General features: G+C 44.4%; 1 pseudogene; it reads right to left on the bottom strand.

The window, feature by feature from the left end:
• Window positions 1-45,633: 45,633 nt before the first annotated feature.
• LOC102905045 (dihydrofolate reductase pseudogene) lies at window positions 45,634-57,943 on the bottom strand (annotated as a pseudogene).
• Window positions 57,944-72,089: the final 14,146 nt, after the last annotated feature.

Raw genomic sequence — 72,089 nt, forward strand, 5'->3', positions numbered from 1 at the left:
AGAGAGACCTGTGGAAGGGCACGCCCGCTTTTTAGCCTGGAACACCGTCGCAGGCTGGTGACATAATAAGGACATAATCCTTACACCCCACTCCCCTGTTTTTGACCCTAGACCTATCAGAGTGGAGATTTGCACTAGGCTTCAGGTCCCGGGCATAGACTTGTGAAATGGGAATCTGCCATTTGAAGCCTGATCTCCAAATGCTCCTGGGGTGTCTTTTACAAAATCTATTCAGATTGTGGCTATCTGATACCATCTGTCCAGATTGCTTGATTTCTCTGAGCACTAAGGCCTGGCCACAATACACCCTTGATAACCAATCAAGGTGGCTTCTGGAGGGAACCTTAGAATTTTCCATCCTCTGTGATCTTGAAAATTTTTGTTGGCTTGGAGACAATTGGACAGAACTGCCGTATGTCCACAGTTTTTGGGTTCTGTGTTCCCACTTTCCCTATAGCAGCCAGTGTCCCACAGCACTGGTCTTGCTGGCTAGGGTCATGGCGCCTCTAGATTCCCGCCTATCTTGGAAGTGGGACCCTGAAAATTCAGCTCTGACCATGCTGCTGGGGACACTGGTCCCTCCCACCCCCCCCCAACTCTCTTTACCCACCCCCCTTCCTGGATGGTGCATGTTTCATTCATTGGTCAACATTCCACACATCCCTCCCTCTATCCACCCCTCCTCCCTCCTTCGCACTCCCGGACAAGGGTTGAAGACCAAATTCCTCCTCCTTACCTGCCTTCCTGTTCTCCCTCCCCTCCACTGCTCCCCACTACCCCCCAGTGCCTCAACCTACATCCTGATCCCCTTCTACACACTGGCCTAACATCTCCGAATCTTCCCCGGTTTCTTCTCATACTCGGTCTCGCCAGACTCCTGCCTTCCCACCCATTTCATTTTTCAGTCAGCACCAGATATTAGGAAGAGATTAAAAAGGTTGAGGAGGATCCCCAAACTCCCCTACAGGAATTGGTGAAAATGGCTTCTAAAGTTTTTACCGACAGCTGAGTCATCCTGACAGAGAAGGCTGAAACAGAAGACTATGCTCCAAGCCCCAGCTTTAGCTGTTGCCCTGAGGCCGCCAGGGCCCCCACAAGGAGGACAAGGGAGGTCAACCATGAGGCTCCATCCTGCTGGAGCTCAGCTCAAGTCGACGCCACTAGAAGCCTTGCTTCAAATGTGGCCAGCAGGCACCCAGGAGGCCATGACCTGTCTCCCGACAGCCTGGATACTAGAGATCTGAATGCCCCCTGTGCAAGCTTGTCCTCTATGCCACATGATGTGATGGAGGCCCAGCCTCACCAACACTGGCAACACACGCAACTCTTTGGCCTTGGAACTCCTAAGCATGATGGAGGACTAACATGGCCTAGACCTGCTGACCCCCATTTCCTTCTCGGAGCCTAGGGTGACCCTGCTGGTGGCAGGTAAGTCCATTGACTTCCTTTTGGACACGGGAGCTACCTATTCTCTTTTGATATCTCACTAGGGTCCTATAGTTCCCTCGCCAATTTCTGTCACGGGGGTGAATGGGGACCCCTTCTTTCCCACTTACAACCCTGACACTTCCCTGCATTCTTGCAGGGAGATTTTTTCTCACACTCTTTCCTGGTCATATCTGCTTGCCCCCTCTACCTCTGCTTGGCGGCAATATTCTCAGCCACTTTGGGGCCACACTCACCTTGGCCCCCACACTCTCTCCCGAGTATTTTATGGGTCCATTCCTCCTGCCAGACATGTCTAAAGCCAATCCACAGGGGCCCTCCAGATACTTCAGTCTCTGCACTAGCTTCGAGGACACCAATCGAGCCAGAACTAGCAGGTTCATGGAGTTTGTGTCAGAAGCTCTCAACATCTCCTGGAAGCTCCACCTCAGCCCCTGGCACCCTGGCATCCATACACCCAAAGAGTCTGGAATGTTCTGGTGAAAGCCCCACCTCTCTGCCCAGACCTGCCCCTTAGAAAGTCCCACCAAACATAGCTCCTTTCCCAGAGATGCTCAAGACCACTTCTATAGGGTATTTAAATTGCCTCCCAGAAAATAGACATGTCATTTTTTTGGTGTCTTGTCCCTGTCTCTTCTCTCAAGGGCCAGAGAATCACCCAGGAATGCTTTACTCATTAAACCTGGGCTTTTTCTAATTCAATCTGATTTGGTCTGATTTGAATTGCTGCATCAGTGGAGAGGCTTATTGGGGTAAAAAAACTTTTTGAACAGCCTTGCTACAATCTTTAAGTGACTCTGGAACTTCATAAGCCAGGCCTCTATTATCTGCATTTCTCTCAATACAGCTTAAGGAGAAGTCATCTTCTAGACAATCCACAGATAGAGATCCCCAATAAATTGGGATGCATTCATGAGAAAAACACACTATAATACAGGCAGTGAAGGATTCCCCATAGCTGCTAGGGGAAAATTGCAATAGCACATGTAATTACAGACAGAAGCAAATGATATTTTGGAGTCTGTAGCCTTGTGGCCTTGCCTAAATGAAGTTTCCCATCAGAGAGTTTTCCTCCTAGTGAGCTGACACCTTGAATATTAATTGCCATCTACTGTTCTTATGTCATGGCTCTTGGCATGCCCTTTCTTGGTTGGTACCTTTCACTTAATTATATAAATAATGTTTCTATCATATTTCTTCATGGCTTATTTTTTTAAGCACCAAATATGTTATCTTCTGAATGTACCAGTTTATTTATCCATCCACTTACAAAAGGGCATCTTGATGGCTTCCTCATTTTTGCATTTTGAATTAAAGTAGTATAAACATCCATGTACAAGTGGTTATACAGATGCATTTTAAATTGCTTTATGTAAGTTCTAGTCAGGGTAATTGATAGAACCTTAAAAGGAGTATGTTAGCCAGGTGTAGTGGCACATGATTTTAATTCCAGCAGTTGGGAGGCAGAGGCAGACAGATCTCCGAGTTTGAGGCCAGCCTGGTCTATAGAGTGAGTTCCAGGACAGCCAGGGCTACACAGAGAAGCCCTGTCTAGGAAAATACACACACACACACACACACAAAAGATTATGTTTAGGCTTGCAAGAAACCTCAAAAATACCTTCTCAGAGAGGCTCCATGAATTTTTCTTTTCAGTGTCAATGAATAGTGTTCCTGTTGTTTCGCATCTTTTTGTTTCTAAACCTTTGTTTTTTCCTTTGTTATATAAGCAAAACAAAATTAAAAGTCCTAATAAGTGTTAATTCTTTATGGACTATAAAACAATCAAACTCTGACTTAAAAATATGAAGACAGAGATGCTTTGTGAATCAACATTTTCAGATTTTATTCTTTCTCTTTAAGTTTCCTATTGTGCCTTTCAAGTCAAACAAAATATCAAAACAACCATATATTATTATTATTATCATTATTATTATTATTACTTATGTGGGACTCTTGTTCTGTTGCTCATGTTGAACTGGAGTTATTCACTCAAATATTCCTCCCGCCTTGAGGATTTGGGACTACAGATGTGCTAGTTGTACATCACATCTGTCTCTCTAGCAACTGTTTTAAAAGTTAGGAATCCCCCTAACAAGTGATAAGATTAACAAGCACCTGCTGTGCACAGCTCTGTCTAAGGGCACACATGCAGACAGCCAGTGGAGTCAAAGCTTTGCTCTTTATGCCAAGCTCTGAGACTTCCCATCCCTAAAAACTGTTGCCATCTGACATGCTCATGCAACTTGCTGCCTTGAACACTTGCCTACTTCCTTCAATTTTCTCTTCCTATTAATAATGAATGAGCAACATTTGCAATTATGCAGACCCAAAACATTGTGACATGGGACTTTCCATCACCCTTCACACCAATACCCTATCAATCCTCTCATTCTCATCTTTATTGTAAGTAAACAGTCAACACATACCTGTTGAATAAATAAAAATTATTTTTCAGTATTGGTTTCCCTTCTTTGGGGCCTTTAAATTTTTGAATGCTTCAAGCTGACTATGTCAATCAATGTTAATGCACTTGGCTAAAATTTGCAAAGTTCTGGGTTCCAACCCCAGCACAAAATAAAAAATTGTGTTCCTATAAAAGAAAAATGCGCAGTATTTATAATTCTCATCATGCATGCTACAATCAGAATAGTAAGATAAGATGTCAACAGAGAAGTATTATCTGGACTTAAAGAAACATTAGTTTCCCAAGGGAAAAACCCATTGATAGGTTCAAGAACTTCTTAGTTCTGTCAGCAACACTCACCATGTCCTTTCCCCTTCTTTCCTTGCACTGATGTTGAACTGGGGTCCCGCCATATTTATTACTATCCATACAAATTTTGAATTTAGCCTCAGTGCGCACTGGATGCTAGATGGCTTATCTAATCAGATGGGCTTGAAATTTTCTCAGTAGAAGGGTTTATGAAAGGCATACTGGCAGCTGGAGAAAAAATTGCCTCCCAAGACTGGCTCACCTCTTCAACCTGAAAAAAAAATGCTTTAAAAATCTTCCTGGTTTTGTATTCCAACATCATCTTTCCCCCACTTCTCTTACATGATTTCTTGAGTACACACAACTTTCTAATGTCGTCAATATGAAGACTCTTTACTCACCACGATAGGGCATTTGATGATATACTATTAGCAAAATTAAAACCAGAGTCCTCAAGAGCTCTTTCAACCAGTTGTTCTCCTTGGTTTAAACACTATGTCTGGAGGCTGAAAGAAACTTCCATTGTAGCTGGGTTGAGGTGCAGTGGTTTCTGCAGTAAATGCAGATTCTGCACTTGGAGAAATTCCACTCAATGTTTGTGGACACTTTGTTTCCCATTTACTGGAAAACAGATGTCCAATATCTTTGCTGAGGAATTGTTCAACTCAAAGATTCTTTATGTCTATAGTTTTTTAGATATGGTGATAGAAGGCAAGTCAAGATAAAATATTATTCCCAAAGTGGCTTTTGTTTGGATTTTTCTGGTCTGTTATCAGTTTTCAGAGGTTCCAAAGATGTTTATTCATTTGAATTTTGTCTTGGATTCCACCTGGGAAATGTCCTTTGCTGTTGATCCTCATGGTCTTGGGTCTCATGGCAGCTGCCAGGCACCTACATCCTGGGACAGGATTAGGTTCCACACCCCTTGTCCAGAGAAACAAAGCTTTGCTGGTCCAGTAGCCTGAGCAGTTACCTCTACCCTTCCACCAGCCGTATCCTTGAGGCTGCAGAGATGAACTTCTCTGCAGGCTGAGTTTCCAGGCTGGCTCTAGCTCTAAGGAGTGAGTAGGGAGAGATAAAAGACTGCATCCTTTAAAAATTACTTATATTATTATTGTTGTGTGTGTGTGTGTGTGTGTGTGTGTGTGTGTGTGTGTGTGTCTGTGTGTGTGTGTGTATGTGTGTGTGTGTGAATGCAGGCACATCTATGCCATGGTACATATATGGTTAGAGAGCATCTTGGGGGTTGATTCTCTTCTTCCCCCTTTTCTTGGGGGATTGAACTCAGGCCATGGGCTTTCACTTGCTCAGCCATCTTACCAGGTCTGCTCTACACCCTTGATTACATTTATTGTCAGTGCTCTGGAATTTAGCCTTGCAGTAAATGTTTAATGATATCTCATTATTAATTTGCATTTTCTGGAAGTCATATGTCACAAGCATGTTTTTGTCTTTGGTAAGTTTTTTTTTTTTTTATCAAGGCTTTTGATCACAGGTAAAAAACTGGGCTTTTAAAATAATCTTTGATGAGCTACAGAGATGGGTCAGTAGTTAAGAACACTTGCTGTTCCTGCAGAGGACTGAAGTTGATTCTCAGGATCTACACTGGGTAACTCACAATCACCTGAATCCCCAGCTTTAGGGGGATCCAGCGCCTCTTTGCACACCAGCCTTCACATGCATTTATCCATAGACAGACAGAAAGACATATTCATAAAAATTCAATCTATTCAAACTATTTTTTTGAGTTCTAAAAATTCTCTGTGTGTGTGGTTCCTACTAGGTGTGTCATTTTGTTGTTGTTGTCTATGACAGGGTTTCTCTCTGTGGTCCAGACAGGACTCCACCTCATCACCATCCTCCACACTCAGGCTCTGAGCACTGAAATTACAAGAACAAGTTCTGATTATTTTGTAAATATTTTTTTTTCAAATCTATATTTTCTTTTGTCATTCTTTTTACTTAGTCTTCTACAAAGCTATTTGTTTGTTTATTTATTTACTTGTTTACCTATTTATTTACTTATCTATTTATTGTGGCACTATGTATTGAACCCAGGGGCTCTTACATGCTAGGTAAGTACTCCTTTATTAAACTATGTCCTAGTCCTTGAAAAAAAAATTTTTAACTTTGAGAAAGGGGCTTGCTAAGTTTGCATTGGTCTTGTACTCATTCTTTAGACCATGAAGACTCTGAAACACCCCTGCATAAGCTTCCTAAGTAGCTGGGATCAAAGGCTTATGTCATGAGGCCTGGTAAAAAATTTTAGCTTTTTGAAAAGCTAATTTAGATATACAATCCATTTTCTAGCTCCCTTCCTGTTTGTCTGCTTTATTCCCCTTTATTGTCCTGGTTTAACTTCTTTCATTTGATACCTGTGTACATGATTTTATGAAACCGAATGGACTCTGTAAACCACAAATGAGAGAAAGCATGTAACATCTGTCTTTTGGGAACTGGCTTGATGCACTTACTATAACTATCTCCAGCTACATTCACTTTCCAACAAGTGACATGCCTCCAGTCTTCTTCATGCTGAAAAGTCTCCATTGTGAATATATACACAGTTTCCTTATCTACTCCCCTGTTGTTGGACATCTAGGTTGGGCTATCACATAGCTATCGTTAACAGCACTGCAGCAGACATAGATGTGCAAGTGTCCCCGATGGATCCACTTGGGGTCTCTGGGGTCAGTACTAGGAGTGGTGATAGCTAGTTCATTCGGAAGATTTACTGGGAAAACAAGAAGAAACCAGTTCCAAAAGCAGTAGATGGAGAGAAATAATTAGCATGGAAGTAGGAATTAATGAACTGGAATATTTTAAAAATAGAATCAGTGAAACAAAGAGTGGATTTTTTGAAAAGCTAAACAGGATTGACAAACCTCAAACAGTCTAGAACCCAAAAGAGCACTCATCACAATCAAGCTGGTTTCATTCTAGACATGCTCAATATATATAAATCAATAAACGTAATTTATCACATAAATGGACTCAAACCCAGAAATCGCCTAGTCACCCCAATAGATACAGAATAGGCCTTTGATGAAAAGCAGCAGCTCTTCATGGCAGAAGTCATGGGAAGTTAGGAACAGAAGGAGCATATCTCAGCACAATAAAGGCTGTATAAGATAAATCTATAACCAGCATTATGATAATGGGAAAAAACCACAAGGCATTATCATTAGGATTGGGAACACATCAAGGGTATCACTCTGTCGAGTCCTATCCAATATAGTGCTTAAAGTCTTAGCTAGAGCAATGAGACCAGAGAGACAAACAAAAGGGAGACAACTAGAAGTGAAAGTATCCCTACTCACAGGTGGTGTGATTCTATACATAAGAGATCCTACAGCCTGGTTCACAGAGCTAGTACCAGGACAGCCAAGGCTACACAAAGAAACCCTGTCTCTAAAACCAAAAAAAGAAAAGAAAAGAACAACAACAAAAGAAAACAAAACAGAGAGAGAGAGAGAGAGAGAGAGAGAGAGAGAGAGAGAGATGCTAAAGACTATATCAAAACCTTCAGCAAAACAGCAGATACAGAATTGACATGTGAACATTGGCAGCCTTCCTGTATACCAATGACAAACAAACATCAAGACATGAAGAAAAGAATCTCATTCACAGTGTGAGAGCGGGGTGGGGGAGAGGGAAGGAGAGTGAGTGAGAGCAAGAGAGAGAATGCGAGAGTGAGCCAGTGTTCTGGAGTACACCTAACCAGGGAGTGAAATACCCAAAGTGAAAGACCTTAACAGTGAAAAGACCAAGGAAAGAAATAGAGGAACACATCAGAAGTTGGTAAGATCCGTCATGCTGGTGGATTGGAAGAATTAATCGTGTGAAAATGGCTAACTTACTAAAAGCAACCTATAGATTCAGTGGGAATGTAGGCTATGATTTTTACTGAAAATGTTTTCTCTGTCTTTAGCATGAAATTCTCTTTTTTTTTGTAAGAGCCTTAAAACATTTTAATTACTGTGTATTCGTGTTTGTGTGAGTGTATGCCACTCTGGAGATGCAGTTACCAGCAGCTGTGAGTAGCCTGGTGTGGGTCCTAGGAGCTGAACTCAGGTCTTCTGCAAGAACAGTGTATGCTCTTAACTGCTGAGGTGTCTCTCTCGGCCCTCTTCTCTTTTTATGTCCATTTTCATGTATTTAATCTTTTCATTGATCTCAAACAGTACATTTTAAAAAGATTTATTTTTTAGTTTTGTTTATGTGTTTGCATGTGTGTCTGTGCGGGGTATGTACACATGAATGTGGGCATGTGGGTGCAGAGAGAGGCCAGAAGAGGGCATCAGAGCTCCTGGAGCTGGAGTTAGAGGGGGCTGTGAGCCAACCAATGTGGTTACTGGAAACTGAATTTAGGTCCTCGAGAGCAGTGTGTGCTGTCATCTCCAAGTCATCTCTTCAGTCCCTAAATGGTGTGTTTGTACCTCCTTATTAATCTTTGTCATTGATTGTCTTTTGACACTTCTACCTCCTTTCCCTTGTCTTAAAGACCTTATATCATGTTTTCTCCTGAAGACCTTCTGTTAGATCTTCTCCATAATTGATTCTATCTCTGAGGATTTTTAAATAAATTTTCTGAGACAGGGTTTCCCTGTGTAGTCTCCTGGGACTCACTCTGTAGTCCAGGCTGGTCTTGGACTCACAGAGATTTGCCTGCCTCTACCTCCTAAGTGCTAGGATTAAAAGTGTGTGCCACCACTGCCCCACGTCTATGAGGCTTTCTGTGGGGCTTTTTATTTGACTTATTGAAATTTTCATTCCCCGGACATTCCACTGAATTTGAAATAAGTTCAATATCATTTCCTTCAAGGGTTAATTCATCCTTCTGGGCTAAATGATCAATGCCTGTCTGCATCTGAACCTTACAGATGTATTTTTTACCCAAGAAATTTCAGATTTCAACCAAAGTTCCATTCTTCCGAAAAAGGACATTGTTGGGGAGATGAGCATACACAGACCTCATCTTGTAGCAGAAGCCCAGTGTAACACCCTTGGTCATGTTCTGAATGTGACTGTAGGTGGTTCGAACAGTGGCTAGTCTCTTTCTGTTACCCCACCACTTGTCAACCCGGAGCTTTTCTTTTTCTTTCCAAGGAGACTCAGCTCTATATTGATGTGATTGGAGTCCCTACAGAGGGCTCCTTTGGGACCTGTTTTAATTAGGATTTTTATTGCTGTGAACAGACGCTATGACGATGGCAACTCTTATAAAGAAAACATTTAATTGAGGTGGCTTGCTTACAGTTTCAGAGGTTCAGTCCGTTATCACCGTAGTGGAGAACATGACAGCATGCAGGCAGATGTGCTGGAGCTGAGAGTTCTATATCTTGCAAGCAACAGGAAATGGTCTGGTGTTGGGGTCCAGTGTTGGAGTCAAGCCCTGACTTATTGAAGTTGCTTGAAGGGGGGAGTGAGGAATTGAAAAATGCTAGATAGGAAATATAGAAGTAGATGAGGAAAAAGATGGAGACACAGGATAGCTTTGAGAGGGCCCTGGGTCAATACCCAGCAGCCTTGAGTTTATTCAAATGGGCTTTTTATACACTAGCAAGGGGAGAGGCAAAAGACTCCCCCTTTTAAGATCAAAACACAATGTACAACCAAGTGTAGACCCTTCAAAACACTTGGTAACTGCACCCCATAGCAAAGCATCTTGTGATTAGGCCTTGAAGTATAAGACACATAGTAACCAGGCTTTTGCATACTATTATGCAGCCTTGGAGAGGAACATAAACTCTAACTCTCTGACCTTGAGTCAAAACACAAGTTGGAATCTTTGTAGGCTCCCACACACTGGGTGGTATCTTGAGCATAGGAAACATCAAAGCCTGCCTCACAGTGACACACTTCTTCCAACAAGGCCATATCTGCTCCAACAAAGTCATACCTCCTAATAGTACCACTCCCTATGAGTTTACGGGGGCCAATTATATCCAGACTACCACAGGTTGGGATTAAGGGGTCAGGGTTGGGGCTGGAATCTCAAGTTATGGTTAGGGTTTAGATTAGAGTTAGGTTTAAGGAGCACCAATGCCTGAAGGCTCATGAGCAATTAATTGTTTTTTGTTTTTATTGTTTGTTTGTTTTGTTTTTTCAAGACAAAGTTTCTCTGTGTCATAGCTCTGGCTATCCTGGAACTTGCTTTGTAGATCAGGCTGGCTTCAAACTCACTGAGAGCTGCCTGCCTCTGCCTCCCAAGTGCTGGGATTAAAGGAGTGTCCCACCACAGCCTGACACAATTGTTGATGGAGGAAGTAGAGACATAACCATTAACAAGTGCCTATGCTCCTGTAAACAAACCCTCACCCAGACCCAAGTGAATCACAATCCTAGTGAAACTCATTGGGTTATTAAACAAAACAAAACAAAACAAAAAAAAAAACAAAAACAAAAAGCAGAAGATGCCAGTCCCATGTCCAAGAGTAGCCGAGCAACACCGAAAGAACTTATTTCTGGGGACTTTTTGTCTCATTTTGCTTTGTTTTGTTTTTTTTCCCTTCAAGACAGGGTTTCTTTGTGTAGCCTTGGCTGTCCTAGAACTAGCTCTAGCTCTGTAGACCAGGCTGGCCTTGAACTCACAGAGATGGGCCTGCTGCCTGCTGCCTGCCTCTGACTCCTGAGTACTGGGATTAAAGGCATGTGCTTGTTTGTTTTGATTTTTGTTTTTTGTGTTTTTTTCCTTTTCTTGGCTTTTTTTGTTTGTTTGTTTCTTCTTTTGTTTTTTGAAAGAAAGAGAGAAAAGAACACAAACTTGGGTGGGTAGGGAGGTTAAGGTAGAGCTGGAGGAGTAGGGGGAGGGGAACCATGATCAAAATACATTGCATGATTTTTTTTTCAATTAAAACAGTCATCGTTATTATTTTTGCTTTAGTTACTGAATTGCCTTAAAATACCAGAATTCATTTTTAGAGCCCCTTTGATTAACATCAAAGTTAAGTCAAAGCCACAGAGATTTAACCTTGGTCCCCACCTCCCACAATCCCCTTCTCACCATCCTTCATCACCACGTACACTTAGCACAATTGATGACTATCATGATCATCAGAACTCCACAGTATGTATCAGGGCTTACTCTCAGAGTTATTAGTTCTATAGATTGAGGACTCTATAATGGCACAGATACACTGTTATGGTAAAATACACAATGGCTTTACCACACTAATGAATCCTGCAAGCCTGCCTACTCCAAGCTAGTCCTAGGCAAACAGTGATGTTTTTATTATCCCATTTTTGCTTTTTCCAAGAATGTCATATTGTTGGAGTCATTGTATGTATTTTATATAGTTAGCAACCTACAGATAAATTTCCTTGTGTCTTTCTATGGCTTGCTAAAATTCATTTCTCTTTAATGATGAATAACTTTCTGTTGTCTAGATGTACCATGATTTATTTATCTATTCAACAACCGAAGAGTGTTTTGACTGTTTCCAACTTTGGGCAGAAATAAAACCTCCATGGGCTTGAATGTGACTATTTACTTGGAAACAGGCTTTCACACCCTTTGGGTACATGTCAGAGTGTGGTTGCTGATAGAATGGGTAGATGTAATTTTGTGAGAAATTCTCACCCTGTCTTCTAACCAGCTGTAGTGTTTTGCATTCCTACCAGCAGCAAGAGTTCTTACCGTTTCTCATCTTTGTGGGCATTTAATGTTGTCATGTTAGAGATTATGGCCATTTTGATTGATGTTACTATATTTCATTGGTACTTTAATTCACATTTCCTTGAAGCATATTTTCCATCTCTTACCATTTCCTTGTTGAGGCATCCTAAGATCTGTGGCCCATTTTTTAAAAAGGGTTGGTTACTTATTTTTATATTGCTGACTTTTAGGAATTTTTTTTGCATATTATGGGTAACAGCCTAGGCTAGCCTCAAACTTGCAATCCTCCTACCTTAGCTTCCAGAGTTCTGGAGTTACAGGCATTTGCTTCTATGTGTCACCAAAAACCATTACTTTCAATGAACTCTAGCTGACCAGTGCTTTTTTTTTTTTTCCTCCTCAAGGATACATTTTTAGTGTCACAATGAAAAAGTTATTATCAAACTCAAGGTCATTAGATTTTTGTCCTTGTTATCTTCTTGGAGTTTGAGAATTTATATGGTGTCTACATCCTTTGTGCCCTTCCATTCCCATCCTCTTCTCCTCCCTGCCTCTTTCTTTCTTCCATGTGGATTTCCAGTTGTTTTGTATCATTTGTTGAAAGAGGTTATCGTGTCTCCATTGCATTGATTTTTGTTTCTTTTGCAAAAATCAATTGATTATATTCACATGGGTCTGTTTCTGGGCTCCACATAAATTGAGACCTGTGGAATTGATGTTAACTATAGATTTTATACACTGTTGGATTTGATTCATGAGTTTTTAAATGATTTCTGTATCTATGTTCATAAGACGTATTTGTAAGCATTTTTATCATAAGATAATTGGTTTTGGCAATAGAGTGTTCATAGAGGAGTTAGGAAGCATCTACTCAGCAGTTATTTTCTCAAATTACTGTAATTTCCTGTGTAATATTCAGAGTAACTCATCTATGAGCCTATTTTGCCTGGGTCTTTCTGTACTGGGAACTTATCCAATATGATAAGTTATGAATTACTAGTAGTCACCTTTGCAAATGGTGATGGGAAGTTTAATATCCACAAACAGAAGAGCAAAGCTGGGCTCTTATCTTACCATATATAGAACTCATTCAGATTAAAGACTTAAGTGCAAGACTGAAACTATGTAACTCTGAGGAGGAAGGACAACAAAAGAAGGGAATGAGCATTTAAATGGTGAAAAGAGTATGCTTGGGCAGCCTGAGAAAGGGATCCTGCAAGAACAGGAAAAACTAATTGTGTGGCTGCATCAGCCAATGCATTTCCTTCAGATAGAGGACCAGGCAATTTTAAATGAGCCAATAAAAAAGGGGCACTGTCTAGCCATAATCAAGGGTCTCTGCTGAAGATCCCGCTGGCCGGGACAAAAGCCCACCTCCACAGTGACACACTTCCTCCAACAAGACCACACCTGTTCTCACAGCTACTGAGAAGTACCTGCACTTGTTCTTAGCTAGCTGTCTGTGCAATGGTCTGGGATCTCGTTCCTGAAGTCTTCTCAGAAGCTAACTTTCTGCAGTCTGTTCTTACTAGAATTAGTCTTTATTCTAAATGTGGTTTTGGTTTTCTTTTATGTGATGCTTTTGCAACGTGGATCTCCAAAATGCTCACCCTTTGTCATGGTGTTCTACAAAACACTGCTTTTGATGAAATAGCTCATTTTACATAACATCGGGCGACACCAGGGACTTTGGCTCATGGCATCCCCTAGTTTTAATGTGTTCCCCACTATCTCGAAGCAGTTGGCTTTAGATGAGGGTTTAATGGCCTTTTGGAGACTTTTAGAAAGTTGTGGATTTAAATCTAGGTGCCCATGTAACAACTTTGGCAAGCCATCTGGAAGATATCCCTGTGGCTGCAGTGGCCAGATAGGTGGCAGTGCTGTGAAGGTTCTCCAAATGGCTGTCACTTGGGTTCTGAGTGGGTGTCCAGTGGATGATGCCATTTCTCCCAGAGTCAAGATTCATGAGTTCAGGAGACAAAGGCTGGAAATTGAGCCCTGCCATTATTTCTAACGACCCACAGAACTGTTGGTTGTTTTTGTGACTTTATGCTCTGCTGATTGAGATGCTAACCATGGTCATGCCATTTTGTCAAGCGCCTCCATTTTAATTGAACAACGACAATTCCCAAAGTAGCTTGGTTCTTAGAGCTAAGGTCACCTGTCTCTCTGCATTCTTGCCTTACCCACTCTATTGTTGTCCCCCCACCCCCACCCCGCTGTCACTAATGACCAGCCATGAGAGAGGCTTCTAGATCATCTGATATGGTCTTTAGCTGACTCACTGGTTACCCCAGTGTTGGACAACAGCAGGCCACAAAAGGACACTTTTTAGTCTCTGTCCCCAGTTTGGTTTGTCCTATATGGTCCCCAGTCTGTAAGCTGATGGCAGGCTCTGGTTCTTGGCTCAGAGACCCTCTGTGGGCTTTTTACCCGAATAAAGACCTGTGGTGTTCTTGAGCTGCTCATCGTCTGCCTTTGGTACTCACTGGTATTACACTGGTGGACTGGACAGGAAGTTGAGTATGAGCTCTCCAATGGTAAGGCCCCTCTGCCCTTTTCTCCTTCCTGTTGACCCTGTGGGCTCATTGCTCCCCTTCCTGCTTGAGCAACTCTTACAGGGGCCATCTCCACTGAGCTCATTACAGCCACCACCAGCTGACTGAATTTGAGAGAAGTTTGAAAGCCCCCCCCCTCCAAACAAAAACAAAAACAACTCTTTTGGACCATCCACAAGGCAGACTTGTCAGAAACCCTGGCACTGGGTGGGGAGTTTTCTGAAGATTGTGCTATTGATGCCCCTCCAAAGGATCTGTGGATGTTGCCTCTCTCTATCTAGGGCAGTGGTCCTCAACCTTCCCAGTGCTTCGACCCTTTAGTACAGTTCCTCAAGTTATGGCGACTATTTCATGACTACTTTATCACTGTAACTTTGCTGCTGTTATGAATTGTGATGTAAATATCTGATATGTAGGATACCTGATACTGTTATGAATTGTGATGTAAATATCTGATATGTAGGATACCTGATACTGTTATGAATTGTGATGTAAATATCTGATATGTAGGATACCTGATACTGTTATAAATTGTGATGTAAATATCTGATATGTAGGATACCTGATACTGTTATGAATTGTGATGTAAATATCTGATACGTTGGATACCTGATATGTGACCCCTGTGAAAGGGTGGTTTGATCCCCAAAGGGCTCGTGACCCACAGGTTGAGAACTGCTGATCTTTTCACCAAACAGAACCCGTCCATTTGAAAATTTCCTTGCTCACTCCACCAGATGGCCACAGGACAACCATCCTCTTCAAAGGGGCATTCAGTTAAGCCCAAACGTCTTTCAGTCTACTCCAACATGGCCTGACTGTACTGCCTTCTCTATAATGGCCACTGTCGATTGGATGGGTGGCGCCTTTTGTATTATTTACAAATAAATGAGACTTCAACTTTTCCTCCAGCGCAAAGGAACATGGTCTGAAGTTCCCTACATCCAAGCCTTTGTCTAGCATGGCCCCTGCCACCTTTTGCCTCTTCTGTTCATGCTACCCCACCTTTCCCCCTTCTCCATGGAATTTCTCCCAGGAGTCTCCTAAATGTCATCTCCCTCTTCTTAAATCTGACCCTTGTCCTAAATTGCCATGTCCACGCTCTCGCCCTTACAACTGCTGTTATCTCTGCAAATCCTGTGCCTTTCTCTTGGCTCTGCCTGGATCTGCCTCCAGGGCTGCAGGAAGTAGCCTGCCACGCCAGCCTCCACCCACAAATACCCAACCCCTCAGAAATGCCAAGTCACCTCGGGCCCAACCCCACCCATCACCGATTTGTTCGTAATGTAAATCCGTGTTTTGCTCGCTACAACAGTCAAACTAGGATGGAAAACCTCTCCTTCCTTATAGCCACCGACTCAGCCCTATTTACATAAAAAATAAAAATCTGTGTTTAATGCAGACATCTGAGTTGCTTATCGAGCCCACAAAAATACTTGCTGTCACGTCTCTTTTCGCCCTCTTCTCACCTGAGATCCCAGCTCTGGTCCCTTTCTCTCATCTCCTCCCCACTCTCCGAGTTGTAAAGACAGCGGGAGGGGGAGACCTTGGTGAGTTGGAGCTGAGGAGCCCCACACAGGGTGAGAAAGAGAAAGCCGTGCAGACACAGCGGGGGCGGGCGATCAGGCGATCAGGCAGGTGGGAGCCGTGGGAAAGCCATTTCATGGAACTCACGTGAAAAGAAGGGAGAAGGGAAGGGAGGGAAGAAGGAGAGACAGAGACAGACAGAGACAGAGACAGAGAGACAGAGAGACAGAGACACAGAGAGACAGAGAGAGACAGAGAGAGAGAGAGACCTTGTGGGAATGGGGTGTGGTGGTGGTGGTGGTGGAGGGAAATTTTCTCTTAAAGGGGACTTTACATTGTCAGGATGCTGGGCGGGCCAGAATGCTAACACTCAGCCAAGTGACAAAAGACCAGAAATTTGTTTCCCCATATTTTTATATGTTCTTGGATAATTTCATACAATGTATTCCGACTAAGTTCACCTTTTCCGAGACGCCCCCCCCCCCACTTCTCTACCCTCTCAACGTTGTGTCTTCTTTCTCTTTTTAAAAATCCATCAAGTCTAATTTGTCCTACCCATATGCTCTTGGGTGTGTGGCGGTCCACTGGAGCATGGTTGACTGGCTAGAGGCCACAGCCTTGAAGAGAACCAACTCCCCACTGCCCCCAGCAGCCAACAATTGCCAATAGTTCCTTAGCCAAGGATGGGACTTCTTGCTCATCTCCCCTCTCCATTCGGAGAGTTTGTTTGGCTTGAGTTTTCACAGGTCTTGTGCATACTGTCAAACCTGTTATGAATTCCTATGTGCAACTGCCTTGTTCTGTCTGAAGAATATCGTTTCCTTGTAGCGTTTAGAGATAAGTTTGGGGGTAGGGGGAAAAAAAAGCTCACTCCTCTTGGAGTCTCTTGGCAAGGCAACACTTTACTGTGATCAAGAGATGCTCACCACATGTAAGAGGCAGAGAGTGAGCACACCAGGGTGAGAGATGTGCTTGGTTACCATCCACATGCAGGCGCTGTCTTTTCCCTATTGGCTGGGGTCTGACCTCACAGTCTTTCAAAATTGTCTACACTTCAGAGAATCAACACAGAGAAAATGAAGGAGAGTGGACAGGGGTCAGTCACTTAAGTTCTGAGGAGGTGACAGAGCCTCTGTGTAAACAAGGATTTACCAGGTTTGGGGTGTCTGTGTGGGAGGGATTGAAATATTTACATAAAAGTCTTACAAGGCAGGGAAGATAAACAGATTTCAATTCCTCGTCATAAACACAGGTTTTACAGTGTTTGATAAAAAGACTAATATTTAATGTTCCTTGCAATTGCAATCCACTGTGTCTTAAAATCTTTCTGTTCCCTCTTCTGCAATCATCCCGAGTCTGGGGAGGAAGGGGGCGCTACAGGCGGCCCATGAGGGCTGAGAGTTCTGCAGAATCTTCCTCTCTACAGCTCCATCAGGTGGGTCTGTGCTAATCGCCATTTGAGAACAACAGGAAGCCTCTCTGCAGAAGCCTCAGAGACGCACTAATGTATTATTAGGAGCCAGTTTAATACCACGTCCATTTAACAGAATGATAGCCGTAGGTTCTCTCCTCGGAACCTGTAAGATGATATTAGCTGCTTCCTCCATCAGGCTGCTTCTGGTTCCGATGTTTATTACAGTCCCAGAAAAGCAACCAGAACATTGACATTACTCAAAAAAAAAAAAAAAAAAAAAAAAAGAAAAATGTTTCTAAATATGAATTTTTCCAGAAGATTTTCTAAGGTCAGGACTAATACACCACTGTAAAATTAGAGACAAATTCTCTGGTTCTGAAGTAACAAGGTTTTTAAAAAAATGTTGTTCTGCTCTGAGTGACATTTATGAAGAGAAGTGGCTTAGAAGACAGGTTTTCTGCTTTTTACTCTCTCTGAGGCAGGGTCTTATTATGTAGCCCTGGGTGGCCTGCCTTGAGCTCAGAGATCTGCCTGCTTCTGGCTTCTTAGTGCTGAGATTAAAGGCACATGCTACCATACCCAGCTTCCAGATTTTATGTTTCATGAAGCTAATTGCTTATGTTTTTTGCTGTTTGTGAGGTTTTTAACTATTTAGGAAACTGAGTCTTAAAGCCAAGGCTCATTTAAATATCCATTTATGTCAAAACACTTTGATGACCAGCTTATAAACAATTCCTACTTTAAGGTGAATCTAGTGTATTTAATACCTGTGCCTGTCTCTGCCTGGAAATGTGCAGAGCTACCTATTCACATTTTATTTGACTGTGTTGGCAGAGTCAAAGTGTGTAAGTTGAATATATGCAAAGTTATCAGAAGTGTTCTTTTTCATACAATATTGCATCTAGACTTTCAACACACCAAGAGGCCTTTTTTAAAAAACATTTTTCCTATTTTTATCATTATCTTTCAAAAGAAAAACCTGCCGTTTGAGCAGTCCTGGTATTTAAGACTGGGGTCTATGTCTACTTGCTTTGACTAAGCATTTTCTAATTGTATAGATGAGATACAATTTGTGCATTGGAAAATGAGTTTATTTGTAGCCACTATCCAGTCCCTAAGTCTTTATAAGTTTGGGGCCAATGAGATGACGCAGTGGGCCAAGGCTGGTTGACCTATGTTTGACCCCTGAGATCCACATGGTGGAAGGAGAGAACTGACTTCTGCAAGTGGTCCTCTGACCTTCACATACAAATTATGGCACTAATATACAAGCACACACACACACACACACACACACACACACACACACACACACACACTAAAATAAATATAATAATAAAACAGGTTACTAATGTTTTTATTTTTGCAGTTGTTGTACACTTGTTATTCTAATAAGCTAAGAATTCAAAATTTTACTGCAAAAGCAAAAAACAAGGAGAATGGATTCTGTGTGTTAATTGTTGGCTTCTTTGCATACTGAATGTATTTATATTCACTGAGTATATAAGCCTTCTAGAATACAAAGGTTAAAAGAAGAGGTTACCAAGCTGTGCCCTCTAAACTGGAATTATTGGTAATTCAAACCCTCTTCTGGCTGGTGTTCATATGGTCCTAATTGTATTATGACCAGAATATTTTTTTTTATATTTACTTTTTTAAGGTGTATGGGTGTTTTGCCTGTATGCATGTCTGTGTACCACTTGTGTGCCTGGTATCCTTACAGGCCAGAGTAGGGCATTGGATGCCCCTGTGGTTTTAGGATCAGATTCTGGGTCTTTTGGAAGAAAAGCCAGTGTTCTCAACCCCGGGGCCATCTCTCCAGCCCTCACGACCAGAATCTTTAAGCAAAGATGAGTTTTTTGCCAACTGCTAAACTTTCTGCAACATTCTGATTGTGGGAAGTCTAAGGCTTTTGTTACCCACATTTTGGTCTCTAACGAATTTACACCCAGCCTCTGAACACTGACTCTTACGTGTGCTCTGTATTCAACTGGCTGTCTTTAGATATTCGCTTCTGTCATTGTGCTTGAATTCTGTTGTCTGTCGGCATCCTACCGAGTTACAACTTCTTACAAAAGTTGTAAGATAAGCCTGTGGATAACCAAGACATTATCCACAGGCAAGCAGAACACCTCTTCAGGGCAGGAGCAGACTTTAGGAACTTTTATACAAAGTTGGACATATCATTCAAGTCTCTCAAGACAGAGGTCTAACCACAGAAGGGAAGTGTTCTAAAAGGAGCCTCTTCCTCTAGCTACCAGACTATTGAAATGATGGACCCCAATGAATTAAAAAAATCCCCAGGCCTCCCAGTCTGGAGGACCAGAAGGACTGAAGCCCCACTGCCAGCCAGAGGTGGAAGGGATTTCACGGTTCTGACAACTTCTGTGAACATATGTGTGGTTCCAACTTTGTTTAGTCTTTCCTGTAACACTGAAACAGTGCTCAAGAAAAGGTGGAGAAAAACCAGAGCCCACTCTTTCCCCAGCGGGGCCACATTGCAATAAATCCATTTTCTTTGATCAAGTTATCCCCTAATTTCTTTTAAGAAACTGTGTGTTGGGGGCAGGACTGGAGTGGGGCTGGAGAGATGGCTCAGTGGTTAAGAGCATGTACTGTTCAGAGGAACCCACTTCAACTTCCAGTGCCTACAGGAGGCTCGACCTGTAACTCCAGTTCCACGGCATCTGACTCCTTCTTCTGACCTCTGTGTGCACTGAACTTACCCCCACACCACCCCCAATGCACATAGATAAAGACGATAAGAATAAATCTAAAAACAGAAACAGTGGGTTTATGAATCCTGTATGGCACTTTCAGGAGTGGGGGGAATTTATGTCACCCCTTTAGGCAAAAGCTATGACTAGCTGAGATGCCTGTTGAAGCTAAAAGAACAGAACGTGTAGGGCAGGAAGGTAGTTGTAAATATCAGCCATGACCCCGTGATCAACTACAGAGTGGAGAATGGAGATTGTTCCTTATTTTTACTGTGTGTGTGTGTGTGTGTGTGTGTGTGTGTGTGTGTGTGTATCTTTGTTTTCTTTCCTCTTCTTCCCTTGGCGTAAGATACAATGATTTTCTGTCATACTGTTTAAGCACTGTTGATTTCATATGACAGTATTAGGTTATGGGGTATCAAGGAAGAAGGTCTATGCCATCACTCAAGGACTTGACTTTTTTTTCTGGAAGGGAGATTAGTGCATTTTTAGTTGTGTCAAGTTGAGCAGAGTTATAAAGTCATTATTACTATGTAGGCTATAAGGGAATTTGGACAGATGCCAAGGTGGAGAGTGGGTTTGTGATGGTTTATTTGTGTGTGCTTGTGTGTACCATGTATGTGTGTATACACCTGTGCAGGTGAGCTGCATAGAGAGTCCAGAGGTCACTGTCGAGTGTCTTCCTTCCTTGATCTCCATCTTATTTTTTGACACCAGATTTCTCACTGAACCTGGAGCTCAGGCTGGTTGACCAGAAAGCTCATGAGATCTACCTATCTCTTGCCTGCACCTCCTCCACGCCCTCCCCACCCCCGCGCCAAGCCCCAGCCCCAGCACTGGGGTGACAGACACATACACAGCACTGCACCTGGTTTTGTTATGGGTTCTGGAGATCAAAACTCCAAGCCCTCACATCTACGCAACAAATATCCACAGAGCCCTCTGCCCAGCCTTGTGGTGCTAAACTGTATCTGTTGACGTGACTAGGCTGGATTAAACATTAAGCAATCTGGGTATGAGTACTTCCCGATAAGATTAGCAATTGGACTGGTGGACTCTGTAAAACAGATCGCCTTTATAAAAGTGGCCAGCATCCAGTCCCTCGCATAAGCACTTGGATAGAACAAAGATCAAAGAAGGAGGCATTTTAGATCGGGACTTTCCGCCATTGGCTCTCCTGGCTCGCAGACTCTCAGACAAGATCAAGCTGGCTTTTCCAGGGTCTTTAGCTTGTAGATGGCAGGCAGGTCATGGTACTTCCTACTCTGTGACTGCATGAGCCCGTTTATCAGAACAATAAATCTCTCTCCTTCTTTACACACGTTTTAATCAATTATTTACTTTTATTGAGTCAGAGTTTCACCTCTGTATTCCTGAGCTAGCCTTAACTGACTACATAGTCCAATTCCACCTTCAATGTTTAGATCCTTCTCTCTCAGCCTCCCAAGTACTGAGATGACAGGGCTGAATCCCCGTACCCGCCTCTCCACACATATAATGTACATACCATAAGTATGTTTATACTAGATGTGCATTAGTAACATAAAACATTAATTCTGCTTCTCTTAAGAACCCAGTCTAAAAAAAAAAAAAAAAAAGAACCCAGTCTAATACATTCTGATGAACAATTTTCAATAAATTAAAAAAACTAGAGTCATTCTTGCATTTTTATGTATGTATGTGTACACATTTGTGTGCATGTAGGTCCACTTGTATGTGTGTATGCATGTATGTTGAGGTCAAAGGATAACCTCCGGTGTTCCTCATGTACCATTCACTTTTATTTTTTAAAGACCGAGTCTTTTACTGGCCTAGAACTCACCTAGTAGTGTAGGGCCAGTGAGTCCTTGGGAATTCCCTCTCTCCACTCCCAGCACCTGTAATTTTAAGTGCATGCTACCATACCAGACACCACACCCAGGTCTTCATGCTTTTGAGGCAAGTGTTTTACTCACAAAGTTGTTCCAAGGTCCCATCGTCCTTCCTGCATTTATATCTTGTATGTGTGATGTATGTATGTATACATGTGTTAATGTGTGAGGGTGTGTGTGTGTGTGTGTGTGTGTGTGTGTGTGTGTGTGTAGGCCAGAGGTCAGAGGTCAGCCTTAGGTGTTTGTCCTCAGGCAGAGCTAGTCAACAAGTCTTTATGATCAGTCGGTATCCAGATTCCTAGAGCTGGGTTTACGAGTCTGTACCGCCATATCTGGCATTTTTATGTGGGTGTTGGGTCAAATTCATGTCATCTTGCTTACATGGCAAGCATTATTGACTCAGCCACCTTCCCAGCCCACCTTTTAATTGTTTTTCTCAGGGCTGGAGAGATGGCTCAGTGGTTAAGTATGCCATATGCAACAACAAACAGTTAAGTGGATAAAAAGGAGGAACATCTCTGGGGTTGGAGAGGTGGCACAGCAGTTGAGATCTTACTGTTCTTGCAGGGGACCTGGGCTCAGTTCCCAGCAGGCTCACAACCTTTTATAACTGCGGATTCAGGGGAACTGATGCCTTCTTCTGGCCTCCACAAACTCATGCAGTCCTAAAACCACACAAGTAGGTACACAGTGCACAAATACAATAATAAAAATAATATTTTTTTTAAAGCAGGACAAGCTAAGAAGGCTTTCCTAGGTCTGCGAGGCTTACAAGCCGGGAGGTAAGAAAAGCCACACCAGAGCTGGAGAGAGGCCCTCTTTCTCTCTCTCTCTCTCTTTTTTTTTTTTGAGAGACCTTCTCTTTATGTAAGATAGTTTTATGAACTGTATTAGTCTTTTGTTATATCTCAACAATTTTTCTCACATCCTGTGAAAATCACATTCTTTCAGAGCTCCTTTCCTGCCAGGATGGCTGTAGTCTGGGGTTTTTGAGTCTTGCTTGGATAGGGCAGACCTAAGGCGCCTTTTCCTCAAGGGCTAGTTTGGCCTGGTGGAGGCCACATGTTTTGAGAACAGCACCAACAGCTCACACATACTAGAGCAGTGGTCCTCAGCCTTCCTAATGCCGTGACTCTTTAATACAGTTCCTCATGCTCTGTGACCCCAATTATAAATTATTTCTTTGCTACCTCATAACTGTAATTTTGCTGCTGTAAATAGCAGTGTAATGTAAATATTTTTCAGAGATAGAGGCTTGCCAAAGGGATCATGACCCACAGATTGAGAACCATTGTACTAGAGGATCTGGCCCTCTGTGAACTGAGACGGCTCACAGACGCCCCGCCCACCATCTTCAGCCCTGGGCGGAGGACCTCTCTGCCATCCCAGGAGACCTGCCTCTGAGACTTGCCTCATTCACCTGGCTCGGCTGGAGCCCTGAACTTTGTCTCTTTACCTGGGGAGACTGTTTGGCTCCAGTTTGGTTCTTTCTTTGATGGCCAGCTGGAAGTTCTCCAGGCAGTGAGGCGGCACCTCTGTTGCCCTGGTCATGTGTTCTCTTCCTCTTCGAGGTCGCTGTTCTGTATTGCTGTTGTTCAGCGTCATATACTTTCCTCACTTTTTAGTTTTGAAAGTGGAAAAGGTAAATTTAGTCTTGGAGGTTCTATCATGGCTAAACGCAGAATTCTGTCTGGTCCATAGTTTTCATTTTGTCTTAGTAGTCTCTATTCTTGTTTTAGTTAGTGGTTTTTTTTTTTTTTTTTTAATTAGAGGACTATTACATATGAAGAAAGATTACAATTATTCATAAAGCTATATGAGTTTTCTTCTTAATTTGTGGGTGTAACAATTTATATGGACAGAATTCCCATATAAATGGAATGACTTTACATTTCTGGAAGGAAGACTTCTGGGTCAGGTACTAATTTTAAAGGATTAAAAAAATATTGCCTGAGCCTGGTGGCATACACCTGTAATCCAGGCTTTCAGGAGGGCTGAAAGTTCAAGACCAGCCAGGACTACATAGCAAACCCTAGGAGCAGCTTGTCTGGATTGATGCAATCTAACTAATTCACAAAGAATTAGTTACAAGCTGAGACTGTGTAGAGAGTGAAATAAGTTTGTTTGCTGTTTTTTTTCCCCCCAAGACAGGGTTTCTCTATGTAGTCCTGGCTTTTCTGGAACTCACTCTGTAGCCCAGGCTGGCCTCGAACTCACAGAGATCTACCTGTTTCCTGAGTTCTGGGATCAAAGGCTTGTGCCACCACTGCCTGTCTGTTTTTCATGTTTGTTTGTTTGTTTTAACCTCCAATTAACCTATTAAAAATTCTTATGGTCTGTCTGCTAATTTAGAGGTTTCTTTTATCTTTTTAAAAAACATTTAGAAGCATTTTTAGTTCTTCATATATTTGAGTGTTTGAAGTTGCTCACAGTGTACTACTACTCTATTTGTAATCAGCACTGTTTTTTCTGTATTTCAAATTTTTTATGGTTCAAATTACTATATTTGCAAGTTCAGTGATTTTTTTCCTTTGGTGTCCACTCTGTTCATCTCATCCATTGGATTTTTGTGATGATCATTGTAGATTTTCTTTCCGACATGTAGGTTTAGTCTCACAAGTTCAATTTAATTAATTAATGTATTCCTTCATTTATTTAAATATGGAGACTTGTTATGCCAGGTGGCACACACTGGCTATGAATTCTTGATATTCCTACTTCAGCCTTCTGAGTAGCCAGGACTACAGGAGTGGACCATCGTGCCTGGCTTAACACAAGATCATTTCTTCCTCGTCCTCCTCCCCCTCCTCCTCTGCTCTGCTCTGCTCTCCTCTCCTCTCCCCACTCTGCTCTCCTCTTCTCTCCTTCCCCCACCTCTTCCCTTTCCCCCTCCTCTCCCCTTACTCTTTTTTTCTGCTCATCATGCTTGGACTCCAACTCACAGTCTTCTGCCCAAAGCTGAGCTACATCCTTTGCCTTTGATTTCAACATTTTTATTTATTTATTTATTTTGTATTTTGTATGCAGTGTTCTGTCTGTATGTCTGTCTGCAGGCCAGAAGAGGGCACCAGATCTCATTACGGATGGTTGTGAGCCACCATGTGGTTGCTGGGAATTGAACTTAGGACCTCTGGAAGAGCAGCCAGTGCCCTTAACCACTGAGCCATCTCTCCAGTCCGATTTCGATATTTTTGAGAACTGTCTTTCATGTATTATCAACAGCTTTAGTTTTCTCTCTGGCATCTTGAATATATAACATATAATAACGGTTTTAATGTCCTTGTCTCCCAGTTCTGAAGTCTGTGTCACTTCTCGGTTAGTTTTCTTGATTGCTTTTCTCTTTGAGCCGTGTTTTCCCTGCCCTTTTCTTGCCTCTTAGCCTTTTCTTACTGGGTTCACGACATGGAGGAGTTTACCTGGCTAGGCGATGCGTCTGCCGCTCTGGCTGCAGAGCTGTCACAGTGCTCCCTCTTGTGGCTGCAGCATAGAAAGCAAGCAAGCTGACCCTTGCTTCAGGTCGGGGGCTCAGCACAGCTGTGATGTCAAGGCGAGTGATCTGGACAGCCATGGAGCCAGCTTAGGGCACAGGAGAGCTTATTGCGTGTGGGGTTCAGAGTGAGTAAGACAAGCCATCAGAAGGAATGAGAGCAGGCTTCACACAGGAGGGACCACATTCAGTAACTCTAGTGGTATTTTTAAAACCGTAATAAAGTTTATAACAGATAATAAATCCGATTATAGCACACAATCACAATGATACTGACACATAGACCCGGCCACCACTGCACACACAGAGACTTGGGCTGGGCTGGTTTACATTCCCAGCAGGGGTGTATAGTAGCACTCCCTTTTGTCTGAATCTTCACTAGCGTTTGTTATTTGTTTCTTAGTTGTTCTCATCCTGACTGGGGTAAAGCAGAACCTCACTGAAGGCTGCATTTTCCTGACGGCTAGTGCATGTGAACATTTTCTTCTGTGTTTATCGGCCATTTGTATTTTCTCTTCGGAGAACTGCCTGTTCATTCAGCCCATTGGTTTGACTGGTTTGCATGCTTTCTTGCCTGGGTTTTTGAGTTCCTCATATATTCTAGGAATTAATCCTTTGTCAGCTGTATAGGTAGGAAGGGTCTTCTCTCATTCTGTAGGTTGTCTCTTCACTCAGTTAGGAAGTCACATTTGTCAGTTGTTGGCCTGATTTCCTAAGTGACTGAAGTCCTGTTGAGAAAGCCTGTTCCTGTGCCTGTATCCTGAGGTGTTTCCCCCACTCTTCAAACAGTTTTACAGTTTCAGGTTTTACCTTAACGTCTTTGTCCCATTTGGAGTTTACTTTTTTTTTTTGTACAGGGTGAGAGCTAAATGTATACATCCAGTTTTCAGGCACTATTTGTTGAAGAGGTTGTCTTTTCTTCAAAGTGTATTTTTTAAAATCTTTGTCAAAAACCAGGTGGCTTCAGCTAGGAGGCTTTATATTCGGTCCACTGTTCTAGTCTATTGATTGATGTGTCTGTTACTGTACCAGTACCATGCTGTTTTGATTATTGTGGCTCTGAAGTTTAATTTCTGTTACATTTAGTAATGCTCTGTCTGCTAAGGATTGCTTTGGCTGTTCATGGCCTTTGGTGTTTCCAGATATATTTTTGGATTGCTTTTCCTAGTTCTGTGGCAAATATCATTGGAAGGTTTATGAGGATCGCATTAAATCTGTAGATAACTTTTGTTGATCTAGCCATTTTTACCATATTAACTCTGCCAGTTCAGGAACATGAAATGACTTTTCATCATCTGGTATCTTCTTTGACTTCTCTTTTCAGTATCCTCATTTTCTCTGTAAAGGTGAATTCAATATTTTATTGAGAATATTTGCTCCTGTGTTCACCATATAATTTTCTTTGTTATATTTTTGTCCGGTTTGGCATCAGAGTAGTACTGACTTCATGAGAAGGTTTGGTAACATTCCTTCTCCTCCTATTTCATGGAATAATGTGACCTTAGTTCGTTAAAGATACAGTAGAATTCAGAGTTAATTCATCTGGACCTGGAATGTCTTAGTTGGGAGTGTCTTTCTTTTTTTTTTAAAATTGAACGTGCCCCTCTTTTCTGTCACCTTCAAAGGTTCTGTCTCTGTTCTGAGGAGCTTGTTTAGTTGTCAGGGATTTTCTCAGCCTGTTTGTATCATGGGAATGTTTTCTTTCTGCTCGGATTATGATAGATGGTTTTGTGGGTAGAGTGGTCTGGGCTGGCAGCAGTCATCTTTCAGAACCTGGAATGCAGCACTCTCAGCCCCCTTGCTTTTAACGTGTGTGTTGAGAAATCTGCTGTTACTTTGAAGGGCCCGTCTTTCTGTGCAAATTGATGGTTTCTCTTGCAGCTTTCCATATACTTTCTTTGTTTTAACTACACTATGGGTTAGAGAAGTTATTTCCTAGTCTTATTTGTTTTGGGTTCCAGATTATTCCTGTGTCTTGTCGGGCATTTAAAAAAAATCTACATTTGGAAAATTATTTGCTATGATTTTGTTGAAAAACATTCTCTATTTCTTTAGCAAGATATTATTCTCCATGTATGCCCATGGTTTACAGATTTGGTCTTTTCATATTGTCCCATAAATCTTGAATGTTCCATTTGTCCCCTCTTATTAATTTGTCTTTGTTGACTGATGTTCCAATTTATCTCTGTTGTCTTCAAGGCCTGCTGTTCTGTTCTCCCTGTCAACCACTGTGTGGATGAGTCTTTCATGAGCTTTTTATTTGACTTGTTGACTTTTTAATTTCCAGTATCTCCTCATTGAATTATGCTTTCATATCTTGTTGTATAGACTTCTTTATTTTATTCAGGTGTGTGTGTGTGTGTGTGTGTGTGTGTGTGTGTGTGTGTGTGTGAGAGAGAGAGAGAGAGAGAGAGAGAGAGAGAGAGAGAGAGAGAGAGAGCTGCCCTCATAGATGCATATAGCAATTGATATCAGGATATATTTCTTCAATTGCTTTGCTACCTTTCTACCTATCTGTCTATCTGTCTGTCTACCTGTCTATCTATCTACCTATCTATCTATCTATCTATCTATCTATCTATCTATCTATCTATCTATCTATCCATCCATCCATCCATCCATCCATCTATCCATCTATCTATCTATCTACTAATTTAATTATTTAAAAGTGAGCTCTCTCACTGAACCCAAAGCTTACCATTTCAGCTAGACTGACCGGTTTGTTAGCAGGTCAGGCAGGATACACCTCCCAGTGCCAGGATTAGAGGCAAGTGCTGACACTCCTGCCATTTACATGAGTTCTAGGAATACAAACACAGGCCCTTTTGCTTATATAGCAAACATACACCTCCTGAATTTATATATACACACATATATATGTATAAAGAATAGCTATATATAAATATATATAGAAAGAATAGCTATATATACATATACATGTATACATATGTATATATATATAGCTATTCTTTCAGTGGGAGTGGTTTGCAGTGTTCAAGGGGGACTGAGTGGTAGTAGAATTTAGGTGTCATCTTCTGCTAGACTGGTGTTTGGGTACCACAGTCTATCTCCAGTGCTCCTCTCAACAGTAGAATACTGGCCAGGATCCTAGATGCCTATCCTAGCCCTGGGTGTTCCTTTGTGATGTTGGATCATAAATGCTGGTCACACATGGCGGTGGTCCTTCAGGGGCTGTGCTGTAAATGCTGTTCTTGCCTATAGGCCCTCTTTGGGATGCTTCATTACCAATGCTGGTTTGGCCAGTGGGATGTGCTTCTCAGAACCAGTTGCATATGCTGGCCACACCCCTGGGAGTCTCTTAGGAGTCCAGTCGTGAATCCCAGTCCAGCCTCTGTGAAACCCTTTCCTAGTATGTGGTGTGCTGCTTGGAAGCTGTCTATGTTCCCTGCAGACTCTGTCTATGATTACATTTCCACCTCTCTGAATACTGGACGTTCTGATTCAAAGTTTCATCCCCATAGTCTAGAGGTCTGCTGTTGGCCAGGTTTCAGCATGTAGGCCCATTACACTTAATCTGAATTTCCTGAGTGTGCGGTTTACAGAGGTTCTTATGTCTCTGATCAGCATTTTTTTTTTTTTTTTTTTTTTGAGGAAAGGTCTCACTATATAGCCCTAGCTGGCCTTGGACTTGCTATATCGGTCAGGCACGCTTTGTACTCACTCACACAAAGAGCTGCCTCAGCAGGTGTCTTTAAAAAATTCTTATGTTTAATTATTTGTATTATCTCCATACTGTTTTCTATAGCAGCTAATGTACTAATTTACATTTCCAACAACAGTGTGCAAAGGTTCTTTTCTCCTCACATCTTTGCACACTCTTACTTTTAGACTTCTCGTTAATGACTCAGGGGAATGAGGTGATACCTCACTGTGGTTTACAAATCTCTCATGACTAATGACGTTGAACATTTTTTCATGTACCTGTTTGCCATTTGTATGCCTTCTTTTGAAAAACGACGATTAAGATTCACGTTGTTATTTTATTTATTTGCTATTGAGTATGTGGAACTTTTTGTATTCTGGACATCCACGCCTTGTCAGACGTCTCCTATATGTTTCCTCCCCTTCAGCGACTGCACATAAGCTGGTGAGTGGATAGAGAAAAAGATTATACACAGGGAAATGCTATTCGACCCCGAGAGAATGACATGTTGTCGTTTGCAGCGTGGCTGAACCTTAGGTCACTGTGTTAAGAGAACTACACCAGGTGCAGAAGGACAAGTCGGTGATGTCACTCTTGTGGGAAGCCTGCAAAGGCTGACTTCATGGAGGCCGAGAGCAGCATGGTGGCTCCAGTGGCTGATAAAGAGGGCTTAGGAAGGGTGAGGAGAGAATGGTGAGTGGATGCCAGGTAGTCGCAGTAAGAAGTTCTGGTGTGTCGCTTCCTAGAGTAGAGAGATTTTTTTTTTTAAAATTTCATACGTATATACAGTGTATCTTGGTCATATTTACCCCTATTCTTCCAACTTCCTCTGTCCCCCCAACATATATCCCATCTCCCTTCCAACTTCATGTCTTTTTTATTTATTTAGATTTTTAAAAATTTATGTGTATATATCTGAGTGGTGTGTGTGTGTGTGTGTGTGTGTGTGTGTGTGTGTGTGTGTGTGTGTGCGCGCGCACACACAGAGAGTGGGGTACCTGTGACAACCAGAAGAGACAACCAGTGTCAGGTTCCCTGGAGCTGGAGTTAGAGGTGGTTGTGAGTTTCCCAACATAAGTTCTAGGAGCTGAACTCAGGTCCTGTTAACCACTGAGCCATCTCTCCAGCCCCTGGATTAAAATATTTTTTTTTTATAACCCAACAAGTCCAATTAGTGCTACCTATATTCACATGTGTGTGTGTTCATCCACTGGGGCTGGACAACCTACCAATACCCATCCCCCAAGAAAAGTGACCGCGTCTCCCTCAGAAGCCATCAGCTGCCATTAGCTCTGTGGCTAGGAGTGGGACATTGGCACTGGGAGTCCTCCCCACTCCATGCTGGAGCTTTAAAATGATTTTAGTTATTTTTATTTTATATGTATGGGTATTTTGCCTGCATGTCTCCTGGGGCATGCTTGGTGCCTGCCCATGACAGGCATCTGAGCCCCTGAGACGGAAGTTACAGACGGTTGTGAGCTGTCATGTGGGTGCTGGGAATTGAAGCCAGGTCCTCTGGGTTCGAGCAGCCAGTGCTTGGAACTGCTGAGTCTTCTCTCCAGCCACCCTCATGGTGGAGATTTTAGTTCTTTTGGTCTTGTGGAGGTCTTGTATGGACAAGCAAAGCCGCTGTGAGTTGCTGTGTGTTACAGCCATGGCATGTGTAGAGGCTAGCCCTTCTCGGCACTCCTCCTCAGCTTCCACCCTTTGCATTCTTTGTGCTCCCTCTTCACAGACGTCCCTTGAATCAGCAGGGGGTAGTGTAGATATAGCTGTTCCATCTGTGGCTGAATACTTGAAATGGTTAGTCTCAACATTTTGAACAATTATGAGTCTCTGCATTAACCACTGCTCTCTGCAATAAGAGTCCTCTATGACCAAGGTCAAGAGCAGAACAAATCCACCAATAGGAACATAAATATTTAGAAGGTGGTTTGACAACATCACCGTCTAGTTAAACAACATCAACAGATCCCCCCTCCGGCCTCTGACTTCCCTAGCCTTGGATTTTGACCATGTTTACAACACCAGGCATGAATCACCCTCTACGGAGCAGGCCTCAGATTCAATCACGAAGGCAGGTAGTTACGCCATGGACAGTCATACCACTGTTACACCAGCAGGCATGCCTGGGCCGGCAGATCATTACTGTAGCTGGAAGGATCCAGTGCCGGGTAAGATCACTGACGTCTTTTCTCCCCAGGAAGCCTGCACAACACTTTCCAGCACTATCAAAGCAGGCCTGGAAGGAGAGAGAGATTTCCTGGTCAGTTCAGGATTGATTTTTCTATGTTCTCCAACTGAAGTGTGCGATGTCTTCAGTAATAGTCTTACTATCTAGTTATGATGGGCAAACACAGCAATGCCAACAACCCGTCATGTTTTGGATGCCTCTGGAGCTTCTCTGACCAATAACTCATATGGATATAACCTGTGCCCGGTACTAAGATTTTCATTTAATAACCCTGTCTTTGGGGAGCAGTATTGTCCACCCATATCGGCTACTTTGGTTCAAACGCCTTCAAAAAATACTTTAATTAGCTTACAAACTAGTTTCATGAGGCTTCTTCATATATCCTTAGGATTGGCTAACTCACCCCCTACCCTTTGTCTCCCTCACTAACCTGTCATCTCCACTCAAACCTTTGGCTCTCAGTATTCTGTATCCTCTCTAGCCTTTTGTATGACATGTTCGACTATCCTCTTTTATTATATTTTTTACTTGAGTTGAAGATGACAGATTTCCAGGGAGCTTCTTCATGCACCCTCCATTTTGTCTAGGCCTTCCCCTAGTCTCTTGTTTCTGAATCCCCATCACTTCACTCCCGTCTTGAACCTTCCTGTCCCTGGCATTCTCCCTCTCTATTTCCAGCTCACCTATAATCTATGATCCCCACTCCCTAAATGTACTCCCAGTAGCCCGTTACTAGTTTCCTGATTTTCACATGTATCCCAGGCTAAACACACAAGGCCTGAGTCTATCAGGAGCTGGGGCGGGTAGGAAGCCATGAGGGATAGAGCTGCAGGATTTTGAGGGCCTGAGACCTGAATTGTTTTTGATATGTGCTCAGTGTTGGTATAGGGAACTGGGGAGGAAGGAGGGGGAGGGATGGGGATGAGCATGGGTGGGAGGGAAGTCTTGAGAGGAGATGAGTGAGGAAATAGGAATGGGTGAGAGGTGGAGGGAGAGGCAGAAAGGAAGGGGTAGAGGGTTATCGGGAGCATTAATGGTGTTTTGATATGTTGTTTAAAGAGCAGTTTCTTGGGGTTGGAGAGGTGGCTTTGTAGGTAGGAGCACTGGTTGCTGTTCCAGAGGACCTGGATTTGGTTCCCAACACCGATGTGGCAGGTCCCAAAATGCTCTGTGAGTGTAGTTCCAAGGGATCGATTCTCTTTGGCCTCCGCAGGCCCTTCATGCCTGTGGTGCACAGACAGATGCAAGCGAATTCCTCTACACACAAAAAAAGTTAGACTTGTTTGTAAATATGGACTTCTATTGTCTGGGAGGGCTTGGGAACAGCTGTTTGGAGCCTTTGATAAGGTGACAAAAAATATAGTAATGATGTGATATGAGGGGTCTGGTGACCTGTAGGCAGTCTAATCAGGTGACAGCCTAACTGTTCTTTGCCAACTTCATAGGTGGTCAGAGTGTCACAGTTTCCAGTGATGGCAGAGTGCGGGGACATCTTATCGTACGTGGTGGTGGTGGAGGAGGCTTGCAGAATGTTCTAGAGGGACAAAGATGGAACTTCCCTTTCTCTTAGCTTCACAGGTTTGTAGAAAAAGCTTACCATGAGTTAATAACTTCAATGTCACTGGTTTTACACCCTGTTCCCTTGCAGTCTCTCGCCTCTCTGAAGTCTTTGACGAGTGTTTCTTGGAGCCCTGGGGGAACATCTTGCATGCTGTGTATCAGAACTTGAAGCTCCAGGGCACCAATGCCATGGTACTCTCTGGGCTCACTGAGGTTATAGTCTGAGAGTGGAGTTCCCAGGAAGAGGTATGTAGTGTCGTGGAAGACTGCAGACAAGGAAAGGCTTCCTTTCTGCTGGGTTCCCAATGCCCTGGGCTCTGCACTTGGTCAACTTGTGTTTGACATCTTATTTCCTCTTAAAGACATCTAGCCAGAACATTCCCCGACTCCTCAAGCAAAGACACATAGCTTATTACCAAGATGCCAGACCTTGAATTCCTGCCCAGGATCTAGCCTCAATCGAAGTGCAGGTTCCTGCTTTATCTGAAGCCTGGCCCTACTGAGAAATGGGCCAACCTATCTGTGGTCCTTGTCTGTCCTGCCTGCCTTTTGCTTCATTGCCTGGGCCTGTCCTTACCAATGGCCAATCAATGGTATTAATTCATCTCTTATCACATGACTAAGAAGATTTATAACTAGTTTCTGCCTCTCAGGAGCTATGCTTCTCAAAGGGTCTAGGACAAAGATTGTGTCTCTGAAGTTCCTAATATGATAAAGGAGATGCAGCCCTGTCACCCCAGGCTGTGGACCCTGCCCCAGGCTGTGGACCCGGCCCCAGGTGCACCAGCTCCTGTTCCCAGTGAGCAGGGTATCTGCCCAGAATCCCCAGGTGTTTCTACTTTGATTTCTGTTACTGTGACAAATACCACGGCCAAAAGCAACATAGGGAAGAAAGGATTTATTTGGCTTGCATTCCAGTTTATATTCCATCATTGGGGACAGTCAGAGCAGGGACTCAAGTAGCAGCCTGAGGCAGAGACATGGAGGAACACTCTTGCTGGCTCAGTCATGCTCATGCTTCACTTTCCTTCTTTTAAGAAAAATTCATGGTAGCCAGAAGTTTCTCCAGTCCTGTCCAGCCCCCACAGTCAGGACGAATCTCTCCCACCTGCATCCTGCAGCCACTTGGTCCCAAGTAAACACACAGAGGCTTATATTATTTACAAACTGTATGGCCTATGGGTCAGGCTTCTTGTTAGCTAGCTCTTATAACTTAACTCAACCCATTTCTACTAATCTATATGTTGCCATGTAGCCGTGGCGTTACTGGTCTGCTGGCACCTAGTTGCTCCTTGGGCAGCAGGCTGGTGTCTGACTCCAACCTTCTTCATCTCATCTTTAGTTTGAATGTACCCCCTAACCTTATCCTGCCCTGCCATAGGCCAATGTAGCAACACATATTCACAGAGTATAGAAAGACATCCCACAGCAATTCATTTATTTTTATTTTATGTGTATGTGAACCGGCATGTATGTATTTATACCATGTAAGTGCCTAGTGCCTGTAGAAGCTAGAAGAAGGCATCAGATCCCCCAGAACTGGAGATACAGGCAGTTGTGAACTACCCATTGAGGATACTGGGAACCAAACTCGGGTCCTCTGCAAGAGTATCAAGTGCCTTAAACCTCTGAGCCATCTCTTCAGCCCCTTAGGTAGCTTTCTGGTAACACCCAGGACCACCTGCCTAGGGATGCTGCTGTCAATAAGCTGGGCCATACTGCAGCAGTCAAGACACCCCTCACCCCCACCCCAGATGTGCTCATAGGCCATTCTGATCTAAGTAATTCCTCTATTGAGTCATTCTCAGATGAATTTAGCTTGTGTCAAGTTGACAATTAAAGCAAACCAGGGCACCAGGAGTCTGCAAACGCCTCCCTAGACTGGAGTGTTGAACAAGGCTGCAGCACAGAAGGCCAATACACACAGAGAAACAGAATCAATAAAGCATCTATATGTACATATTCAGTTGCTGCTCTGCTTCTGTGGATCTGCATTCATGGAGTCAATCTATCATGGACCAATAAATTGAATTTTTATTGAACATGTACAGGTTGCTTTCCTTGCTGTTATTCTCTAAACAATACAGTATAACAACTATTTACATAGCATTTACATTGTATTAGGTGTTAAAGTAATTCAGAGATGCAGTTCATGTGAAGCCAGTGCTGTGGGATGGTCTGTATGTCAAATTGCTCTGATTGGTCAATAAATAAAACACCAATTGGCCAGTGGCCAGGCAGGAAGTAGGTGGGATAAGGAGAGAGGAGAATTCTGGGAAGTGGAAGGCAGAGGGGGAGAGACACTGCAGCCACCGCCAGGACAAGCAGCATGTAAAGACTCTGGTAAGCCACCAGCCACGTGGCAAGGTATAGATTTATAGGAATGGGTTAATTTAAGATATACGGACAGTTAGCAAGAAGCCTGGCACGGCCATACAGTTTATGAGTAATATAAGTCTATGTGTTTACTTGGTTGGGTCTGAGCGGCTGTGGGACTGGCGGGTGACAAAGATTTGTCCTGACTGTGGGCAAGGCAGGAAAACTCTAGCAACAGCCAGGCACAGGTCTCATGTAATCAATGGATTCAGCATCTCTGGATTTGGGTACTTGGAACTAACCCTTCCTTCATATTGATGGATAGCTATGTGGAATGATGGGCAAGAAATATTTTGAGAACTTGGCTTCCAAATTCTTCAAGGCACACAGGCAGGGTAGACTCTGGGCAGAGTTCATGTCACAGATGGAGTCTGAAGGCCATCTGGGAAAAAGGATGCTCTCTGCTTTGAGGGACAGCCTTCTATTAAGATTTTTAGCTGTTCTTGCAGAAGGCTGGGGTTATGTTTTCTGCTCCCACATGGTAGCTCACAGCCATCCTTAACTCCAGTCCCTGGGTATCAGATGCCCTCTTCTGGCCTCTGCAGGCACCAGCCACACATGCAGTGCACACACATACAGTCAGGCAAGGCGCTCCTGCACACGAAACACAAAGAATTAACGTTCTTTTTAAATGACAGAGGACAGACAGTGGTTCTGGAATGGTGCCTAGGTCCTCACCAAGGGAAGGCTGACAATCTATAGCTTGTGCAGCAACTCTCTATGGTTGATCCTGCTCTGCGTCTCTCCCTGAAGCCTGTGTGTTGGATCTTCTTTTTTTTTTTTAATTTTTAATTTTTAATTTTTTAATTTTTTATTTTTTTTGCTTTAGCTCCATTTTGTCTGGATAAAAAGACTTTCTTCAGTGCTGGGGATGGAACCTAGGGTCTTCAGTACAGCAGGCAGAATGCTGTCTTTGTCTTAGGGTTTCTGTTGCTGTGATGAAGTATCATGACCGAAAGCAACTTCGGGAGGAAAGAGTCCACTTCAGCCTTCAGTTCCACCTTACAGTCCATCATCGAAAGAACTCGGGGCAGGAACGTGAGGCAGGAAATGAAGCGGGAACCATAGAGGGACTGGCTTACTCCCCAGGGCTTGTTCAGTCTGCTCTCTTATGGACTCCAGGACCACCTGCCTAGGGATGTCCGTACTCACAATAGGTTGGGCCCTCCCACATCAATCACTAATTATGAGAGTGCCCACAGGCCTGCATGCAACCCAGCCTTATGGAGGCATTTTTTTCAGTTGCGGTCCCCACTTCTGAGATAACTAGAGGTTGTGCTAAGTTGACAAAAAACTAGCCAGGACCATCTCTGAGCTTCATCCTTCAACACTTCTTAGGTTTTGCCGCTCAGTTTCAGAAATGATCGTTTCAATTTCTCTTAAGTAACAGCCCAGTACTGGGCGCCAGCTGTGTTCTGCAAACTCTGGAAGTGAGAGGCATATTTTTGAGTATAATTATTTGAGATACAATTTTCATACAGCGATATACAATAGATCTTGTGCCGTTTGGTGGCTTTGATGAATAAATTGACGGTTGTGTACATGTATGTTAAATATTTGGTTCTCTGGTTGGGTGGAGAAGTCCCACTTGATAGCATTTATTGACTTCTGTGCTGTAAAGACTTCCACTATGGCAGAGTCTAGGAATCTAATTTGAACCAACTTGCAAATATCTTGAAATTGTAAAAACTGCTTTCAGAGGGTCCAGTGGACTCAGGAAAACGCTGCCTGTTTACACCCATGTAACCAAATTCCAGGCTGGAATTCAGGCCAGTTTCACCCCCTACATGTCTAGTGTCCCCCCAAACAGCCTGTGCTAATTTCCACAACCACAGAGAAGATCTTATTGTTCTAGAACATTATGACAACACAGCATTACGTTTCCCATCAGATTCACCATACTGTGCTTTTCTTGGCTGTTGGCTTTTGTCTGGCTCAGTACCAGTTCACTACACACCACAGAAGCTTCTCCTAACCAGCTCATGCTGTTCCCAGTGCTGAGACTTTCTGACTTCTCTCAAAAGTGCCTGAGAAACTATAAAAGAAGACGTTCTCATACTCTTGGCAAAGCCCTCTCTGGTGGAGCTTTAGACTCCCCCATGATGGCGGCACTTCCGGAGTGTCTAGCACGGGGCAGATGTTCAGTTCATGTTGTGGAGCCTCTGTTGGCAGAATCTTGTTTCCAGGCCTGGTGCCCAGCCAGGGGTGGATTGACTTTTGGAGGAGGGTCAGACTCGATCACTCTAGAGAGCAGAAAGGCTATCCTCTTTAAAAAAAAAAAAATACCCACAGAGTTCTTTTTTGCTTTTTATTTGATAAAACTCATGTTAGAAATAGTTCATATTTGGAAAAATAGTTCACAACTTCAACAACACCCCCAAAATTTCCAGGTGATTTTTTTTGTTGTAATTTGAAGCCCATTTATTATACCCACCTTGTAACTTACTTTATACACATTGGATTTTTATCTTATGTGCATTATTTCACTTAAACTTTGGTCGAATACTGCAAGATAAACACACCCACTTCTTTACAGATGAGAAAAAGCAAAGCTTTGAGGCAGTGACTTTCCTAAGCTCAAAAAGTTATGAGCAACTCCATTCCAGTCACCTGACTTGAGAGTCCACGCTTTGCTCATGGCCATGCAAAGCCCGATGTTTACACCTCAGTATGACACGGAGCACACATTCTTAAAGAAGTGCTTTTTATTTTCACTCTCGTTTTGTTTTACAAGTGCCAAGTTAAAGTGAGCAAATTGAAATGTTCGTTGTAAGGCAGCATGTAATAAATCGTCCTGTAGATGGTGCTGTTTCCACACTTTTGTAGTAGGAAACACCTCAAACGGCCACCAGGGGGCACTGCGTTGAGCCTGGATAATTAGCGGTGAGATCCTGAGAAAGCCAAAGCCATCATATTCCTTTCCTCTGTAATAGGGACTCTCGGCTCCATTTCTTGAGCGTCTATTCAGCTAGGGTTTCTAACTGCGTAGGTTTAGTCCTTGAGCGCTTCCTACAGCCTGCGCTCCGGTCTCCTGCAGCAGCCAGTGGGACGATCCCTCTCATCCCTTCATCCCTCTTGTCCTCTGAGCTATGTCTTTGATCTCACACACCCCAATTCAAGATCATTTCACAACAGTATTGTAGCCTCGTTTCTCGGGCTCTTTCCATTCTCAGAGGGGAGCGAGGGTGCCAGGCCTTGGAAAAGTAGGCATGAAGGACGTTCGGAAGAAGCTAGGTACAATGATCAATGGGGCCGTCCCGCTCCACCCTGACCTTGGTCTGTCAGTGGAAGATGGCTTCTGAGACACAGAGTTGCTGTCTGTGAACGCGCCATCCAGGGCTAGCACGAACTGCCTGTGTTATTTAGATGGATAAACCTGGGAAACATGCTAAGTGAAATAAGCTGGCAAGGGAAAGTCACAGCCTGAACGAATCCCCTCACCACACCGAGGCTGCTCTGGCCTCAGTGGATGCTGGATGCCTGGGACATGAAACACAACTCAGGACATTTCCCCTAAAACTGTCCTCCAGATAGCCCTGGGTGGAGGCAGGCTGACAGCATCCTCCTTCCTCAGGCCGCTCTAGCTTGGAGCCAGGGAGTACCGACGGAGCCCTCCGCTCACCTTCACAGGGTTTTGACTGGAAAACTCGTTTCTCATAAGCAGGAGAGAAGAGGGGGAAATTCATCAAGCGTGAATAGATGTGAACTGGATCAGAGTTGGCCCATTTGAATGCTGAAGAAGGATTGCAGGAAATCTTGAATGAAGGAGAATTTAAGAACATGTTACCTTTTAAATAGGTTTATTGCAGTGTAAACTGATATAAAAACGGCATATATTTAATGCACGCAGTCCCGTGGGTTTGGACATTTGTTACCTGTGAATCATCCTCACAGTCAAGGTAAATGTCACATCCACCACCTCTCCAAGTTTCCTTATTTTTTAAAATTATTATTTTTTTTATTGGGGATTAAAACCACTAATACAAGACCCAACCTCTTAACAAATTTTGAGTGCACAATGCCATAAACACCACATCTTAAAGTCCCAGGCACATCTTAAAGCCTTAGGTGTTATCCGCGGGCAGATGTCTAGAACTTACCCATTTCTGTAACTGTAACCTTACACCTGCTGGCAAGTTTCCACTTCCCTTCTCTGAAGCCGCCAGTGGCCACCATTCTACTTTCTCCTCCCACAACACCGACAGCTAGGGACACCTCTTGTAAGTGCAGTCACACAACCACACTGTCCTCCATGGCTAAACGACTTCACCCATGTTGATCCATGTCGTATGTGATAGGATTTTCTTCTAGAACATACCTTACCCAAGTCTCTGCCCCTTTTGTAGGGAGACAGAAAAAGGAAGGGAGGAGACATGGTCATCCCTGATTCACTCGTTGACAGCGTTTGGGTCCTGGGTGGACCCTGCCAACAGCCCGGGTGTAGAAGGGCAGAGGCTGAGGTGCTTACGGGTGGTTCCGGTGCTCATGGGGTGTGTGTGTGTGTTGGGGGTGGTTATTAGAGCCCAGCGGGCAACAACCAGTTGGGGAAGGCGTCGGGAGAGTCAGAACTTGATTTGTGGCCAGAAGGTGGTGGACCATGGAGAACTGATTTATGACTTTTCCACCCCGACGACGACAACTCCCCGGACTGCTTTAACGTCTGTATCAACACGGAGAACACAACTTCCACTCTGGGGCATGTCTCATGCTCCACAGGTAGATCATGTGTGAGCTTAGGCGATCGCTGCCTTTCCACTGTAAGGAAAGAGGCCGAGGTTCAGGGGCTGTCTCATTCCACTGAGCAAATATTCCCAAAGCAAATGGGGCAGCTTCCCCCCACCTAGGTCTGCCATGACTCTCTGTACCGTGGCTGCAGAGGACGTGAGTTCAGGTCGACAAACTCCACTCCTCTGAGCTGGTCTTACCTCCCCCAGAAGCTTGTGAAGTGATAAGGCCAGCCTAATAGTGAACAGCGTCTCTAGACCTGAGAAAGGCTTGGCACTTCAGAAGACACACCACCATGGTGCACAGTTGTATGAGACTTTCCCTGGGGAGACGCAACACACACATTTGTTTACCCACCCAAATAGGGAGCCCATGTCAGACCAAAGTACTGATACTGCCAAAGTCCAACTTGGTGAGCCATTGAGTTTTATTGGGGTTACTTATAGGAGAATAGGTGAGGGGTTACTTACAGGGAGCTGAAGTGACTTGAAGACTACTACCAAAGCCCACCCCAGCATGGGTGACAGCTCACACAGCTGGGAACCTGGAGCACCCTGAACAACCTACAGGCAGCCCAACAGGTCGGGAGTGTCCTTTTCAGGTGCTTCAGTTGGTCTAAACCTCTTCCAGGTGGTTCTGCTGGTCTTTGTTTCTTCTAGACAGTGGAGCTGGTCATAGTGTCTTCCAGGTAGGGCTGGGCTCGTCTGAGTATGACTCTTAGCAGTCTGGGTGTTTAGATACTCTCTGGGGGAGGGTAATAAATCTGGTCAGTTTCAGAGACTCCCTGAAGCTGTTTTGAGAAGTTTACTTTCTGTCTTGAAGAGCTTTTCTTTAGGATGGAGAGTTTCAACCTGGCTGGAATCGGAGGAACCTATTACAGGATATGCACCCCAGAGCCTGGAATTTGCTTCTCCTGGCTGTGTCTTTAGCTTTGAGATGGGTTTTTGAGAGTTTTGCTGCCCCTTGGAGTTCAAAGCCCCACTAGTGCAGTGTGGGCCCACCCCAGAGCCTCTGCGGGTTCCCTACTTGGTGGCTAATCATCTAAGAGCTTGGGGGAGTTTCCTGTGGTAGGACCTCATACTGGGCAGCTGTGAGCCAGTAGGTTTTGAAAGGGGCATCACAACAAGCGAGCAGGCGATTTGAATGAGAAAGTGAAGGAGGAATAGGAGCCAAGGATGATAGCTGCCCCATGACTTTCCTAGGGAGATAATGCAGGAATTGAAATCCACAGATACCGATAATGAATCTGTTTATTAAGGGGTTATATGGGGTATCAACTCACTGATAGGGGATATGGCCATTTCAGTCCCAGAGTCCCTGGGAGGCTAAGAATCGGTCCCACGCTGTTTCATGCCTGGTCCGGTCTTCATCATCCAAGAGCATGCAAGAGAAGGGGGTGACGTAGGTGCCTCTCAAGTCTTAAGCTGGCCAAGAGGCCGTACCCTAGGGGCTGGTACTCCAAGGTCATAGGTAGAATGAATACCCACTACAGGGAGAGGTAAGACACATCGTTTCACCCCAGATAAGAGGGCACTGAGACTGTAGGGGGAAAGGGCCGAGGAAAGAACATCCTGCCCCTGACTTGACCCCAAGCCTGAGACCAGGGTCAAGGGAAAAGCACCTCGACCCAGAGATTCTGAGACTTGGAAATCCCTACCCCTGTGACTCAGTGTCATCGGCCAAACAATACTGTACTTTTCCATGGGGGGGGGTTGGTGGGGAAGCCTGCCCTCAGGAGTCTTCCCTGCTGGCCAGCAACTGGGGCAGTGATGTGTGGGGGTTCCTGGGGATTGGTTGTGTCCCAGGGCCTAGGTCCTAGAGGTGGGGCTTTCTGGGTGGGAGAAGAGTCACTCTCCTTTTGGTCCAATGAGAGCTGGCAGAGTCTGTGTCTCAGGAAGCCACTGGTGTCGCAGGGGGTTGAGTAGGTTTGGGGTAGGGCATGGGTCTTGTAGATTGCAGGGTCCAATGCGGGGTTTGGTGGGGGAGCCTGCCCCCAGGAGTCTTCCCTGCTGGCTGGCAACTAATACTGTACTTTTCAACTAGCTCATTTCGAGCATGTTCCAAAAGCCCTATAGAAGCCTCCCCCTCCCCCAGCCCCCTGCTGTCTGTTTCCAGTCAGAGGCAGCCACTATTCTGTCCTCCTCCCCAATAAATCTCTTGTGTGGGGTTTGTTGCATGGTGTGACTTTGTGGTATTGCTTGGCTCCCAACTGCTCGGATACCATTGTGCTGGAAGAACCCTTTCAGAAAGACTAAAGAAAGGACTGGCAAAATCCCGCTTAATGAACCAATGAGTTTATGGGAGTTACTTCAAGATCATGGGTGACTCAAAGGCGCCATACTCCCAAGATGTCCTGGGAGCAACGTGTGGGTAGCTACACCATCGAAGAGTCCCTTGTGTGACATATTGGTAGCTATACCACTGAAAAGCCCCCCCTGGGTGATATCTGGGGGGCTACACTACTGGAGAGTCCCGCCACAGTGATTGTCTGCCTCTTATGCAACCTAGGAGAGGGGAGGAGTATGTGAGGATCTTGTGACGGCTTTGGACCCCCACTCTGATCTCATGAGAGACTTGCATAGGTCATCCAAGATGCCCTGACTCAGGATGGCTGTGGTCATGTCCGACCTGGAGGAAACAGTTACACAACAGCACCAGAAGCTGAGGTGGGTGTGTGGCTGGTTGGGACTAGTTTATACTCTCACTGGGGAGGAAACCCATCATACCACAGGCTCAAGAATACCTAAGGCAGGGGGACTTCCAGCTCTGTCCACAGGAGACTTCCGACCCAATGTAGTATGTTGAAGGTGGGAACCCTGAGGAAAGGTAACATGGAATCAACCTGTCCTACTTAGGCCTCTTTATTTTGATTGCGATTTACCTATCTGGATTCTATGTACAATTCTACCTGAAAGGAACCTGTCCTACTTAGGCATCTTTATTTTGACTGAGATTTAGCTATCTGGATTCCATGTACAATTAATTCTACCTGAAAGGTGGCCACATGTAATGGAAAATGGAGAAAGTTACTAATCCAGAGACAAAGCCTCAGACCTTGGGGGCTGCTCAGTCTCCCTGGGAGCAGGTGTGCACCGAGCTGTGGGGGTGTGGGCAGGTGTGCACCAGGCTGTGGGGGTGTGGGCAAGTATGCACCGGGCTGTGCCTGTGTGGGCAAGTGTGCACCGGGCCATGTCTGTGTGGGCAGGTGTGCACCAGGCTGTGGGGGTGTGGGCAGGTGTGCACTGGGCCGTGTCTGTGTGGGTAGAATGCTCATGCTTCCCCTTGGGCCCCCTGTGTCCTCTCCTCACTCTAAGCCTGTTCTCTCACTTTGTTTTAGATCTGTTTGAAACTGGCATGAGGACTTTGAAGCTTTCTTGGCAAAAATGCACACAGGCACATTCAGCCTCAGTGGAGGGCGTGGCCTGGGAGACCCACCTGGACTCTTGTGGCTGCTCCTGCCCCTATTGTTTAAACTCTCTGCAGTAGTCCTGGAGTGTTCTTTTACACTTCTCAGCTAGACTCTAAACTGCTTGAGGGCAGTGCTGGCATCTCCAAAGTGGGAGGGAAAGATCCACGGTAGTGGAACAGAATTTCCACTCCATTTCAGCGTCTGCTCTTCTGTATTACATAATGCCATGTGTTAGCATAGTTCATACAATTTAAGCATTCTTTGGGGGAATGAATGCTGGAACTTCCTGCTAAGAACATGTGAGGTCAGGAGTAGGATTTTCCACTGGTGGCTCATGTTGATGTTCAAGTTTTGCATTATAAAGCATATTTTGGAATTTTGAGTTAGGGGTACTTGGTACCCCACTATCCAATGAATTAACAACTAGACCACTCACTGCGTATTTAGAGGTCACTTATGCACATTCCATACTACTGCTGAGGTGCCTGGCCACCAGCTCTGGGAAAATATCCTGCAGACTATGCCAGGCCTTGTTTGCGACTTCATGCCACACGAGGTGGAGAGGTTTTTGCGATGTTCTCGAGTTCTTTGCTGCAGCGTGTGGCTTGTGTTGAGTCACGAATTCACAACTGTCAATGGCTCTGCCTTAGGTTTTGCTTATTGGAGGAAGTCTGAGCAAAGTGGTGGAGACGGTGGGCTGGAAAGAGGAGGGTTATCCCAAGTCATTTGTTGGTGTTGACTGAGTCTCACAAGTCACTGAAATAAAGTTTGGAGGAAAAATTAACGGACTAGTGAGAGGACATTTTGGCTGCAAAGGATTTTTTAGCCATGTGAGACTTCATCTTCCCCCACCCCCCACCCCACCCCCTCACTCCCCAGTATTTTTCAGAGCAACTGCCAGACAGGACCAGTCTCTAGGCAGCTGTCACCCACTTATTAGTGGGACTCTGCAGAGACCTAGAGAAGGGGAGGGGCACTGGAACGAGGGAAAATAAAGTTGTGTTCATGGCCGGCGCGTTTCCGCGATGCCAAGGTGACCAGCCTACATCTCCCTCCCGGGCTGGTGTTGGGTGGCTCTGACAAGTGTCCAGAGTGCTTCCAGCCCGGCATCTGCTGCCCGATTGCCATGGAACTGGCAGCTGCAGCCAAGTCCCCTTTGAGAACACACCGAGGAGATTTCTAGAACCATTTTGGAAGCATTTGTCTCCACAGTGCCCGCTAATCTCCCTTTCATTTGTAATTATTTTATCGCCTTGATTCTGTGCGTTGGCACGGGGCCCAAGGCTGATGCTGCTCCCTGCCGGGGTCCACCGGGAGGTGTCCGCGCCCCGCCGTCTGCGTGGAGATGAAAAGGGCAGAAAGAAGACGGGAGCCCAGCGCCCTGGCTTCAAACAGGCCCTGTCTCCCGTGGGCAGCCCGGGGAGGGCCTGGCTGATTGAAGTAGCCGGAATTATGAAGCCCATAGCCTTTGAGGCCAGCCGCCCTCTCCCGGCCAAGAATAATTGAACAAATAGTTTATCTGGTGCACCAACAGCTGTAGAGCCGGGCGATTTGAGAGGATTAGGGGAGAGTAGTGAACGGATACTCCCACAGCGCCTCCAAATCCTCACCCTGAGTTGGACCAGCCAAGAGCGCATGATGAAGCCCTGACGTCACCCTTTAAAGTCCATTTTTCTCCCTTTCCAAGCGACTCTTCCCAGCGCTTCCAAGAATTTTAAGTGGACAAGGCAACTACCTTTGAGGGTCCCCACCGCTGGATTGCATTCAGTGGTCCCTTGTAATCACCCCGAACTCATTCCATCCCAGACAGCTCAGATTCACAGAGGGTGGGGGAGATTCTGGTCGGTCTGGGAGGCAGAGGCCACTGCCTTTCCTCAAGTCTGTGCTGCCGGCAGCTGTTGTGATGCCTAAGCAGGGCCAGGCCAAGTTCAGGGTAGGATGAAAGGGACGTTATTTAGGAGGGCGATGGCAGAGGAAGACGAAACAGCACTCCTCCCCGAGGGAGAAAAAGTAGCCAACGACTCCACATGAGCCAAAGGTTTGTTTATTTATTCTTGTTTTTTTTCTTTCTTAAAGCATATTTAATATAACCTAGTTAGGTGAATGGGAAATGAAGACATATTGTTTGGAATTATAGAGGGGCTGGGGTGTGGCTCAGCAGTATAGCATTTGCTCAGCATGCACCAGGCCCCAGGTTCCATCTCCAGCATGAGGAAACAAACACTTCCAACTCCCCCTCCCTAAAGAAATACTTGCTCGTAGATTGACAGCCGACAGCAGTCCCACGGCCTTGTCAAAACCATCATGTGAGGAGGAGAACAGCTTGAAGTCAATCACAAAGCGTCTGTTCTTCAGTCCTTCTCAGACTTGATGCCCGTTTCCTCCTGACCCCCACAAAGCACACCTGGGTATTCTGGGAGAAGTTTTTATCTCCCCAAATCAGTTTCTGGGAAAACCATGTCACTTTCAGATTTCTGCATGATCCTTGTCACAAACAGTTTGAGGTGGCCTGGCTGATTCATGGCTCCCTTACAAACAAAACTGCCTCTGGCTGTCCAGACCTTGCCTACTTTATCTGGTAATTCTGGTTGTTCAATAAGTTTTAAGGCATTGTCCAGACTTTTGGCAAGAAAATGAGCTCTCCTTGTGGCGGTTCCTTGAGGTCTCTATTGAGAGCTATGTTAATTCTGTCCTTTAACAGCCCATTTTTCCCCCTCAGGAATGGAGATCCAGGATTTCCCACCTGTAACCTCAAGGTTCTGTTTACCTTCCACTGAAGAGGCTGTGGTCATTCTTTGGAAGTATTTGAACTCCTCCCTGATCGGAGACCAGGGTAGATCTCCATACTTGCTGATGCTCATATTGTGGGTCAAATCAATGATGCAGTTCTGGAATGAACCATGACGGCAGTGGTGATCGCTTCCTCGCCAGCCCGGATGCCAGGCTTCCCCTCAAGTTTTGGTGCAGAATTCTATTTATTTATTCTTAAATTCATGTAACCACTAGATGAATACTTGGGTGAAATTTGAGAGAAAGCCTTTATAACCTTCAAGTGAGTGATTATGCTTCTAACTATGACTTTGAATTCAGAAATCACAAAGTCAGAGAGGATTAGTAAATTAAATAATGTAAAAAAAGTCTGAGGGGCTGGAAGATGGCTGAATGGGATGGAGCACTTACTCCATATACATGGTAACATGAGTTTGGATTCACCAAGACCCATGGAAAAAACATCTGTGGCCAAGTGTTCCGGTGCCTCTGGCACTGGGGAGGGTTGGGGGGCTAGATAGAGGAAGATCCTGGGGGCTTGCTGCCCCCCAGGTTGGTGAGAGACCCTGTCTCAAAGGGATAAGGTGGAGAGGGAAAGAGGAAGACCCTACAGGGCCTCTTCTGGCCTCCGCATGTGTGTGCAGGGGTGTCTATATCTGGCACATACACATACACCACACACACACACACACACACACACACACACACACACACACACACACGCTCTCTCTGAATGGCAAACATATGATTTAAAAAATATAATCAAATAGGAAGGATTTGTGACCCATGTTATAGAAAAGCCAGTCTGGCTCAAGCACTCACAGGCACCAGCCTGCAAAACAGTAAAACCCCAAAGAAGAATGGATAGACGGTGTGACCAGATCATTTCCAGGACAGCAAATACAAAAGGTCCCTAAATATATGTAAACAAGGTTCAAACTCTTTACAGTGGGGACAGTGCAAATTGCAAAGTCCTTGAGGGAGGCTGGAGAGATGGCTGGATGGCAAAGAATTCTTGTGAAAGCATGAGGACTAGAGCCTGGGTCCCAGAACCCACAAAACATGCCGGGTGTGGCGCCACACACGCTTCTAACCTGGTCTTAGGTATGTGGACACAGGAGGATCACTGGGGCTTGTGAGCTAGCTGAAAAATCTGAGCTCTGAGTGTAAAGGAATAGTGTGGAGGGCTCTTCTGAAGCCGTCCTCTGGCCTCCATTTATGCACAGGAGTGCACATGCACACACATGTGCATGCTCCATACTTATACACACACACACATACACACACACACACTCCCACAAAAGATCATTTGTCACCTATCAGAATGAAAAAAAAATTGACAATACCTCTGTGGACACATCTGTGGGGAATAGATTACATTCATGTTGGTGGGAAATCAGAGGGCAATTAGGAACATCTGTCAAAATTTGAAAGTCATGTAATCTTTGACACAGCAGTAAGACCCTTGGAGATTTACCTTATAAAAATTTGCACAGTGGCATGAACACAAGAGTAAATCCACTCATGTGTTTATCACTTGAAGTGTGAATACAAATCCATCTTCATATTTGTATTTGTAGTTGTATTAGATGCACTCCACTGTGTTTCTTTTTTGTGTTAATTGACTTTGTGTACTTTGGTCACTCAGAGCTTGTAATCTGCAGGGGGGAACATCAGTTGTACCCATTGGGTTTTCTAGTCTATGGGAGACTCACAGTTAACATGCTGTCTACCTCAGAGTCCATAGACTGCCTTATTTATGCTGTCCCCTGATCTCAGACTGCAGTGATCCACAGAGCAGAAGCAAGTGACTTCATTGGTTTGGGGCAAAGAGGTGCAATTTATTTTGGACAATGTTCTTACTTCTAACAAATTTAATTTTTTAGTGAAAGCAAGACAGTTTTAATTAACGTCTTTCTAAGACCAGGTGTCAACCTAGGTCGGCAGGAATGACAATTGAGGCAGAGAAAAATCTTTATAAACCCTAACATGTGACACTTCTTCCCTTCCTTTACATCTTTTAGAAAAGTTAGTAGTTCTTTGAAAATTATGCCTCCTATATTTTGATCACATCCCTCTCTCCCCAGCTCTTCCCAGGGTTGAAATTTCATGCTAACTCCCCATTTACATGGTGGAATTGTGTCTGTCTGGAGCTTGTACAGGTCCTGTGATTGCTGTCACATCCACTGTTGAGGTCACATGTTCAGCTGCCCTGTTGTGGCCAGGGGACACTGTTTCCTCGTGGTCACCGACCACCTCTGGCTTTTACAGCCTTCCAACCCCTTCTTTCTTAATGATCCCCGGGCCTTGGGAGGGGCTTGTGTTGGGGTGTATAAAGCTTTTTCTTTGCCTCAGTCAGCACTCTTGCGTTCTAGGCTAACACCAGATCTTGTAAAGTCATAAATTAAAGTCGTCTTGGGTGTGATATTGACTTTCCATTTAGGGCTGAGCATTCTGCAGTTTCTTACTCTCTGAACTTGAACCGGCTTTTGTGTTTCTGTGTTAATCACCATCTACTACAAATAGAAGCTTGTCTGATAAGGGTTGAGAGATACATTAGTCTATGGGTATGATGATAAGTCATTATGAATTGGTTCAAACTAGATCAGTTTGGTAGAATAATAGTAGTAGGTTCTCTCCTAGGTCCTATGACCTGTCTAACCTCAGGGTCTTAGCCCTGATACTGGTAGCAGGAATGGATTGCATTTTGTGGAGGAGGCCCTAAATTCAACCAGAAAGTGGTTGGTTACTCCTCTGATGTTCATGTCACTATTGGGCATGTCTTGACAGGCCAGTCATTATTGCAGGTTCAGAGCCAGGTAAGATTGATGATTATTTTTCTTTTTTTTTTCTTTTTCTGGAGCTGAGGACCGAACCCAGGGCCTTGTGCTTGCTAGGCAAGTGCTCTACCACTGAGCTAAATCCCCAACCCCGATGATTATTTTTCTCCCCCAGTATAGCACTTTCCAACTGTGAAGGCTACCCAACAAGGGCGAAGCTTCCAGATAGCATCACAGTGATTTCATCATATTCTATAACTCAATTATGTGATGTCTTCAGCAATACAGCCTTCCTGTCAAGTTCTGGAGGGTAATCATTGCATCGGCAGTAGTCTTTAATGTTTGGGGTCTATGGAACCTCACTGGCCAAAAGAGGAAGTAATCCATTCTTGGCATTGGGCTTTTAAATCTGTTTTTAAAAAAGATTTATTTATTCATGTATTTTATGTATACACCAGAAGAAGGAATCTGATCTCATATACAGATGGTTGTGAGCCACCAATGTGGTTGCTGGGAATTGAACTCAAGAACTCTAGAAGAACCGTCAAGGGCTCTTAACCACTGAGCCATCTCTCCAGGCCTGGGCTTATTATTTGTTAAATGTAGTGTCTATTAGGAGCATTGTTATCGTGTGTGTGTGTGTGTGTGTGTGTGTGTGTGTGTGTGTGTGTAGATCAGAGGACAACTTTATGAAGTTGGGTCTCTCTTTCCACCTTTCCGTGGGTTCTGGAAACCAAGCATAGGCTGCCAGGCGTTACGGTAAGTGCTTTTACCTACTGGGCCACCTTGCTTTCCTTGGAGGCCTTTTAGAGGATCCTTGCCTATGTTTGAATCCTATGTGCTTTTCCCTAATGGTTTTGGAGTTTTGGGTCTTACATTAAGGCCTATGATCCATTTTTAAATGCCTTTTGTACAGGGTGTGAGGGATCTAGTTTCATCCCTTTACACGTGAATATCTAGTTTTGGTTTTTTTTTTTTCAGGACTATTTGTTGAAGAGTTTGTATTTGGTATCCATGTTAAAAACCAGGTGTCAATTGCCATATGGATTTATTTCTGGGTCTTCTGTTGTATTCCATTATCCCACTGTTTGACCTGTGTCTGGTTTAGAAAAGCAAATGACGGCTCTGTGGAATAATGTGATGATTCCAGCCTTGTTCTTTTCATCTGAGACTATGTTGGCCACCCAGAGTCTTTTGTGCTTTCAAGTGGATTTTTAGGATTTCCCTTTTCTATTTCTGTGAAGAATGGTATTGAAAAATTTAATATTTTAATTAATTTATTTTTTTGAAAATTTCATACAGAAAATTTAAATTCTGCATTTAAATCATTTCTATTTCCCTATTTCCTCCTTCCAGCTTCCTTCCCCCTCCCTCTCAAACTCATGACCTTTTCTTCTTTATTATGATTTTACACACACACACACACACACACACACACACCTTACTCAGTCCATTTAGTGTTTGCTCATATATATGTGTGTTTAGGGCCAACCATTGGGATTGGAAAACCTATCAGTGTACTCTTCCCTGGAAAAGATGGATTCTTCCTCTCTCAGCAGTCAGAGATTGCCTGGCTCTTCATGTTCAGGCAGGGGCCTTAGGATAGTTCCCTGTCCACTCTGATGTTTTGATGGGAATTACTGCACTGAATGTACAGATCACTTTTGGTAATAGAGCAATTTTCATGATACGGTTTTGCCGATCCATGATCAATATCTTTTTTAGTCTCATTCCTCAGTGTTTTAGAATTTTCACTGTAGCCTTGGCTAGGTTTATTAGTATGCAATTCATTGTTTTTTAAGCAATTGGAAATGAGATTTTTTTTCCTGACTTATTTCTTAGAATGTTTGTTATTGGTCTCTAGAAAAGCTCATTTTTTTGTTTATTGATTTTTGTATCCTGCTAAACTGTTCTAGCTAAACTTCAAGCACAGTACTGAATAGGAATGAAGAAAGTAGACACCCTGTTTCTTTCTTGATTTTTGTGTAAAAGAGTTGAGTATGTCTCCATCTCATGTAATAAGTTTTCATTTGTAGCTTGTGTCTATATCGAGGTATGTTCTTTCTTCTCCTAATTCTTCAGGACTTTTGTCATGAAAGTTTGTTGGTCTAGTATGATGATAATCATGTGAGCTTTTTGTCTTTAAGTCTATTTGTGTGATGTATAATATTTCTTAATTTGCACATGCCAAACCATCTTCACATATTTTTGATATGTAAATGAATTCAATTTACAAGTGTCTGCTAAAGAACTTTTGCATCCTTGTTCATCAAAAAGATTGGTGGACAATTTACTTTTTTTGCTTGTTTTTTTTTTGTTTTGTTTTGTTTTGTTTTTTTGGAGACAGAGTTTTGCTGGGTAGCTTTGGAGCCTGTCGTGGAACTTGCTCTGTAGACCAGGCTGGCCTCGAACTCACAGAGATCTGCCTGGCTTTGCCTCCCGAGCGCTGGGGTTAAAGGCTTGACAATTTGCCTTTTTCTTGTGTTCTTGTGTGGTTTTTGTATTAGTGTAATGCTGGCTTCATAAAATGAGTTTGGTAGCATCCCTTTCCCTTACACTTACGGAATTGCTTGAGAAGCCCTGGCATTAGTTCATCTGTAAAGACATCTTCAGTCTTGACTCGGTCTAGGTCTTGTGTACTTGGGAGACAATTTATTACTGCTTAATCTTGTTATAGACCAGTTTAACTTATTTAAATTGTCTTGGTTTAAGTTTGGTAGACTATATATGTCTAGACATTTATCCATTTCTTCTATATTGTCTAATATATTGGAATATAGATTTTCAAAATATGCCCTGACTTTTGTGGGTGCTTACTGCAATATCTACCCTCTTGTTTATAATTATATTAATATGGAACCATCTTTTCTTTTTTGCTTTTGGTTTGTTTGGCTAAGGGCTTGCCAACTTTATCCTTTTGGATAAATAATTATTTGATGTTTATATTGTTCTATGTTGTTTCCATGTCATCAATTTCTGCCCGATTGTCCTGCCCCATGAGCATGGGGTAGTGAAGTCACCCACTGTTACTGTGCTGAAATTCATTGTTATATCTAGTACTGTTATAGCATTGCTGTACTAGCACCCATAGCATGTGCTAACAGCTGTCTTGTTGTGCCTGAAAACCTGATGAGAAGCAACTTCTGGCAGGAGAGTTTTATCTTGGCTTGCAGTTCACAGGAGTACAGTCCACTGTGGTGGGGAATGGCATGGGAATGACATGACAGCCGGATTGGGGAGGCAGCTGATCCCAGTGGACAAGCAGTCAGGAAGCTGATAGTGATGGGTGGGAGTACTCAGCTTATTCTCCCTTTCACTCAGTCTAGCACCCCAGCCCACATATAGGGTGGGTTTTCTCACCTCAATTAACCTAAGGGAGTCTAGAAGCTCCCTTACAGATATGCCTACAGATGTGTATCCATGGTGGTTCTAAACCCCACCAAGCTGACCATCAAGATTAAGCATCATAGAAGATACCTGTTTAGAATTGTAAACATCTGGCTTTTCATGAGGACTTTAACTCAGGTCCTCATGTTAGCACAGGATGTGCTATCACCCGTGGAGCCATCTCTTCAGCTATGAATTCTGTTTTTCAATCCAACCCACTAGTCTGTATCTTTGGTTGGAGAATCGAGTCTGTTAACATTCAGAGCTGTTATTGAAGTTCTCATTAATTCCGCTTTTTTTTTTTTTTAAATGTTTGGTAATTTACTAGCCCTCACTTGCTTGCTTACTGTTCTTCTGCAGTTTGTGCTTTCCCAGGGCCTCATGGGTATGTTCGTCTCCTTCTTTAGTGTGTAGCACTGTAGTGGTGTCTCAGTGCCATGGATTTCTTCAGTCTGCATTTATCGTAGCAAGTCTCTCTTTCTCCTTTTATGAAGGGTAGTCTTGATGCACAGAGGAATGTGTGTGGGGAGTTGTCTTTCAGAGCTTGAAATACATCATAGTATTTATCACCAGCTTTTAGTTTTTTGTTCAGAATTTGCTATTATTATTAAAGGGTTTCGTTTACATATGACTCAGTACTTCTCTCCTAAAGCTTTCAATGTTCTTTCTTGGTAGGGCTATTTCCTTAATCTACAATATAATGTGGAAAGGTACATTTCTTTTTGTCATCTAAACACCCCTAAAGATCACCTAAATAAAGATGGGTGGCCATCTTTCTTCCTACATTGGAATATTTGCTGCTGCAATTTTATTGAATATGTTTTCTGTGCCATTAGTTTGAGCTTCTTCAATGCCCATAATTTGAAGCCTTGGTGTGTTAATGATTCCCTTTTTATCATGTCATTATCTGATGTTCTAATTCATCTGCTTTGTTTCTGAGCCCTTATACTCGGTCTTCTTCTTTTTCCATTCTATTTGTGAGACTTTCCATCAAGTTTCTTGCTTTTAATTTGACTTATTGAGCTTTTCATTTCCAAAATGTCAGTTTTATTTTTTGGTATTTCTATTTCTTGTTGAACTCATCTTTTATTGATTGATTTCCACAATCAATCAATCTGTATTTATCTGTACTGATTTCCACATTTTATTTAGTTGTTTGTTTTGAATTCATATGGAAATTTATTTATATTCTCTTTGATCTTATTGAGCACTCCCACAGCCATTTTTTTTTCAAATTCTTTATCTTGAAATCCATCCAATTCAGTTTCAAAGGAGTCCATTTCTGAAGAATCAATAACTTTAAAAGGAATCATGTTGCCTTGATATTTTGTGTTTCTCAATTGGGACTTGCATTGCTGGGATTAGGTCATTGATTTTTTTTTTAAGTATCTATATTCTTTCAGTGGAGACATTTGCATTTAATTTTAGTTAGGCTAAGACTTCAATTTCCCCCCATGATCTGGGGGTGTAGCTCAGTCACTAATGTCTCTGTCCACATCGTTAGTCTACTTTGAGAGTAGAACACTAACTGCAAGAGGAATCACAATTGATAATTAAGCCTGCTATGAAAATATAGTAATAAACAATAAAATAATCATTCCTTCAAGTGCAATAATTGGGGGAAATAAAAAAGCAAGGATAGTAGGTGGGTACTAAAATATTAGTTAATAAGTGTAGCAATGGAAAAGAAATAAGTGTAATAAGACTAGCCACTGGTATCATAGCAACAGAGCAGAAAGAATGTGGGAGAGCAAATGGGAAGGGTCAATAGGAAGATGAAGTCAAGACAAGTCTCATTCAAAGTAGAATGAGAAGAGGAAGATATAAGGAAACGTATTGGTGAAATTATTAAGGCAACTCCATGTAGTTAAAAGGGAGGTTTATTTTGTGGGGTAACTCACAAATAGGATAGGTAACAGGTCTGGGAAAGGTGTAGCACAGTCCAGCAGTGTTCTCTGGAGAACTCTGCTCAGTCTACCACCAGCATCCAGGGGCCAGGAACCAAGAGAGCCGGCACATCTGGGTCTTGGGTCTTCAGGGTCCTCTCTCAGCCCCGCCTTGTAGGTGTGACAGTTACCGAAGCCTCAATGGGGGTTGGAACTTCCAGATCAAAGCTGGAATGGCTACCCACTACAGAAATGTGGTCAGACAACCTAAAGCAACTCTAGGATCTGGGAGGCGGAGACAGGTGCCAATGCTACACCAACATGTGTGCTTCGGGAAAGACTGCAAAGAAAAAGAGAGAAGGAGAACAGGATAGGACCAAGTCAGCACACTAAACTGCAATTAGACATTGAAAAAGGCAAATGAAGGAAGGTGGGGGTGGGCACGTGGAGATGCAGCTCAGTGGTGGTGGAGTGCTTGCCTTGTGTGCACAAGGACCCACCCTAGCTCAGTGAAAAAATAAAAATGGGGGGAAAGAGAGCTGGGCACAGAACACACAGTTCATGCCCTCTTACATGGAGAGCTGGGCACGGAGCACACAGTTTGTGGTCTCTTACATGGCTTCACACTCACATAGCACTGTAAAAAAGTAAAAATACTTGGTAGATAACGGTGGATACCATGAAAAATTAAATGCATCAATTTCTTTTTTTAACTTAATTTTTATTTTTGAGATGGGGTCTCCTATGTAGTGCAGACCAACTTTGAACTTGTGATCTTACTCTAGTGTGCCACTAAGCCCAGCTCTCATTTTCTTTATGTAGTTTATGTTTACAGATGCTAGGGGTCAAACCTGGGGGCTTCTGCATGTTGAACAAGTGCTCTGTCACTGAGCATTGCTTTCCTCACTCTGTAGTTTAACTTTATTTTTTTATGTCAATGAAATGACAGTATGTTTGCCTGTAGCTTTTTTTCTCCCCAGTGTTGGGAACTGAACCCCATGCCTTAGGCATGCTGCGTAAGAACTCTATTGCCAAGTTTTATTCCTAGTCCACACAATAGCGATTTCTTAAAAGTTGTAATGTGAGATCTGAAGTGAATCACCGTGTCTTATCTCTACTTCTGCTCAGAGGAGCCAAGGACCAGGCATTTCCAGAAGGCATGGAGTGGGCTACTTGGCTGTCTCTGCCAGTCAGGTGGAACTGGTCCTTTCACTGACCACAGGAAGGAACTCAGTCCAGGGAGGAGGCTGCACATTCTCTCAGCATATAACCCATCAAAGAATGTAATCTACTTGGACCACTTGGAGCAGTCTATGTGGTAAACTCTCCTTGTGCACTGAAAAGCTCCGAGTCTAAGTGTATGGCAGGCATTCCAAGATTCTGGATGTCCAGAAGTAAGAGGCTGGAACAGAAAGTGCAAGTGGAGCATTTTAGTTCAAAGTTCCTGATGTGTCATTTTGTGTCACCTGGAAGGGTCTTGATGGAACTTTGTAAAGAGTAGAATGTTCCATTTCGACAGCCGTTGCAATCAGCAGTAAAAAGTTCTGTTGAGAAGTGGATGTTTCTATGAGAGCTATGGATGGGGAGGAATTTGAAAGAAAAGAAAATTACTCAGTAAGACATTAACAAAAATGGAATGGAAATGATGTGTCAATCAAACTTCATACATTAACCCCCCCACACCATCGTGTGTGTGTGTGTGTGTGTGTGTGTGTGTGTGTGTGTGTGTGTGTGTGTGTGTGTGTGTGTAGGCCATAGGATGACCTTGGGTTCATCGTCAGGACCTCCATACACCTCCTTTGGAAACAAGAACTCTCTCACTGGCCTGGTGCTCACTAAGTAGACCAGCAACCCAGGGATCCTCCAATCTCATCTCCTGGTGTTGGTATTACAAGCATACACCACTATGTTCAATAAATTTAGGCAGGTTCTGGGAATTGAACTCAGGTCCTCATGCTTTCAAGATAAGCACTTTACAGATTTAGCTATCTCCCAGCCCCTATGTTAAATTCTCAGTAACTTCTTTGGTTGCAATATAGTGTAATTTGGTAATAATGGTCACTTGGAAATTCTTAAGCAGAGTTTTTAAATGTTCACAAGTCATCGACAGTATAACAAATAGTCCCATCGTTAAATAATGTCAGCAATACCACTGGAAAGGTCTTATTAAAAGGCTGGAAATCGTCATGTTTACAGTGGTAGAAACTAGTCTTCCAAAATGGTTTTTTTTTTTTTTTTTTTGCTTGAAAGGTCCAGTTTTGTCACTGGCAACAAGTATTGCTAACTGTTTTCATTGAAGTGGCAAGCTTATTTTATTTATTTAAAGAAAAGCCACAAAATCCCTCTACACATCCACATTCAAATGAACTGATGGCTAGTTTAGCTGGCAACTTACATCACAGCACTGTGTCTACCTGCTAGACTACCACCGTACTGTACGTGGCTATGTGACTGATGGGGTCTGTGACGTTCTATTTATTTATTTATTTAAAATGGGCTCCCTGTGCAGCTCCAGCTGCCCGTGAATGTGTCATCTTCCTACCCCAGCCTCCCGAGTTCTGGGACTGCAAGCATGAACCATTAGAGGGTGTGTGAAGGACTAAGACTTGGGAGGACTAGTATTTTCTATTCTTTCATCAAGTGAGAGTGGTGTTTCCTCCTCAGCTGGGAGTGTGCAGCTAGGAGTGCAATGGCCACTGGTGATTCCTCGATTTGTGTTAAGGCACAAGCACTTTTGCCACCATTATTTTTGCCCCATCAGTGCAAATGTGAACACAGCAAAAATAAATAAATAAATAAATAAATAAATAAATAAATAAATAAATAAATAAATAAATAAAAAAGACAGAGTCCATGGTGATACTATTTTGAAAACACTTATACAGTTCTGGAGAACTCCTTGCAATCTGTAGATCAGTTTGAAAATATGGCTATAGATTCAAGAGTGTGCAAAACTCACAAAATGTCTTGGCATAACCATTGTATTGTTTTAGAAAAAACCAGGTAGATGCATGTGGCGTGTGGGGCAACCTCTTGCTCCTGAATGACCATATCCGGTCTTGCACTCAGCATTTTGCTCCGTGTTGATATATATAAAATTCAGGGCTCTTCCCTTTACCCTTTTTTTTTAACTTTCTTTTTATTTATTCTTCAAGTCATTCACATTCATGCATTTCGATGCTATTCATCTTCCCATCTCTTCGTGTCCACCCTCTCTGCCCTTGCAACCTCCCCCACCCAAATAAAATAAAATGAAATTTAAGAGAAAAGAAAAAAAAAGAGAAAAGAAAAAAAAATCTCGTCATGGAAGCTGTAGTGTGACATGGTGAGTCACACAGTAAATCCTTTTGTCCACATATCTTTACTTGTAAGTAAAGTATTCATTACAAAGAGTCATTGGTTTGGTTTGAGGCCTCTGGTTTCTGCTACACCCTAGTTATGGGCCCTCACTGAGGCTCCTTTTGGATATCCTGTTGTTGTCCTGTGTCAACAGGGAGATCCTGCAGCTTTGAATCTGCAGGACCAGCCCCTTCACATGCTCCAGCAGATCACAGATGGGTGGGTGATGTGATGGGCCAACTCATAACCCTGGTTCTGGGCCTGGGTATGCAGGGTTGGTCACCCCTTCGGCTCTTCCGCATCCTCACCACCATGGTGAGTTCCCCAGCATTTTCCCAGCTAGTTCACCCCTTGAAGCAATGAGCAAGGGGTGGGGCCAGTTTTCCTGCTTTCATGCCCTCAGGTCAGCTCACCCACACCATCAGGACCAGCTCTTCTGTGTTGCCCAAGTACTGCATCTGGTGAAGGGACAGGGCCAGATCTCCCAAGTTCACGTTCATGTGGACGGTTCATGTGGACTCCCATTAACAGGGTCATCTCTACTGTGCTGCTTTCCTGAGTGCTGCAGCTGGTAAGGGGGACGGTCAGCTCCCTTGTCTGCTGCAGGTGGCAGGGTGAAGGGGGAAGAGCATCTTTCTCTCACCCTTACCATCACACTGCAGATGGGGGGTGGGGAGTTGCTGTACCAGGCACCCCACTCTCATGCCCTCAGGGCTGGCTCATCAGTGCCTCTGTCTACAGGATCAGCTCTACTGTTCTGCCTAGGTGAGGTGCAGGGCCTGTTCTCCAGAGTGCTGCCACTGGTGAGGGGTTGGGTCAGCTTCCCTGCCTGCTGTAGGTGGCAAAGAGTGAGGAGTGAGGGCATCCTTCCCTCATCACACCACCACCTGGCAGATGGGGAGGGGCAGAACCTGCTCTCCCATTCTCACACCCTCATGGCCAGCTTGCCCATGCCCCCATGAACAGGGTCAGCTCTATTGTGCTGCCCAGGTGAGGTGTAGGTCCCTTTCTCCTGAGTGCTTCAGCAGGTGAGGGGAAGGACCAGTTCTCCCTAGTGTTGCAGCCAGTGAGTGGCTGGGCCAACTCTGTGCAGCCCTATCCTCACAACCTTCCGTGGTATCAGCATCCACAGACGTCAACACAGATCATGGCTGCATCAGGGCCATGAACCCAGACATGGGCCCCTGGCAGCAGCCCAGGCCCAGACATACCACCTACATCAGCCCACTGCTCACTGCTTTCACCTCTTCAGGTATGCCTCTGCCCATAGATCATGAACCATTCTCTCTGTCTCTCTCTCTCTCTCCCACACTACACCATACGTTTGCTTACCATAATAGTTCCTTTCCAGACTGCCTGGTGCATTAAGGCACCAGGTGGACTTGTGTTTTCTCCTTGGCACCCCAGGCATGAGTGTGGGTCTTCTTGTCTGGCTCAATCCCCGATGGCAATGGCAGGGCTGTGTTTGCTCCTTGGCGCCCGGGCTTCCTTCACCTTTCAAACTGTAAAATCTCCCAGGGTACTGATGGTGAAATAGGCCTGTCTTACTTTAGACTCAGCAGAAGTGGAACAGAGATGCACCCGACTTACAAACACCGAGATCATCACTCATTTTGTTGTGTAGGCTCTACACAAATGTCTGTTGTAGATACTTCTGATTTTGTGTGATTACTACATTTAGGTAGAATGTTCTAGGTGTCCTATCAGCGATTGCTGCCTGATAGAAGTAAAGTTTTGCAATAGTATTCCACTGTGCCTGCTTCTGGGAAAGAGATTCAGGACTAGAGTTTCTGAATGCTCCTATGAAAATGAGCCCTGACTTCATTGGTTGCCTTAGACTTCTGTTGGCTGTAAAGTAAACTCACATGATGACAGTCACATTTCTCCACCCCTGTTAGAAAGGAAGGGTCCCACCCCAGGTGCTGGGGTTCACCCCAGGAGATTGTGACTCTTTTTGATTCTACAGTGGGGGTGAATTTAGATCCCCAGGAGTGGGCCAGGGGCAGTATGGGGTCAGAACTTTCATCATTGCTTCTCTCTGAGATCATCGGGAAGTTTGTGAGCCCTACAGGCATGCTCACCACGGGCTCTGCCCTCAGAAAGCAGGGTTAAAGGGGACAGGGGCAGTCTGTGGAGAGACTGGGGACTTGTAAATTAAGGAGGTCACTTACGATTGTCAACTACACAGGGGACACTGGGTTGTGTTCCAGACCTCTGTCCAACTGTTGTCAAGTCACATCACATCTTGGGGTGACTCTGGGGAGTTAATCTGTGAATGTGGACATTCACAATCTTTCTAGATCTGGTGACTACTTTGGGAATGCTGGTGGTTGTTGGCAGAGCACGTGGTTTATAAAAGCATTTTACTATTACCTCCTCTAGGGGGCATGCCAGGACTCCCAATGGCTTTAAAAAGTTAAGCGGGCAATTCCTCATTCCCAATGTCTCTGGGGATCTGAGTTCTAAGTGAAAAAGAATTTGCTGTCTAGGGAAGGAACCTGAGGCTGAGTACTCATAGTGAGTAAGAAAGGAGATGGCAGAAGATACATCAGGAAAGGAAGGTTCAAAGAGACTGAATCAAAGGAGGGTCCCAGGTGTGTAATGAACGCAGCGCTGAAGGCTAAACTTGGAGATGAGCACAGAGGGAACTTGGTAGCTATTTTTAAAATGAGTCCACTTTTTCCACTCAGTGAACACTGAATAATCCAGGAACATCCCAGGTACTGGTAAAGACGATGGAATGGGCACAGATGGGCCGTCACAAAGGTGTTATGGGAGTTAAAAATGGGCTGAATTTGGACAGGGGACAATATGTATCAGAGATATAATCTGGTCTGGGGGTCAGAGAAGAGCCGAAGGCAGCAGACTGTAAGGACCAGTAGGAATTAAGGTGTGAAAAGGGAAGTTGAAAGCTGTGGATGTGATGGAGGAAGGAGGAAGCCATGTGAGGGAGACATCACTGTAATGGAAGCACTGTGCGGGGGCAGGGGCATGGCATGTGGGAACTGGAAAGACAGATATGGCTGATTTCCTGGATGGGAGATGGAGGAATGGTTAACATAGGCTGAAAGGCTCAGAAAGGGGACAGATTACATCAGGAGTCTCAGCTCAGCCCCCAGGACCACAAGACCCTTTGGAAGGCTTAGGGAGGCACATGTATGGAAGGAATAAGGCTTTGCAGGGACTCCAGTTAGGACTGGTTACAACCACACAAGGGAGAGATGTTGTGGACTGATGTGTTCTAGAGGGAGCTGAAGAAGACGGTGATGTTTAGTAGGTGGCCAGAGTAGATTTTCAAACCCATGGCTTCATCGCCAAATGAGCAAAACTGATACAATTGTGTCCCCTCAAGCAAGACAGATAATGTGAAGAAATATTCCTCCTACTGAGACCTCCTTCTTCACTTAATCTGGCTGCATTGCCTGTGTGGACAGGTAACTACAGAGACCTACACTCCACCTTGGAGGGGGGCTCTGTTTGCCCCACAGCTAAAATACCCTGGCACTTTAAGCATCATTGAAAAAAGAGATAAAACTCCAGCTGGCCCCTAACCAGAGACCTGGATTAATGAGATGCTATCTGTCACCAGGAATGGTACAAGAGTCTCTCAACTCCATTGAAGAAAGACTTTCTTCTGGGATCTGTTGAGTTTCTGTCTGCAGACCAGCTGTTTTCTGCCTAGGCAGCGGCAGAGCACATTTTTTTTTTTTTCTTGGAGCCTTGCACTGGAAGAACAGAATACTCTCCTAGCTGAGAGCTGCCTCTACTATCTTCTGTAGCATGGTGCAGTCCCAGAAGTGGGTCACAGCCCTTCTGAAGAGTAGGGACCAGGACTAGTGACTAGACTTTCAATACAAGATTTTCTATCAGGAACAGGACACGCCACTCACTGCATACCCAGAACACAAGGTTAGCTAGCTGGCCTGTGTTCTGAGATCAGACTGAACGTGCTGGAGACGTGGTCCGAGACCCTCAGGGGGAGGTGTGAGGGCCTGGCCTGTAACTCTAGGACTGCTCAGAGCTTTGGGTCATAAACTCAAGTCCGTCTATTCTTATCTCCTCACAGGTGCTGGCAAGTTCACAAGCACACCAGGGAATCTCAGAGGCTCAGATTCCACCCAGCCTGTGTGATCACCTGCTGCAGGAGTTACATTCTCATCCCTTCTGGCTTCTCAGTAGTTCCCACTGTACCAAGCGCAGCAGTGAGAAGCGGAAGGGTCAATATGTTGGGAAGCTCACCACTAGAACTCTACGATGTTTACAGAGTCACTCTGAAAATAGCCGTACTCATCAAAATGTTTGTTCATTGTCTGCTAGACACTACTCTGGGCTCAAAGACTGTCTTCGTGAACTAAATGAAGACCTCTTCACCTGGGGAGTTTTGTTACAGTGGAGCATGGCAGGGAACCAATAAATGCAAGTGTTTCCTTATTTTGGATGTTGCAGACTCAAAATTCAGCCTGATCCATTTGGGTGGAAACATCATCCCCTCTGATGCAAGGTGTGGCAAGGGAGCCCGTGCTCGTCAGGAAGCCTCCCCTCATGGGGCTGACATTCTGCTGCAGAGATCTGTTCTGCTATGAGCTAGGATAGAAAACCAGCAAGGCTACAGGCAATTGCTGCAGGTGTAGGGAACTGAATGAAATGAAAGAGGAAAGTAGAGTTGACTAAGGTGTCATATCTGAACCTTTTAGTCCATGTGGGTGCTATTGCTGTTTTAAAAACATCAAATTGTCCAATCCTTGTTAGCTAGCTTCTCTGGAGCTGTGGGTTGTAGTTGCCCTGGGAAGGGGAAATAAATGAGATCTCTGGAGTAAACTTGTGGGAGGGGGGCAATAGAGGGTAGGGAATGATGGATGAGAACATGAGGGAACGAGATGGTCGAGCTGGGGGAGGGATGGAGTGGGAGAGCAATGAAAGAGATATCTTGATAGAGGGAGACATTATGGGGTAAGGGAGAAACCTGGCATTAGGGAGATTCCCAGAAATCCACAAGGATGACCCCAGCTTAGACTACTAACAATAGTGCAGGGGGTGCCTGAACTGGCCTACCCCAGTAATCAGATTGGTGAATATCCTGTCATCATAGAGCCTTCATCGAGTAACTGATGGAAGCAGATACAGAGATCCACAGCCAAGCACCAGGCTGAGCTCCAGGAGTTCAGTCAAAGAGAGACAAGAGGGATTATATTGAGCAAGGGGGGTGTGTGTGTGTCAAGATCATGATGGGGAAATCTACAGAGACAACTGAACCAAGCTCATAGAAATTCATGAACTTTAGACTGACAGCCGTGGAACCTGTGGACTAGGCCCTCTGCATACTGGAGACAGTTGTGCAGCTTGGTTTATTTGAGGGGCCCCTGGCAGTGGGATCAGGATCTATGCCTGGTGCATGAGCTGGCTTTTTGGAGCCCATTACCTATGGTGGGACACCTTGAACAGTCTTGATGTAGGGGGGAGGGGCTTGGTCCTGCCTCAACTGAATGTACCAGGCTTTGCTGACTCCCCATGGGATGCTTTACTCTTTCAGAGGAGGGGATGGGGGGTGGACCAGGGCATGGGGGAAGGGAAGAAGCCTGGAGTGGGGAGCAGGAAGAGGGATGAGGGGGAATCTGTGGTTGGTATGTAAAATGAATAAAAAATTCTTAAATTAAAAAAAAAACAGTCCAATCCAAGGCATCTTTCCATTTTTCTAGGCATTCTGCTGTTTCTTTCAACATTATTTTGGAGGCTTTTTTGGAGTTCAGAGTGCAAACATTGCATAACTTTTGATAAGTTTATTCCTAGGTATTCTCTTGTTTCCATGTTAGTGTAGATGATACTTCTGTTTTCTTTCGTTTTCCGATGTTTGGTACCTTGTGTGTAAGTTTTGAAGGTCAGTTCTCCAACCTCACAGAACTTATCATTTTAGTAGCTTTCTAGGTTACTCCTGTGGGTTCTCTTGAGACCACGTGATCTCACCTGCACCTGTGCATAGTTCTGCTCTTTTCCTTCCAATCCACATGTCCATCACTTTGGATGGATCTTCTAAAATAACGTGGAATGCATACTGTGGAAATGGGAGGGAGAGAGGAGGAAGAGATGAGACCAGACAGAGTGTTTCCAGTCGCTTACAAATTTTGGTCCAGACAAATGTGGCTCTTTGTCCCTATGGGTAGGATGTCACCTAGGACTTGGGGAGTGCTTATGAAAGATGTGTGAAGGCATAAGCTGAAGCAATGTTTGATTATTACAGGGTTAAAATCCCTGTTTTTTAACTTTTGCATAGAAAGCTTAAGAGACTCATGATTATATTGGTGGAGGGCTGGAGTCATAACTCATCGAGGGGCAGAAATGCTAGAAAGTTCTCAAGTGGGTAGAATGGTCAGAGAGAGAACTGAGCTGGGCAGTCCCTAGGTGCTTCAGTCTCGTGGGTGAAGTCCCGTGGACGGGTGGGCTCGGCTCTGCGATGCCCTGTTGTTCCTGACCTTCGACACATGGGATTTCAGGCTTAGTTCACTGCCAATGAAGCGGGAGGCAGGGGCACTTACTCAACCTCTTCCTGTGTTTGCTAATAATTATCACCCAGTTCATAATGGGCCTTGCACTGCTCCCACTTCCTTTAATTAATTTGCCCTGTATTAATTACTGGAGTATTTTGTTTTATAAAGGTGATGACTAACCCAGCCGGCAGGTTCAGAGCTGCCCTGTTGGCGTTTGACGGACAGGGGCTTGGTCTCCCCATTCAGCCCCATCCATTCAGGAGCATGCATCATTCTCTCTTGACATCAGGTGTGGCAAAGGAGCTGGGCATGCCAGGGAGCCTGACCTCCTGGGGCAGGGATCTCATCAGGACCGCTGAGTCAGGGAGGTCAGTTCTGTTCCTGACCACATGAAATTGAGCACAAACAGCCCCTGCACAAAACATGGTGGGACTAGGGACCCACGGGAGAGTATCTGCCAAGGTGACCTTGAGGCTGGGGCCTCTTCTACCAGAGGTCTGCAATCTTCACCTTCTTGGAGAAGCCTAAAATATTCTTCTAGGATACAGGGCAAAGCTTTTCATGGAATTGAAGGGATATTTCTTCTCTGTTTTTCTCTTGCGTTTTCCTTTCTTCTCCCTCCCGCCCTCCTTCCTTCCTTCCCTTTCTTTGCTGGGGATTGAACCCAGGACCTTGCACACACTAAACAGTTTAACACTCACCTACATCACCAGTCCTTGAGTTCTTTCGTCAAGTGGATTTTTATCTTTCTGTGTTTCCCTGTCTTGTGGAAGCTGCTTCTCTGCCCTGCCCCCGGAGTTACCACACTTTCACCCCAACTTTATTCCCTTCTCCTGATGGAAATCTTATGAAGTTTAAGGTTGGACTCACAGTTCTGTGTCGTGGACACTGAAGGTGTGTCAGGCAGGCCAACGTGACGGAGATTACGGCGCACAGACTCTGCTCATGGCAGTCACCTCCTAATGTTGCCTCTGCCTCCTGTGCGGAGCTGTCCCTCTCCAGTCTACACTCAGGGTGGTTTCCACAGGTCTCAGGGCTCTTGCCACCCCCTCCTTAAACATATCCAATGGGTCTCCGTCACCTGTAAACAAATCTGTAACTCAGTAGCTTGGTACCCAGGTTCTCCAAGTCCCTGTCACCACTCTTCCCTGTCCCTGGAGCAGCTGTCAACACTCCCTCGTGGCTATTCAGAAATTGTCATTTGGGGGGAAATTCTGAACACCTGGGGACACGCCAGCCACCATATCTCACACATTTCGCCTGCTTCCTTGATTGCTGTTCCTCCATGCCCTTTCTTTTTGACCTCCTGTGAGTCTCTCTGACTCACGGCAGGCCCATTCCTCTATCTTTTTGCGCTAGCCCTCTACACAGCAGAGCCAGCCCCATGTGAGAATGATTTATCGCTCCCTCTCATGCCAGCTTCCAACCACTGGATTATGCCTTTCTCAGGGCTGGGGACAAGGCTTATTCATCTCATAATCCCAGGCCTCGCGGAGAGCTGTTCCCACAAAGGGAAATGAATGACTGCTGCTTACCGGACTGAATAGACGGAGTGAATGAAGCGCTGAGCTCAGTGCAGCCTTTGCCCCAATCCAGATGTGTGTTATCTAAGAACAAAGTTGCGCAATTTTCAGAAAGCCACCCTCTCTGCAATTAAACATAAGACTCTTTTCTTCTTCTTCTCTCTAATGCTATTGAAATTTCAGAACAATCAAATCTAGATATTAAGCCAACTCAAAGCAATTGGACTCACATATGCTTATTCACTCTCCCAACACTGAAATCCTCCTGCCTCAGGAGTTATCAGCCTACTTAGACTGTTGATGGCTCTAGACCAGGCTCTGACTTCAGTTTACTAAGAGTCAGTTATTTCCTGGTGCTTTCACCATTTGGCAATTGTCTTTCTGTAAGGTACCCACTGCCTCCTCATCTTAAGGGGTCCCCAGAAGTGGGGAAGATACTGCCTCCATCCATGCCTCTGTAAGCAATGCCCTGCCCAATTTCTCCATAACTGGAAAACCTCCGCCATAGTCAAATAGATCACTTTCGGAACCTCTATAAGCCCAGACCATGCAACTCCACCAGGTGGAATTTATGTCTCATAGTGACCTCTCCTCTGTCCTTCATGCCGTGCTTTGAAAGTCATTCTGCTCTCTGCCTGAGAAGACAGAACCGAGCCAGTTCTGTGGATTTGAGCTTCAGTGAAAGAAACCCATGGAGTGATTTTCTTTCACATATGTTCCCATTCCAACTGCATGTGTGTTGGGTTGGAGCAGGGATACAGTGGCAGGGGAAGGGGATGTCAACTTACCATCCAGTCCTCTCCAGTCCTCCAGAGTTTGAGGGAGACTGTGGAGGGAAGGAGGGGCGAGCTGTGATGCCAAAGCTACTGAAGAGAGCTAAGGGATCATGGCTCAACAACGCCACGGCTGGGTCAGGACAGGTGGAAGAGGGCGTTGGCAGGTGGAGCCGCTGAGGGTGGAATTGGTGAGCTCAGCAGAGATGGGCTGAGCCCTCCAGAGTAGGCGGCAGAGGTTGCCGTTCACCAGAAGCAGCCAAGGATGTTGGCCCTGGAGCAGAGCCTCAAGTTCTGGGAATCTTGGGGGAGGAAATGAGGACAAATGAATCTGGCCAGATCTGCCAAAATCCCAGGAAGAAAACAGCTCACCAGAGATGTTCTGCCTCAGGCTGGGTTTGAAGGAACCATTCAGTCTGAGTGGGTCCTAAGTTCTATAACTTCTGTGTTCTGAGAAAAATCATTCTCCTTAATTCAAATATTTTGTGTCGATCCTTCCATAACCTCTCGGCATGCCAGCCCTCCCCAGGATGACTGAGGTGCTCTCCTCGGGGTGAGCTTCCATCTCCTCCCCCCCAAATGATTTCTGCCTGACTTCCTCTGGGTTGCTGCCCTCAGAATAGATTAGGGTTCAGAACAAAGCAGGAAGGAGCCAGAAGCCCTGTCTTGGGCCTTGATTGCCCCTTCTGCAATCAGGCAGCATGCAAGTTCACTTCCCCAAGCTGCCTAGCTAATCCCCATTCCGGGTTCCCAGGGAGTGCAGTGCCCTGAAGCTCGCCAGGATGCAAATTGGCAATTTTAATTTTTCTGCCAAGCCTCTCACATCAGCTCCAGTTTCATAACCTCAGTCACCCTTCCCTTCCCCTCCCTTGCTGCACGTACGGAACCCTCCCCTGTAGCCCAGATGCACACCTGCAGGAGAACTTGGCATGGTCTTCCTCCCATCTGTCACCGCTTCAAACAGCTCGAGTGTGCTGATGACAGATAAAGTAATTGCAGAGCGTACAAATGACTTAATATTTGATGTGCTAAAATAATTTTTTAATGCCATGCGTTTGTATAATTTATAGCTGGAATCCATGGTTTTCCTCTTGCTTCCATCGGTACCTGGCTGCCCTTCCAGGAGAATGGTGGGAATATTTGCTCTGTGGTTCACGTCTTTGCGCACAAGGAGAAACCAACGTTGGACGGCATCAACAATACCTATTGATTTCTACATCTCCAGGGCCCTGTTCAGTTCTTAGCATGTCGAGGAGCTTAAAAATATTTGATGAATCCATTATTAAGTAGCAGTTTGAGAGTCATCTAACAAATATTTATCGAGTGTTCATGCATGCCAACACACCACCTTCAGTAGTGGGGTACCATGGTGAATGAGGCAGACAAGGCCCATACCCTCAGGGAGTTTAACATTTGGTAAGAAAGATAGCTACCTAGTGAGGAAGCAGAAAGGGATGGGAGGAAAATTTTCAATCAAGAGAGAGACATGATTCAATTTTTCCACTAGAAAAAGTCCTAGGCTGACACCAGAGGTTGATGAGTGGCCAGTCTGAAAGGTGGCCTGGGAATTCGGCCATTGAGAGAAGGTGGGGAGGTCTATCAGTCACACTGGCTCAGATTTTGAAATAAGGGCCAGGCAAGACAATAGAAAAAAATGGCCCCGTTTTCTTTAAAAATTGGACTATTTTTTTTTTTTTACTGGCCTATATCCATTGTAGGTAGTGCTGGATTACATAAGGGTGTTTTCATCCAAGTATGTAATGCACTTTGACCACATCTCCCTCCTGCTCCCCTGTTCTTCCTATCCACATCTGTCCTCACTCAGTCCCTTTCATTCTCCAGGCGGTTTTCACTCCCGCTTTTGTACCATTTGAAACACAGACATGATTTTATGTGTCCATACACAATCTAGAATCTACAAACCGGGGAAAACAGCACATTTTTTCCTGAGTTTGACTTAATTTATTTAATATGATGATCTCTGATTATGTCTGTTTTCCTGCAAATGGCATAATTTCATTATTTTTTTATGGCTGAATAAAATTCCACTGTGTATGTACACTACATTTTCTTTTTGCATGTGTGTGTGTGTGTGTGTGTGTGTGTGTGTGTGTGTGTGTGTGTGTGTTTGTGCATGTGCGTGCATGTGCGTTTGGTGCAGGAGCATGTCGAGTCCCCAAACCTTGATCACTTCACCTTACTCACAGAGGCAGAGTCTCTCATATTAACCTAGAGCTCTGCATTCATTCCACCTAGTCCAGCTCTTCAGCTTGCTCCGGGGATCCCAGTCTTGGCCTTCTGAGTGCCAGCATTACAGGTGGGATGCCATGCCCACCCAGCATTTACATGGATACGGAGGATTAGAACTCTGATCCTCAACCTTGCATGGCGGGAGCTCTACCTGCAGAACCATCTCCCCGTCCTCATTTTCTTTATCTATCCCCCTGATAATGCATACCTAGGTTGATTTCATAGCTTAGCTGTTGTGCTTCTGTGATACATTGACTTAGAGCACCTCTTGGTAAAATATACCCAGGAGGGAGACAGCTGGGTCATATGATAAATATATCTTTAGATTTTTGGGAACCACCATACTGACTTTTTTTTTTTCTTTTGGTTTTTCGAGACAGGGTTTCTCTGTGTAGCTTTGCGCCTTTCCTGGAACTCACTTTGTAGACCAGGCTGGCCTCGAACTAACAGAGATCCGCCTGGCTCTGCCTCCCCAGTGCTGGGATTAAAGGCGTGCGCCACCATCGCCCGGCGCTATTGTTAGTTTTTTTTTCATACTGACTTCTATAGAACTTATATAAAGGCTTCCTTTTCTCTATATCTTTAATAGCATTTATTGTTAATTTTTTTTTCTAAATGGTGGCCATTCTGACTGAGTTAAGATTGAATCTCAATGTATTAACTGTTTTAATTTGCATTTCCTTGATGTGCACAAGAGTCAGTTCTGAATGGATCAAAGTACTAAATGTAAGATCTGGAATTATGAAATCATTGGAAGAGAAACCAGGAAGAATAATTCGAGATCTAGGTCTTGACAAGGTCTTTCTGAAAAGGACTCTATCTCTCAAGAAACCATGCCAACAGTTGACAAATGGTATTTCATGAAATCAAAACCTTCTGGGGAGCAAAGGAAACAGTCAAGCCTACAGAATGGGAGAAAAATTTGCTAATTAGGTACATTTGACAGAGGATTAATATCTAAAATATACAAACAACTAAAAGACCAAAATACCAATAAATCAACAATCAGTGGACTAATGAATAGATGGTTCTCTGAAGACAGTACAAACTGGGTATGATGACGCCTTGTATGCAAGGCGAGCACTCTACCCACCCCTGAGGTACAGCCCTAGTCCAAGACACTGCCAAAACCAAACAAGATGAAGTCAAACTGGCCAATTTCAAAAGAACTTTTAAGAAACAGACAATTCTCTGACAGAGAATTTTGTCCCCCTCATACTCTATGGCTTAAATGCCACCCACAGTTCTGTGTACGAAGGACAGATGAGAAGAATGTAGCTGGTACAGGCGCATCTAAGATGTCTGGTTCTCCCTCCTGTGGTGTCCGATCCTCTTCCTTGGTCTGAGGACCCCTGCCTTCCAAAGCTGCGGGTGTTGTCCTGGTACCAGTTGCTCAGGCTTGCCAGTAGCATCACACTGGAGGTTGAAAGTGAGCATGGGAGTCATAGTTATACTATGGAAACTAAGGAAATGTGTACAAACTCGGGGATTTTATTTTTTCTTGAGGAGTAAATCATTAATCACTTCCTACCCCACCATGGCTGGCCATTCCACAGTGAAGCTAGAAGCTAGCAGCCTGAAGCCCTCAGATTGCAAAGGACATCTGTTTTACCCATAGCGCCTAGATCCTGGCTCATTGAGGCATGCCATTTCTCCCCATCTCTGTAGGCTGTCCTTCAGCCCACAGGATGATTTGCTGTCTGTCTTCCGATTCCTTCTCCCTTGCCCACTTGGGATATTTGTATATTAGAACAAAAATACAGAGAAAGCAAGACAAATTAGTTTTGCTCATTAACTGCCCCCATGGAAGTCAATAAAGTATGCAATCAATGTGATGTGTTGGAAGTGTTCTGGACATGGAAGAACTGGGTTCTTCTCCTTGCCATTTACTCACCATGAGACCTCTGTGTGTTCCCTGATGGCAGTGTGGAGGTAATCATAACAAACACAAGGTTGGCCTATGAATAGAACACAGAATCTCATCGGCATTCATTAATTCCTTTCCTCCCTTACATGCACTCTAAAACTCCATGACTTCATTTTCCTAATTTTCTTTTCCTTCCTTCCTTCCTTCCTTCCTTCCTTCCTTCCTTCCTTCCTTCCTTCCTTCCTTCCTTCCTTCCTTCCTTCCTTCCTTCCTTCTTCCCTCCTCCCTCCCCCCCCCCATTTTTCTTTAACTGTTTTGGACTGAAATCAGGGCCTGTACGTACTAGGCAAGTACTCTGCCACTGGGTTACCTCTTCAGCCTAAAATAAACTTCAATGTGTGATGTTTGCATGTTTGCTTTGAAGAGATAATGGAGGTCACCTGTGAGGACACACAAGCCTAACCTTTCCCACACTGACCCATAAGCAATGCCAAGGTTCAAGCATTTGGAAATTTTTGAATAAGATGGTGGACTTGAAGCTGCCTCTGTGCACTTGGTGAGAGAGAATGGTCAAAACAAGACAAAGTAGACTCTATACTAAAAAGGGAGGCAAAGAGGGGGAAGGGAAGGAAGATGGAGAGGGAGGATGGTAGGGAGGGAGAGACAGAGGAAGGGAGGAGAGAGAGAGAGAGAGCGCACATTGGAAATTCACAAAGATTCAGGGCAGTTGAAACATATGGAGGAAAACAGGAGCGTCACAGGGAAAAGAAGGCAGCCAGTCTGGACCCAGCTCCAGCTCTGAGCCGGGAGAGGAGCAGAAGCCTCACCACAAGTTTGTTTTCCCACCGCTCGCTGTAAGTGGTACTGAGAGTTGAGGCCTCAAACATGAGCTTTTTAATATATCCCCTCAATAAAACTGCAAGAGATATGCAAATCATTCAAGCATCTCCACTACAATTCATGAACAGTTGGTTATTCAGTCCCAGAGCCCGTCTCCAAAAGGTTCTGAGGAGACAGTGCTGAAGAGAACCAGGCGAAGCTCTCACATATTACAGACTGAGCCAACATGGCAAGGCTGGGGTGTTTCCTTATGACTCTGGTTTTATCCTTCATGTAATAATAACAATACACTTGAAGAGCAGAGTTATCTGTCCTGGAGGTTGTCCTTCATGAGACAGGTAGGGAACAGAGAGGAGGGGTGGGACGGGGCTTCAATTTCAAGTCATCTCTGACCCAGGGCAAGAGTGATGTTTGCTCAGCATGGCCTTCATATCCCAAATAGCGCCATACTCATCTTTCCCTAATCAGGTGCATCACTTCCCAATGACTCCCAGGAGTTCTGAAAAGCAGCATGGCATCAGAGAATTAGGACCAGTGACGCTGTTTGGCTCACTCACCACCTTTTGCCACCCAGTGCAGGGAGGGACAAGAGATGGGACAGAATCTCATCCCTCAAGGCTCTGTAAATCATGCCATGACAAGACTCCTTCCATAGTGCTCATTCCTAACATCTCACCAGTCCCCTGCTGTGTTCTTCTATGGCCCCCTCCTGAGACCCCTATTTTCATTTGAGGCACCCTCCAAAAGACACACTCCTTGAACTTTCCAGCTGTGCCACTTGGACGACAGTGATGTCTCTATACACGTTCTTTCTTCTCTGGCCTACGCTGATCCAATGGCAGATCACAACAGTGGTGGCTGTGAGATAAAGGTTTCTAGAAGTGGAAGGCAGAGTGTCCAGTCCCATTACA

Source organism: Peromyscus maniculatus, chromosome 7 (genome assembly GCF_049852395.1).
Source record: "Peromyscus maniculatus bairdii isolate BWxNUB_F1_BW_parent chromosome 7, HU_Pman_BW_mat_3.1, whole genome shotgun sequence".
Taxonomy (NCBI): Eukaryota; Metazoa; Chordata; class Mammalia; order Rodentia; family Cricetidae; genus Peromyscus; species Peromyscus maniculatus.